The 72,089-nt window shown below is 43.9% G+C and overlaps 1 protein-coding gene, 1 non-coding gene and 1 pseudogene across 6 annotated transcripts; 2 read left to right on the top strand and 1 right to left on the bottom strand.

The window, feature by feature from the left end:
* Positions 1-715: 715 nt before the first annotated feature.
* Trnas-cga (transfer RNA serine (anticodon CGA)) lies at positions 716-790 on the top strand. The gene has a single exon. It is a non-coding gene; the product is annotated as a tRNA-Ser (tRNA).
* A 24,157-nt stretch (positions 791-24,947) lies between these two features.
* LOC126184535 (uncharacterized) lies at positions 24,948-66,424 on the top strand. 5 transcript variants are annotated; one of them, XM_049926946.1, is made up of 9 exons: positions 36,503-36,685; positions 52,018-52,179; positions 52,285-52,347; positions 52,390-52,623; positions 54,161-54,370; positions 56,556-56,695; positions 58,898-59,054; positions 61,255-61,426; positions 65,686-66,424. In XM_049926946.1, the coding sequence occupies exons 1-9, from the start codon at positions 36,583-36,585 to the stop codon at positions 65,687-65,689; spliced, it is 1,245 nt and encodes a 414-aa protein (XP_049782903.1). In that variant the 5' UTR covers positions 36,503-36,582; the 3' UTR covers positions 65,690-66,424. The 5 variants fall into 5 exon arrangements, with proteins under 5 accessions (XP_049782899.1, XP_049782902.1, XP_049782903.1 ...); XM_049926942.1 differs by adding an exon at positions 24,948-25,069 and having other exon boundaries at positions 36,487-36,685; positions 52,018-52,623; XM_049926945.1 differs by having other exon boundaries at positions 36,502-36,685; positions 52,018-52,347; positions 52,474-52,623.
* Positions 61,708-61,825, bottom strand: LOC126185659 (5S ribosomal RNA; annotated as a pseudogene).
* Positions 66,425-72,089: the final 5,665 nt, after the last annotated feature.

The following is a 72,089-nucleotide window of genomic DNA, read 5'->3' as shown; positions in this document are numbered from 1 at the left end:
ATTGGAGTTTGTGACGGCTCGACTATTTTTGTTTCTAATCTGTCGGATGTCAAAGTATTTCGCGAGGACATCTCTAAGAAAACAATTCTCAACCTCAGGTGGCAAATTGAACACTCGCACTCGTTTATACTCAAAGTCAGCGTTAGTTATTGAAACTGTACTCACCGAATGATCACGATGTCGGAACTCTGCTTTCCCACCAGTATTCACCAAAATTTTCTCCAGTTGTAGCTGGTCTAAAAACTTCACAAAGAAACAGTATTCTGCCATGTCATAATATGCTGTGTGGACCTGATCGGATGTGATGCCAATAATATCTACTATCCAGTCATGGATTTCTAGAGAACTCGGTTGCACATTCCTGGAAGATTTCTCAAATGCAAAACACAGGGTAGTCTTACGTGGTACACTGGGAGCCATAACTGCACTACATGCGCGGTCGGGACCGCTGTGAGTAAATGAAGAAGCTTGTGTACGACGGTAGTGAAGAAGCACTGAGAATATCACAGGTCACAATCCAAGAATTATTATAAACACGGCTTGCGGCGCTACGACTACGCGGAAGTACCGACACGTCCGATCGCTGTCGCGTCCCAAGCGGAACTATCAACCAACTGAGCTACCGAAGCACGACTCACGCCCGGTACTCACAGCTTTGGAAGGTAGGAGACGAGGTACTGGCAGAAGTAAAGCTGTGAGTAGTGGGCGTGAGTCGTGCTTCGGTAGCTCAGTTGGTAGAGCGCTTGCCCGCGAAAGGCAAAGGTCCCGAGTTCGAGTCTCGGTCGGGCACACAGTTTTAATCTGCCAGGAAGTTTCAAAAAAACAGTTGTTTCACACAGTTTTAAACTCAGTTTACGTTATTCAATAAATCTTTATCTCATCTTAGTTGCAAACTGTTTTTGCAGCCATCCGACTGCCAAGCAGTCTCTAAAGACCAAAGATTTCGTCGACGGGACAAGCGTTAACTTCCTTCCTTCCCTCTTACGACTGCTTAGCGACCCAAACATGATAGCGTCTTTCCAGTAATTACCTCTCTGTCGGGGCTAGCAACTTACGAGGGTAATCCCAAAAGTAAGATCTCCTATTTTTTTTTATAAGTACAGAACTCTGTTTGTGTGTCAGTTGGTCACAGTGCTATGAAGAGTGCTTCACGCGCTGTGTAAAAACATGCGCATGCCGCGCTGAGGCGCTCAGTCTTGGCTTGGCAGCCGTTGAGAATGGAGCTCCCATTGATTGTTACCGCCAAGTGCGAATTGCACGCAGTTATTAGGTTCTTGAACGCAAAGGGCACTGCGCTGATTGAAATCCATCGCCAATTGACGGAAGTATATGGTGAGACGTGCATGGATATGAAAAAGGTTCGTAAGTGGTGTAGAGAGTTTGCAGCTGGTCAGGCCGAAATTCACGACGAACAAAGGAGCGGTAGAGGTTGAGCAAAGCATGCGTGAAGACCACGGTTAACGCTGACAGGTACTGTGAGACTCTGAAAAAGTTCAAACGGGCAATTCAGAACCGGAGAAGAGGAATGCTGAGCAAGGGCGTACACATTCTCCATGACAACGCTCGCCCACACATCGCTCGGCAAACCATTGCTCTCCTGCAACAGTTTCAGTGGAACATAATCACCCACCCACCCTATAGTCCTGACTTGGCGCCCAGTGATTACCACCCGCTCCCTAGGTTAGAAGAACATTTGACCGGAAAGCGATTCAGCTCCGACGACGAGGTGAAAGAAGAGGTTTATAACTTTCTGAGCAGCATGGCGGCGAGCTGGTATGACATGGGCATACAAAAACTGCCACAGCGTCTACAAAACTGCATCGACAGAAATGGTGATTATGTCGAAAAATAACTCAATGTTCAAGGTGTAAACTGATGGAAACCATTGTAGATTCAAAAATGGTTCAAATGGCTCTGAGCACTATCGGACTCGACATCTGAGGTCATCAGTCCCCTAGAACTTAAAACTACTTAAACCTAACTAACCTAAGGACATCACACACGTCCATGCCCGAGGCAGGATTCGAACCTGCGACCGTAGCGGTCGCGCGGTTCCAAACTGTAGCGCCTAGAACCGCTTGGCCACACCGGCCGGCTACTATTGTAGAAATAAACAGGTCTATGTACTTATAAAAAATAGGAGACCTTACTTTTGGGATTACCCTCGTAAAAAGAATTAACTGCTACACCTTAGAGCCAAAGCCATACTAGCTTCCTGCATTTATTACTACCTTAAATCAACACGGTCTGCTGTTACTCTCTATGAGCACAGGCCCTCTATGCCTTACCTACGCTAGACAGGTGAAAGCCTTGAAATATACGTATTAATAAATTATTTTTGTACAATATACACAAGCTTTGCAGCATAACATTGCCGGCCGGTGTGGCCGTGCGGTTCTAGGCGCTTCAGTCTGGAACCGCGTGACCGCTACGGTCGCAGGTTCGAATCCTGCCTCGGGCATGGATGTGTGTGATGTCCATAGGTTAATTAGGTTTAAGTAGTTCTAAGTTCTGTGGGACTGATGACCCCAGATGTAAAGCCCCATAGTGCTCAGAGCCATTTGAAGTATAACATTAGAAAATATCTTAAATACATTACCTTTTCCTGTTTTCCATATAGCTAGTACTTAACTTGTTTGTCAGTATCGATTCAAAGCGTACACAAATCTCCAGTGTTGCATAATGTCTACCGAGGGAGGTGACGCAAGGTTAGCACACTGGACTCGCATTTGGGCGGAAGACGGTTCAAACCTGCGTCCGGCCATCCTGATTCAGGTTTCCCGTGATTTCCCTAACCGGCTTCAGGCAAATGCCGGGATGGTTCCTTTGAACTGGAACGGTCGATTTCCTTCCCCATCCTTCCCTAATCCGATGGGACCGATAACCTCGCTGTTTGGTCCCCTCCTCCAAACCAACCAACCAACCTCCCAGCGTGATGCTTCTGTACTCTGCATTTATTTTATTGCTTCCAACTACTCTAGCAAGTTCTCAGTATCGATCGGTCCAAATTTTTTTGTGTAATGCGGAAGAAAGAACAATCTCCAATGTGAAACTAAGAACAGCGCCTAGAATAACACGTTTAACTAAATCAAAATTAACTTCTAAATAACGAAACCATTTTAAAAATCACCAAAGGCTGCCAGTTTTGTTACGCAAGATGCCTTTATTATATATATATATATATATATATATATATATATATATATATATATATATCATCATTTAAGACTGATTATGCCTTTCAGCGTTCAGTCTGTAGCATAGCCCCCCTTATAAAATTCCTCCATGATCCCCTATTCAGTGCTAACATTGGTGCCTCTTCTGATGTTAAACCTATTACTTCAAAATCATTCTTAACCGAATCCAGGTACCTTCTCCTTGGTCTGCCCCGACTCCTCCTACCCTCTACTGCTGAACCCATGAGTCTCTTGGGTAACCTTGCATCTCCCATGCGTATAACATGTCCCACCATCTAAGCCTGTTCGCCCTGACTGCTACATCTATAGAGTTCATTCCCAGTTTTACTTTGATTTCCTCATTGTGGACAGCCTCCTGCCATTGTTTCCATCTACTAGTACCTGCAATCATCCTAGCTACTTTCATATCCGTAACCTCAACCTTGTTGATAAGGTAATCTGAATCCACCCAGCTTTCGCTCTCATACAACAAAGTTGGTCGAAAGAATGAACGGTGCACAGATAACTTAGTTTTGGTACTGACTTCCTTCTTGCAGAAGAGAGTAGATCGTACCTGAGCGCTCACTGCATTAGCTTTGCTACACCTCGCTTCCAGTTCTTTCAAATGGTTCAAATGGCTCTGAGCACTATGGGACTTAATATCTATGGTCATCAGTCCCCTAGAACTTAGAACTACTTAAACCTAACTAACCTAAGGACAGCACACAACACCCAGTCATCACGAGGCAGAGAAAATCCCTGACCCCACCGGGAATCGAACCCGGGAACCCGGGCGTGGGAAGCGAGAACGCTACCGCACGACCACGAGCTGCGGACCCAGTTCTTTCACTATGTTGCCATCCTGTGAGAATATGCATCCTAAATACTTGAAACCGTCCACCTGTTTTAACTTTGTTCCTCCTATTTGGCACTCAATCCGTTTATATCTCTTTCCCACTGACATTACTTTCGTTTTGGAGATGCTAATCTTCATACCATAGTAATTACACTTCTGATCTAGCTCTGAAATATTACTTTGCAGGGTTTCAATCGAGTCTGCCATCACAACTAAGTCATCTGCATATGCGAGACTGCTTGTTTTGTGTTCACATATCTTAATCTCACCAGCCAGTCTATTGTTTTCAACATATGATCCATAAATAATATGAACAATAGTGGAGACAGGTTGCAGCCTTGTCTTACCCCTGAAACTAGTCTGAACCATGAACTCAATTTACCGTCAACTCTAACTGCTGCCTGACTATCCATGTAAAGACCTTTAATTGCTTGCAAAAGTTTGCCTCCTATTCCATAATCTCGTAGAATAGACAGTAACTTCCTCCTAGGAACCCGGTCATATGCCTTTCCTAGATCTATGAAGCATAGATACAATTTCCTGTTCCACTCATGACACTTCTCCATTATTTGCCGTAAGCTAAAGATCTGGTCCTGACAACCTCTAAGAGGCCTAAACCCACACTGATTTTCATCCAATTGGTCCTCAACTAATACTCGCACTTTCCTTTCAACAATATCTGAGAAGATTTTACCCACAAAGCTGATTAAAGAGATACCTCTGTAGTTGTTACAATCTTTTCTGTTTCCATGTTTAAATATTGGTGTGATTACTGCTTTTATCCAGTCTGATGGAACCTGTCCCGACTACCAAGCCATTTCAATTATTCTGTGTAGCCATTTAAGACCTGACATTCCACTGTATTTGATGAGTTTCGACTTAATTTCATCCACCCCAGCTGCTTTATTGCACTGCAATCTATTGACCATTTTCTCCACTTCCTCAAATGTGATCCTATTTCCATCATCATTCCTATCCCATTCTACCTCGAAATCTGAAACATTACTGATCGTATTTTCACCTACATTGAGCAACTCTTCAAAATATTCCCTCCTTCTGCCCAAGGCATCCACAGGATTCACCAGCAGTTTTCCTGACCTGTCCAAAATACTTGTCATTTCCTTCTTACCTCCCTTTCGAAGATTGCTAATTACACTTCAGAATGGTTTTCCAGCAGCTTGACCCAATGTCTCCAACCTGTTCCCAAAGTCTTCCCAAGATTTCTTCTTGGATGCTGCAATTATCTGTTTGGCTTTGTTTCTTTCTTCAACATAACTTCCTCTGTCTACCTGAGTTCTAGTATGTAGCCATTTTTGATACGCCTTCTTTTTCCTTTTACAGGCTGCCTTGACTGTGTCATTCCACCAAGCTGTTTGCTTCATCCTACTTTTACACACTACTGTTCCAAGACATTCTTTAGCCACTTCTAGTACTGTGTCCCAGTACCTTGTCCATTCCTTTTCCAGTGACTGCAATTGACTACATTCAACTAACTGGTACCTTTAGCCATTTTTGATACGCCTTCTTTTTCCTTTTACAGGCTGCCTTGACTGTGTCATTCCACCAAGCTGTTTGCTTCATCCTACTTTTACACACTACTGTTCCAAGACATTCTTTAGCCACTTCTAGTACTGTGTCCCTGTACCTTGTCCATTCCTTTTCCAGTGACTGTAATTGACTACATTCAACTAACTGGTACCTTTCTGAGATCGCTGTTATGTACTTGTGCCTGATTTCCTTATCCTGAAGTTTCTCCGCTCTTATCCTCCTACATATGGACCTATATATATATATATATATATATATATATATATATATATATATATATATATATATATATATATATATATATCGCAATAAAGCCATCTATTACAGTTTTGCACCGTGTGTAGTATACTGTAAGGTATATTGCATAATAAAACTGACAGCCTACGCTGGTTTTTGAAAACTGTGTCATCATTTAGAAATTACATTGAGACTGTGGACTCACACAAGAAGAAATTAATATGAACTTTCTCCTGCGAACATTATTCAAAAATTACATCCAGCTTTCGGAATTGAGATTGCCTGTGAGTGCTCATACATTCCTAAATTTTATAAGTAATTTAAATTTGAGGATTAACTTATTTTTTCTGTTACTGTACTGTGTTTATTTCCCGTTCATACAATTATCATGCGAAGAAAAATAAGCTGTATTCTCCCGCCGCTGCAGCAGCACTCGAAGTGCAGGTCGTATATTCGCAGAGGCGTTACTCGGCGTTCAGCAGCTAGGCTCTTGTTTCCACAGGTGCTGCTTCTCACTCCTTGGCTGTTGCTGCTCCGATGGGTGTGAAATATTGCAGCAGATGCAGGCGCGCGCTGTCCAAGACAGCGTGACGGCGAGATCAAAGCAAACCAGGAAAACGTGGCCGCTGAAAACCCAGAAGCACCCTGGAGCACGAGGCATGCTTGCCTTCACCTTGATTCTTCGCGACGGGGATTATACGTACCTAGACCAGATTTTCCCAAATTTTTACTCTGACGGAACTCTGAGAATCTTCGTACGCTGATGGAACGCCTTATTTACTTTGAAGGTTAATAAAATTTTTAAAAATGAGAAGAACTTATTTTATTCGGTGGTTACATGAATTCTAAATAATAAATAATAAGACAGGAAACATAGAAAATTTTTTTAAAAAGTAGTATCGCCAACAAGTCGAAGAAACCGCCACGTTATTAACAGCTTTCCGCGGAGCATTTATTCACTTGCCGCAGAGAACACTGTTTGGGAAATGACGGCATGAGAGAGCAGCGGCAGCTTATGATCCTATTGTGTCACAAATGATTGGATCTGAGTCGTATTTGCATCATTTGATGTGCGAGTATTTACCTTAAATTTCAGGTATATTAACTACTCTAGAAGAATCTGTGTAACATTGGATTTCTGTTGGGGGTAACATTATCTAGATATTTGCAAGCAGGAGAATGTCATTCGTAGAATCCTGCCTGAAAACAAAGGTATTACAATTTGCACGTAAGGAAGAATTTCGTGATAATGGACCAAATTTGAACCACATTCGTTTTGAGGAAGTCATTAAACTGGACCAGTTATAACAAGACTAAAATAATTTACAATTAACACTTCAAAGAGAAAATACCTAAATTCAAGGCATAGCTCCTACAGTCGAGACGGATGACCTCGCTATCTGGTCTCCTGCCTCAAACAACCCAAGCCTACAGTCGAAGGATTTGTACATCGTTCTATTTCTGCTAGGGTAAATACTAACTTAGATAGAAGTTTTCAAGTTAAAGATATTTTAGTTGGTCAAATTTTTCCATCTTGTTTGTAAAATAAAGACATTTAAGTTTTGTTATGAAACTGAAATAATTAACAATGAGCACGTCAAAGATAAAACGTCTACATGCAAGGCATACTAACTACTATCGCAGACTGTGCGTTCTATTCTGTTTCTACTAGGCTAAAAGCTACCAATAATTCTCCAGATTAGAGACATTTTCCATCTTGTGTAGAATCATAGATGTAAAGAGAAATGCGTGTTCGTGTAACATATCTAAACACGTTCCTTTTGTGGGTGGCACTGACCTAAATCAGTTACGACTGAAATAAAATAATTTACAATGAATTCGTCAAAAAAAGAATTAACAGAAAAAATGGCCTGGTATGCATATGACAAACTAAATATAAAATCTCTAGTCACATTAAAGTGACCACCTGTTAGAAGCCTTAATAACTACCCTTGGCAGTGTGGACGTGCAGGAAGACAGTCAGTGACATTCTGGCAGTGTGCGATTTGTGCTTTTACCAGTGGGGGGGGGGGGGGGGGATGTCTTAGGGGGTTAGTATAATTATATATGTTACTAGCTTGGAAAGTGGCGTTACCTATGGTTAAACAGTTATTTATAAATAGATGTTAATGCCGAAACTCACTGTTCACGCGTATGCACTATCAGAAAAGCCACTTTGTGAGACGTTTTAGCTAACCTTCAAATTTAGATCTCTCCTGAGTTGATCAGGAACCATCATGTCTCAGTTTTTCAAAAAGATAGACAAGAGAACTGTGACTTTCCAGAAAAGCTCGAACAGCATTAAATGAGGAAGCAACCCAACGTACGCGAAAAATGCGGCCTAGTTTTAATAGCTGCGAGGATAATTCTTGTGAAACACTTTGTAGTAGTCTCTGATTTTTGGGACTTCGAGAAAACAGAATACAAGGAATCTAAAAAAAAACTGTATATGGTATACATCTGCTACATCATTCATAACATCGTGGACAGATAATTTCATTTTGTGGTTCACACAATGAACGACAGTTAAATCCTTATGTAAATGACTACGCAGTAGAGCGGCTACGCCTTTGTAAGGTGCAAGCATTGTTGAGCCACCATCTGTTGCGATACCTACAAGGTGGTTTTTTAGTTCATCATTTGTAATGCCATACTTTTCAAGAGCTGCTCAAAGTGTACTGAAAATGCATTCTCCTGTCTCACTTTCTAATTCAACAATGTCAAAAAAGCAATCGCAAGCAACTCTCTCAAAGGACAAACGTATATATATATATTATTCAACAAGTTTCATTGGAAACCGTTGTACTTTCGTCCATCGTGGTACTAAGTTTGTACCCGATTCTACAAGGAAGTGAGCAAGATTCTTTTTCATTTCTTCTCCTACAAACATAATGATATTTCAGCATGCATGGTCAGAATGAAGCATTTTACCGACTGACAAACCATTAAGCTTTTGTAGTTCGATTACTGCAGGATACGATTTGAATGATAATTTCTGTTTAGCTATTACATATGCAGATCTGAACAACGAAGCAGTTGCGATTACTTTTTCTTGATGCCGCTTTCCCCACAACTTTGCACTTCAATGACGTATTTTTCTAAACTTTTCTTTTCTTTTATAGTCATGATTTCTACGCACTTCATGTGTGATTTCCACTTTGCATGATCCCCGATTTTATCATTTAGTTTTTTGGCGTTTTTAGCAGAAACACCAGCTAAAAACGCGTTATCGATACGTACACGTTCACTGCTTTCCACCTTATGTTCACGAACTTGTGACCACCCTGTGCATATTACTAAGCTTTTGTCATTTACGGACAGCCACGGCTTAGTCTTTTGCCAGTTTTGAAAACGTGATAAGTCATCACAATTTCCTACTATAATCTCAAGAGTATTGTTACTCCCATTCCTACCTTGAGATGTGTCACAGTTTTCAGTCACCGAAGATTCAGTCTCTTCCCCTGTATTAGCACCATCATTATCGTTTTCTTTTTTACATTCACGGTCTATTTTAACTCTTTTAGCACCACTGTTAGTATCTTGAGTGTCGGAGTTTGTACACGTATCAGGTAATCCACTGCTCTTAAGAAAATCAGAAATTTTGCTTTGTTTGAATGACATCCTGAAATTCCGTAGTTCTTACAGGCCCGGACGCACTCAACTCACTAATGAAGCTACTGAAGCGGGAACGCGTGAAGATCGCCGTGTGTTTGGCGGACGCGAGGCAACGAACGAACGGCACCAATTAATTTGGAGTACGCGATGCTGGGGAGCCTGTGTTAAGCTCCACCCACGTGGTTCACGGCTAGCGAGGTCAGACTGTCCGTTCCCGTCTGACCAGTACCGTTCTCACTTCGCACTACTTTGTGCTTTCGTACCAGGAGTGTTAGTCCGCGCCATACCGTTGCCAAAAGGTGGCCTAACAGTGAATGTTCGCACAGGTACCGGGCCGGTCACCACCCTGTGTCAGGGCCCGGGGTGGGAATTTCAGCCCCCAGCTCACCCAACTCTGCGGTACGACTGCCGCGGTATGACTGCCACACTACTTCCCTCGCAAGCTCGCAAGTAAACGGATGACGCGCCTTAGACGAAAGCAACAAGGACAACATGATAATGATGATTTAGTTCTAAACGTTATGAAATGCTTAACTACTACATGCATGGAGAGCTGCATCAAATCAGTCTGTGGACTGAAGACAACAACAATAACTACTAGATAACACATTTTCAAAATTAATAAGCAAACATATTAATAGTATTAATAGTAAGACTGTATTAAAAACTTTCAGTGTTCAGCTCCACAAATTTAAATTATATGTAAAGTTTTACTCCAGTGCGTGGGAAATAAACATCCCAGGTTGGGATGCATAACCTAAAACCAGAGGAGGGGATGGTCTGATGCAGAGAGGGGGAAATCCCCCCCATCCACCCCTGCAAATCGCACACTGCATTATGGAAGGTACGGACATGAATGGGGAGACATGCCGACTCCAGTGCTGCGGCCAGCTGCGCTACTTTTCTGGGTTAAGGATCCTTAGCGCGAACAGCCCGATCAAGGTGGCACTATAGACTGGGTTTAAATTCAAAGAGTTTAGTCGCCAGGGGAGTACGGTAAACTCATACTGGTGCTCTTCGAACCACGCAAGTACATTTCCAGCTGTGAGGCACGTTGCATTGTCCTGCTGGTAGATGCCATCGTGCCGAGGAGAAAACCAACTGCCTGTAGGGATGGACATGGTCCTCAACGATAGATGCATACTTGTGTTGATCCAGTGTGCCTTCCAGAATGACAATATCACTCAGGGAATGCCACGAAATCATTTCCCAGACGTAACGCTCCCTCCTGGGGCCTGAACACTTGTTGTGACACGGTTGTTACACGGCCATGGAAGCCAACTGCCATTTGCCCGATGGAGCATAGAACGTGATTGATCTGACAAAGCCACCTGTCACCACTCAGTGGACGTCCAGTTGGGGTATTGGCGTGCAAATTCCAGCCATCGTCGCTGATGAACAGTAGTCAGCATAGGCGCATGAACCACGCGCCTGCTGCGGAGGCGCATACGCAGCAGCGTTCGCCGGCCGGGGTGGCCGAGCGGTTCTAGACGCTACTGTCTGGAACCGCGCGACCGCTACGGTCGCAGGTTCGAATCCTGCCTCGGGCATGGATGTGTGTGATGTCCTTAGGTTAGTTAGGTTTAAGTAGTTCTAAGTTCTAGGGGACTGATGACCTCATATGTTAAGTCCCGTAGTGCTCAGAGCCACGCAGCAACGTTCGCTGAACGGTCATTGAAGAGACACTATTCGTAGGTCCTTGGTTCATCTGGGTTGTCAGTTGCTCAACAGTTGCACGTCTATTCGCCCGCACACATTCCCACAGGTATTATTCACCCCTGTCATATATGGCCCGTGGTGCATCACAGCTGGTTCGGCGTTGGTTTTGGATAGCGCTATTTTGCCATGCATGGTGTAATTTAACCACGGCGGCACGCGAAAGGCTTACTTACTTAGCCGTTTCAGAAATAATTCCATTCTTGGCCCAAAAGCCAGTGATCATGCCATTTTTGACGTCAGATAAATGGCTTCTTTTCCAGATTCCGGCAACACCTGCACTGTTTTCCGCGTCCTCTGGGGCCCGTTTTATACACCCTTCACTGCTAGTGCTGCCACCTGCCGTCTGTGAGTGGTTATTGCGCGGTGACTTCGAACACGGGAGGCGGTCACGTTAATGTAACTGGACCGTGTAGTTTTGAAAACTGTGTAAAACGAAGGAAGATTGCGTCATAATGGACAGATTGTGGAAGAATCGGAAAGGAAATCGGCGTTGCCCTTTGATGGAAACCATCGCGGCATTAATCTGTTACTGGATGGTCGGACGTAAATTTGAAACTAAGATTCATGTGTGTTTGGAATGGGAAGTGTATTACCAGTTATGACTTGTAGCAGTCACACACAGACGTTCTGCGGGAAAACCATTGCAACACTCAGGTCAGTGAGCAATGGAGAGATGTACGACGGGAATTACTAAAGGAGGCAGGAAAACAAACCAATGGCTCAGGGAATAGATTCCAACGGGAGACGTAATTATGGCTGTAATTAAAATCAAATAGGAGTGAGTGGGACAGAAAATTATAAGGTGCAGTCAAATGAAAATAAGACAGATGGAAAAAAATGAGTAAACTGCTTATAACTTCAAAAGTAATCACCAGCTGATTATAGTAATGCATGGAAAAGTACATAGAAGGCCGTTATCCAGCAGAGGATGTCAAACGACTGATCTGAAACATCGATTGTACTGTATCTGATACTAGTAAGACAGCGAGGGAAACATACAGTTTTATGTATTCTTAAAGAAAACGAAATTTGATGTGGTCCACGAAGAATATGACAGGTTTTAATTTTTCGTATTGTCCTCAACGAACAAATAATTACGTTTAATTATTCCGTCAATAGATTCAGTTTTGTGCGTTTATACCACTATTGCCTGGTGAGACAGACAGTTAGTAAAACCACCACATTTCATCAAAAACATAAGATCTTAAAAAGCGGATGCTAGCTCTTAACGCCCCCAGGACATCGAATTCATTTCAAACGGAAAAACACAGTTGCACAGGGTGGGGAAGGAACTGGACCGTAGCCTTGTTGAACAAAACAACTCGATTTCCAGGCTTCAGACTACCTCTCCGTATGCATTCACAGAACTCTCCAAAACTCACTTGCACATACAGATGAGCTTAGTAATATCTGTATTATATCGCGTGTTCAATCAGGCCCGTCTAGACGTGTGACACCTTCCAAAGACACAGTACCGTAAAATTAGATCTATGAAAAGTATAGCAGCCCTCCCTGGACGGTAACTTTGGTGAAGTTTATGAATGTGACGACGACAGATGTGAATATTACCGAAATATCAGTTTAACAATTCATAGTTGCAAAATATTAATACAAATTATCTACAGAAGTATAGAACGACTGGTACAAGCCAACCCATGGGAAAATTAGTTTGTATTGCAGGGAAATGTAGGAACAAGCAAGGCAATGCTGATCATTGAACTTATCGTAGAATGCAGGTTTAAAAAAGACTAATCTGCACTTATAGAATTTGTATATTTAGAAAAATCTTTCGAAATTGTTGACTTGAATACATTGTTTAATATTTTTAACTTATCAGGGACTAGCGATGTGTCCTGCTTTGTATCCGCTAGACTTATCTGGCATAGCGGTAATAAATTATATTCACAAACCTTCCAAGGGAATCAGTCTGTCTACACTTGTGTGGAAAACTTAAGCACAAAACAAATTTTCACATGATGTGCCACCGCCAAGTGACACAAATCAATTAAACCTGGACCATACATAGAAAGAACTGCTGAAATATAGTACTGCATGAAAGGTGATTGAAATAAGCACGCGATAATACGAAACAATTGACACTTTTATTCATAGACAAGAATTACGAAGTAACGAAGATTCGTCTGGACATTACAAAAGGCGAGATATGGTTCCTAATGGGATGCGTGATCACCAGAACGGCATGCATGCTGTGCCCCGCGCTACCACGCCGGCCACTCGGTAGGTCAGTTCCTGTGGTGGGGCTTTCCATTTCTCTATAGGCCCCCTGGCTCAGCAGCTGTTGTGGCTGAGCACCTGAAGAATAATTTGGAAAATATTTCGACTAGATTTCCCCACCATGTTATAGTTCTGGGTGGAGATTTTAATTTGCCGGATATAGACTGGGAGACTCAAACGTTCATAACGAGTGGCAGGGACAAAGAATCCAGTGAATTTTTTTTAAGCGCTTTATCTGAAAACTACCTTGAGCACTTAAACAGAGAACCGACTCGTGGCGTTAACATATTAGACCTTCTGGTGACAATCAGACCCGAACTATTTGAAACAGTTAACGCACAACCGGGAATCAGCGATCATAAAGCGGTTACTGCATCGATGATTTCAGCCGTAAATAGAAACATTAAAAAAGGTAGAAAGATTTTTCTGTTTAGCAAAAGTGACAAAAAGCAGATTACAGAGTACCTGATGGCTCAACACAAAAGTTTTGCCTCAAGTACAGATAGCGTTGAGGATCAGTGGACAAAGTTCAAAACCATCGTACAATATGCGTTAGATGAGTATGTGCCAAGCAAGATCGTAAGAGACGGAAAAGAGCCACCGTGGTACAACAACCGAGTTAGAAAACTGCTGCGGCAGCAAAGGGAACTTCACAGCAAACATAAACATAGCCAAAGCCTTGCAGACAAACAAAAATTACGCGAAGCGAAATGTAGTGTGAGGAGGGCTATGCGAGAGGCGTTCAATGAATTCGAAAGTCAAGTTCTATGTACTGACTTGGCAGAAAATCCTAAGAAATTTTGGTCTTATGTCAAAGCGGTAGGTGGATCAAAACAAAATGTCCAGACACTCTGTGACCAAAATGGTACTGAAACAGAGGATGACAGACTAAAGGCCAAAATACTAAATGTCTTTTTCCAAAGCTGTTTCACAGAGGAAGACTGCACTGTAGTTCCTTCTCTAGATTGTCGCACAGATGACAAAATGGTAGATACCGAAACAGACGACAGAGGGATAGAGAAACAATTAAAATCGCTCAAAAGAGGAAAGGCCGCTGGACCTGATGGGATACCAGTTCGATTTTACACAGAGTACGCGAAGGAACTTGCCCCCTTCTTGCAGCGGTTTACCGTAGATCTCTAGAAGAGTGTAGCGTTCCAAAGGATTGGAAAAGGGCACAGGTCATCTCCGTTTTCAAGAAGGGACGTCGACAGGTGTGCAGAACTATAGACCTATATCTCCAACGTCGATCAGTTGTTGAATTTTAGAACATGTATTATGTTCGAGTATAGTGACTTTTTTGGAGACTAGAAATATACTCTGTAGGAATCAGCATGGGTTTCGAAAAAGACGGTCGTGTGAAACCCAGCTCGCGCTATTCGTTCACGAGACTCAGAGGGCCATAGACACGGGTTCACAGGTAGATACCGTGTTTCTTGACTTCCGCAAGGCGTTCGATACAGTTCCCCACAGTCGCGTAATGAACAAAGTAAGAGCATATGGACTATCAGACCAATTGTGTGATTGGATTGAAGAGTTCCTAGATAACAGAACGCAGCATTTCATTCTCAATGGAGAGAAGTCTTCCGAAGTAAGAGTGATTTCAGGTGTGCCGCAGGGGAGTGTCATAGGACCGTTACTATTCACAATATACATAAATGACCTTGTGGATGACATCGGAAGTTCACTGAGGCTTTTTGCAGAGGATGCTGTGGTGTATCGAGAGGTTGTAACAATGGAAAATTGTACTGAAATGCAGGAGGATCTGCAGCGAATTGACGCATGGTGCAAGGAATGGCAATTGAATCTCAATGTAGACAACTGTAATGTTCTGCGAATACACAAAGATAGATCCATTATCATTCAGCTACAAAATAGCAGGTCATCAACTGGAAGCAGTTAATTCCATAAATTATCTGGGAGTACGCATTAGGAGTGATTTAAAATGGAATGATCATATAAAGTTGATCGTCGGTAAAGCAGATGCCAGACTGAGATTCATTGGAAGAATCCTAAGGAAATGCAATCCGAAAACAAAGGAACTAGGTTACAGTACGCTTGTTCTCCCACTGCTTGAATACTGCTCAGCAGTGTGGGATCCGTACCAGATAGGGTTGATAGAAGAGATAGAGAAGATCCAACGGAGAGCAGCGCGCTTCGTTACAGGATCATTTAGTAATCGCGAAAGCGTTACGGAGATGATAGATAAACTCAAGTGGAAGACACTGCAGGAGAGACGCTCAGTAGCTCGGTACGCGCTTTTGTTAAAGTTTCGAGAACATACCTTCACCGAAGAGTCAAGCAGTATATTGCTCCCTCCTACGTATATCTCGCGAAGAGACCATGAGGATAAAATCAGAGAGATTAGAGCCTACACAGAAGCATACCGAGAATGTTTCTTTCCACAAACAAAAAGAGACTGGAATAGAAGGGAGAACCGATAGAGGTACTCAAGGTACCCTCCGCCACACACCGTTAGGTGGCTTGCGGAGTATGGATGTAGATGTAGATGTAGATCGTGGTTGACAACAGCTTGATGGTCGTTGGAGCATACTGACGTCCTGTAATACGTCTCTGTGTGTAATATATGGCCGAAACTCGTAGCCCAATAAAGTAACACTTTGGAAATTAGACGGCTGAAAGGTGTTTGATTGATATTCTGACCCGTAATACGCGTCCCCAACGCTTGCCACACGTGCTCGACGGGATTTAAGTCGGGGAAACAGGCATGCCAATCTCTTCGCTGAGCATGCGCTCGTTCCAAGAGCTCCTCCAACTGGGCTGTTCGATGCGGTCGCGCAATGCCATCCATAAAAATGACATCAAGGACGGACGCACTTCTGGAAAGAAGCACATAAGGAAGGAGCAGAGTGACCCAGATTTGGAAGACAGTACGCCCATGCAACATTATGTCTCTCACCACCATTATGTCCTGGAGCACTAAAACGATCATGTTCGACAGCGTTCCCGACTGCATTACGTATTCCAATTCCTCGCCATATGAGGGTACGTCCATCATTGCCGAATATGGTCGTTTTCGCGGTCCAGGTTATATAGCTTGTGGAGGCATAACGTTGTATGAGCGTAATGACTTCCAAATCTTTAAACATCTTTAAACACGGAACAGTCACCAGTCAATGTTACTGTGACACTGTACTCTTTTCCCTATTATCTGCATCGATTAAAAATCCACATCCGAATGTAAACGCTTTTCCCCATCTCTTTTCCTAAAAGCTAAAGCTCCACATCCATATAAGATTACCAGTAATAGCGTAGACTAATATATTCGAATTCTGAAATTTTTTTTATTCAGGATTTTGTTAAAACTGTAAAGTGTTTCTTTGACAGCTGTTAAGCAATTATTTAAGAGAGAGTGCTAAACAGTAATGCCTCCGAATTTTTTATGTAAAAATTCTTACTGCTTTTTCAATAAAAAACGTCATTAACGTTCTACACCTTTATTCTTCATGTGTACGTATTTATAGCCCTCTGCCGCTAGAGAGTTCCGAATTGCAGCGAGTACCGTGGCAACTTGTAACGTAACAAAGTCGGCGCGTGAGAAATAGCGCGCTGTAATCGAGTTTCGAATTCGAAGAGCTGGTGACACATGGAACACCCTCTCCTTCAGGACGACAATGTCAGACAGCAAACGAGCGGCGCCACATCTGCATCAATCCGACGCCTCGGTATCGTGTCATCGATCATACTCCATACGTTCCCGACTTGGCACCATCCGATTTGCACATGTTTCCAAAACTTAACGAACAGCTTCGAGTACTTCAAGTCAAATTGGTCTTTTGTTGGGAGGAATGTGTCCGTCGGATGATGGATGAGGGTGAACCCAAGGCGTCAGATTGTTGCAGATGTCGCAGTTCTCTTGTGTGGTCTGGCATTGTTACGCTGCAGGAGAGGGTGCTCCATGAGTGAACGAACTCTTCAAATTCTAAATTCGATTACAGCGTGCTGTTTCTCACTCAGCGACGTATTTGTTACACACTGCTATGTTATGGGTTACAATTTGCTCCCCTCTAGCGTCAGAGGGCTGCAAATATGTAGATACGAAGAATAGAGATGTAGACTGTTAATACCGTTTGTTTTATTTAAAAAGCTCTAAGAGTTTTCACATAAAAAATTCAGAGGTTTTTCTTTTCATCACATCTTGTACTTCTACACATGTTCTGTTGTTCTTTCTGAAGAGACGCCACAAAAACTTGAAATGTTCAGCTCCCTTGAAGAATAATCTGTTAACAACGAAGTTTGCATCAGTTCCGTTATTTTATTTATTTCCGGATTTTTATCTGTTCACCAATAACACTAATTTCATCGTGTAATTGCTTGTCAACGCTACACTACCCGCATATGCGAGGTTAGTAATGGTTATTTCCTATACTAGGATTCCTCTGGGGTCAGTTCTAGTAAATTCTCTATAATCCTTAAGAGGAAATTAAGTAATATCCTGTCTCAGTCCAGTGTGTGCCTCAACCTTTTTAGTTTCTCCTACCAGAGACCTGACTCGGACTGGATTCAGCAGACTGTTTCCTCTATACACTGAGAGGACCGTGATTCTCGAAGGCATTTTCTGTATGGGACTTTTGGATCTGTCCCTCTGCGTTTAGTGCAATAGCTATAGTCACTTTCAGAATCCTCGAGCTGCTGAAATTTGATCCTCCCTTCGCCTTCAGTGGTTGTTTCGTATGTGACGAAACAATGTGTGTAGAAGGCCGATTTGTCGGACCATGCTGTTTATGGACTATAGCAGGTAATCTGACCGAGGATCCTCGTCCTGGAAGTCATTTGTCCGCCGGAGGGCAAGAGGGTCTGTGATAACAGGCTGGCCACATGGAGGTAATTCTGGTGCTTAGTCGCAGAGAGCGACCCCGCCCTCGCGATACTCGCAAAACAGCCATTGAAAGGTCACGCAGTTACGAAAGCACACAAGCACATACGCACGCATACGAGATACGGGAGGAAACACACATACACTCAACAGGCCGTGATCGGCATGACTGCACGCGTGTGCAGCCACATACATAGGTTTTAAATTCAATTTAAAATTTGTTTTGATACCTGTCTGATAGTGTAAGTTATTGGGTAGATAATCAAATACATTTGGACTCCACATAGAACTCTTTTCTGATCCATTGACTTAGTAATAAGTGTTGAACAATTTGGTTTCTTCTAATGTAATAACTGTGGACAGTATTGTTCTCTTCAAACTGTATTGAATCATTTATTATGGGTTTCATTAACGTTTGCCTGCATTTTGAAGATTTGGTTACAGGGTCTAATTCCTTGAGGAGGCGCTTACAAAATGGCTATCTTCCTAAGAGAAGAGTTACCCCACAAAATTATGACATTATTGAGTAAGAGTAAAAATGCAAAACTGTTAAGTATGAGAAACTCTCTCACCATTTAGACTCTTCGTTGACTACCTTATATACGCAAGATAGATGAACTTTAAACATAAATCCTGTACCATATTAAAATGTATGCAGAGTAGAGAACCGGATTAAAAAGGAAACAAGTCGCTAATTCTAAAGTTGGTTTGTAACGTGAGTTCTTCACCAAGTATGGTTTTACTGAAAAGTAATATGTTCTCGCCATGCTATGCCACGAATTCTAAGTCTACAAGCCCATTACTGACGGAGCTAAAAATGTACCTATAACCTGAGCTACAGCTCTAATTAGAATTTTTTACTCGTACTATGTTTTACCAGACATGAAATCTGGATTACCTGACAGAAGAAAATATCGTAGTTTTCTATAAGCGTGGATCTTTATTAGCATTTCCAATTAATTATTTAACATTTAACTGTCTTAGAAACCACAGATTATAAGGGACAAGGAAAAGTCGCTGAGCGGAGTTAAATGACTCGCTTTCAAAATCATCTAGAAATAATTGGATCGTGTCAGAATGGGACATAGTGTGCTCTACAATGCCGAGCTTTGTAAGGCTGACATGATATGGTTAACGTTAATAAATGGTAGACCGTTTGATTAAGCTTTCGTCCCGGTTTACTGTATAAGACAGTTATTTGGGCAATCAGGCGCAGATAAATACATTTTTTTTTTAAAAACAATTGGAATTTCGGAACGCTAATCTAACAGTTCTGTTTAAGACTTTGCCGGCCGGTGTGGCCGTGCGGTTAAAGGCGCTTCAGTCTGGAACCGCGTGACCGCTACGGTCGCAGGTTCGAATCCTGCCTCGGGCATGGATGTGTGTGATGTCCTTAGGTTAGTTAGGTTTAATTAGTTCTAAGTTCTAGGCGACTGATGACCTCAGAAGTTAAGTCGCATAGTGCTCAGAGCCATTTGAACCATTTTTTTAAGACTTTCTTGACATGGAAAATATTCCTGAGGCGCTCAGATTATGAGCCAAACACTATCAAAAACCTATTTTTTGAAGAGGTGGTTCATTATGAAGTATCAGAGATGCTACTGCATACGTCACACTGAAAACAAATTTTCCTTTTATCTTGGCATAATCCAATTATGTAAAAATCGCTTGCCTAACTGTTAGCCGGCCGGTGAGGCCGAGCAGTTCTAGGCGCTTCAGTCTGGAACCGCGCGACCACTATGGTCGCAGGTTCGAATCCTGCCTCGGGCATGGATGTGTGTGATGTCCTTAGGTTAGTTAGGTGTAAGAAGTTCTAAGTTCTAGGGGACTGATGACCTCAGATATTCAGTCCCATAGTGCTCAGAGTCATTTGAACCATCTGAACCTAACTGTTAGATGTAGTTCATTCTTTCTGACGCTAACGAAGAAGAAAGTGTGGTTGGAGTTTAGCCTCCTGTTGACGTAGTAGTCTAGAGAGAGGAAGAGAGGGAGAGATAGAGAGAGAGAGAGAGAGAGAGAGAGAGAGAGAGGGTGCAGGGAGAGTGTGTGAGAGAGAGAGACAGAGGGGGGAGCGGAGGGAGAGTGAGAGAAAACTGGCTCATTTGAAGAAGGACAGAGCAGAGAATCGTCGCGGCATTCACCTAAATTACGAGAGGAGTTCACTAAGTAACGTAACACTTTTTTCTGAAAGTAGGTTGCTTTTATTCAGGATTCCAATAAACCATATTACTCTCCACTCTTTTGCCTACAAAACCCTGGTTTCCAACATAATCTCCGTTTAACGCGACGGCCTTACGCCACCTTACTGGGAGGGCCTGAATGCCCGCACTGGTCGCCGTCGGAGCCAACGTCTTGCTACACCAATAACCTCCCCAGCATCCACGCAATGCTTACCGCGGAGTGCATCCTTCATTGGGCCAAACAGGTGGAAGTTGGGAGGTACGAGATCCGTGCTTTAGGGTGGATGAGGAAGAACAGTCCAGTGGAGTTTCGTGAGCCCCTCTCGGGAGCGCAGACTTGCGTGAAGCCTTGCCTTGGCGTGGCGAGGGAGAAGCTCGTTTGTATCCGTCGAGCACCTGAATGACAGTGTCCGCACGTTCCAACAATGCAGGAGTCACAGCTGCTTACTGCCAGCCGCACGCGGGAGATCGGACAGGTTTGCGAGACCTTGCTGCGATGTTGATAGACGCCTCGGGCAACGACTCACCTTGCTTTTGTACAATGTCAGGTGTCCGAAGACATTCTGCAAATGCCTGTGAATGTTTGAGATGCTCTGGTTTTCCGCGAAAAGAAATTCAATGACAGCTCTCTGCTTGGAATACACTTTTGTTATAGACGCTATTTTTAATGCTACAGAGCCGGCCGGGGTGGCCGAACGGTTAAAGGCGCTACAGTCTGGAACCGCACGACCGCTACGGTCGCAGGTTCGAATCCTGCCTCGGGCATGGATGTGTGTGATGTCCTTAGGTTAGTTAGGTTTAAGTAGTTCTAAGTTCTAGGGGACTTATGACCACAGCAGTTGAGTCCCATAGTGCTCAGAGCCATTTGAACCATTTAATGCTACAGATAGCGCCGCCACCTCTAGGAACTTCATGAAACTGTAGGGGCTGAAGCGGGAATATTTCATGATGTACCATAATAAAGTCCGCATTTTTTTCAACCGAAACTGACCCAGAAAAAAAATGTGTTGCGTTACGTATGAACGCTCGTCGCAGTTTGAGAAATGGTGCATACCCTATTTAAGCATGGCCAGAGAGGGGACTTTCTGGCGACAACGGACCGAAGTGTGTTGACCACAGCGCCATTTTAGTGCAAAGAGGCATACTGCTCTGTATCATCGTTTTTCATCTTAAGGCTTCACCTCAGCAATTTTGACTCGTGTCATGCGCGTACTATTTGCAGTTCTAAAGATCCAATCTACGGGCGCAATGCGAAGTTGTTCCGTTATCATTTTATATCCACCACATTTGATCTTTGCGGTGACTCCACCGACATTCCACTAGTGCTGCGAAATCCATTATCTGAGCGTGGCGAATAATTTCTCTAACAGAACAGCGGTGCGTTTATTATTTTAATACGTACATCACAATTTTTTCTTACAGTTTCTCAAAAGTGTAATAACTGTTCGAATATTTTAAAATAGCTCAGAATGGAAATTAAGAAGTGTCCTCAATTTTAATGTATTTTTGTGCATAGGCATTATTGCTATTTGCGTGTCAACATACGCAGATGGCGCCGCTATTTCCGCATGTGAAATGTTCTCATTATTCAGGTGATTTTTGAGTCACTCTCCACCTGTTCATCTGTTCGAAAGAACAACATGCTGTTTACAGGGTTTTAGCACATTTTGTGGACAGTTTTGCATTACCGAAAAGAGGGACAGAAACGGACTTCAAAGCTGTAAGGCAGACGTGAAATAGGAAGAAAGTCGTTACTATCGCCAAACGTTGAACAGTTTTTTAACACGATTCTTAGGAGCGGGCGAGTGTGAACATAATCATTGTCAGCCATTTGACAACCACTACGGGATGAAGGTCTCTTTTAGATTTTTTAATGCATTACGGACTTCAACGATGCGCGCTCTCATGTTTTTTCAGGTCATCTACACATCATCCATCAAGTATAAGTCCCGGCCTTTTATTATCTCTTGGAACCCAACAAAGAACTTCCTTGATCCATCCACCATCCGTTCACCTTCCTATATGTCCCGCGACCGCTATGGTCACAGGTTCGAATCCTGCCTCGGGCATGGATGTGTGTGATATCCTTATGTTAGTTAGGTTTGAGTAGTTCTCAGTTCTAGGGGACTGATGACCTCAGAAGTTAAGTCCCACAGTGCTCAGAGCCATTTGAACCTATGTGTCCCGCAAACTACCATTTCATTTTCATTACAGTGACAATTACGCCTTCCACTGCAGGCTGCTCCCTAATCCATTTGTTTGACTTTTTGCATCTCATCTTTTATTCCCAATGTGCATTTGTCCATTGTTTTCGTGCCCATTTTCCATGTCTCACTGCCGTAAGTCAAACTTGGTTATACAGGATGTAAGGAAAAGGTATGATCAGAGGAATAAAATATGTTATATCGACATGGGCCTGGAGACTCCTTAGTCCCATGCTGGAACTCATTTTGTACTTGTTTTCACAATCCCATTAATCATGGGAAACACACAGAAACAGAACGAACGAGCATTACATGAAACGTTTTCTTTCATAACATTTTCAAAATACCCTCTTGGTTACGCCTGGTTAGCAAATGTAGTAAGTATATTTCTTAGGTTCACTGCCAGTATTTGCTGTTCCAATTCAGCCAAGGTAATGTTGACGAATGGCCTCACTTCATTGCTTGTATTGACATACAGCTAACTACAGTGTTCTACTAGCATTAAGCACGTAGCATCAGCTGTTTAGATTTCAACACTCACTTGGTTTCCGGTACGGTGCAATGAAAGTGTACTCAGATGCGGACTTGGCAGCTGCTCGTTTGCTGTAAGAATTATCGGATGGTAATGGCGTAGGTGCTCTACATTTGTATCGGGAGAGATTTCCAGAACACCGGTGCCCCGACAAGAGAACGTTTGAAGCGATTGATCGTCGTCTTAGGAAGCATGGTACGTTTAAGCCTGCTACTCGCGATTGAGGAAGGCGTAGAAGGACGAGCGCACCTCATCTGGGTGAGGAACTTCGTAAAGTTGACGACAGTCCTAGTGTCAGAGTAAGACAGCGGAAACAAGCAGTGTCGAACATGACTGTCTGGAGGCTGATAGGTGAGAAACTGCTGTACACGTAGCACGTACAGCATGTGCAGGCACTATGAGCAGCTGATTTTTCGGCACGGGTACACTTCTGTGAATGTTTCATTCAGCAATGTGTCAACCCTCACTTTAGTTCAAATGTATTGTTCACGGATGATGCTTCGTTTCACAGTACATGATTAATGCGTGGAAGAGTTGTCGAAGCTGAGCTCTAATGTGGAAATAAAGCGTTTCCAGACTCATGTCTGATTGTGAATTTTCCGTCGCAGACAGGCTGTAAGTTTAGTCTGGAAACGCTACGTTATCGAAAGAATTCCAGGCAATTATTACTTTTCTGTTTATTTATTCTGCTGTCCGTCCAGTCGCTGGCTTCCGTTACCCTAAACACAGAACTATTAAGTTCCTCAATTCGTTGCCAAATTTGGTGTGCACTAAAGACAAACAATATAGTAACATCAGCGAAAGCTAGGTACTATAGATGTGTTTCATCAACACGTGAGCCGGCCGCTGTGGCGGAGTGGTTCTAGGCGCTTCCATCGGGAACCGCGCGACCACTACGGTCACAGTTTCGAATCCTGCCTCGGACATGGATGTGTGTGATGTCCTTAGGTTAGTTAGGTTTAAGTAGTTCTAGAGGACTGATGACCTCAGATGTTAAGTCCCGTAGTGCTCAGAGCCATTTGAACCATTTAAACACGTATATTCTAGCGGTAGTGGAATCTACTTACCTAACGCCTCTTTTGATTTTCCGCTATCTCGGTGGAGTCAAATGGAAGCTGTTGCATTGATAAATGTCTGTTACACTAACGTCTTTTTTTAAGGATTATTAGAGCTTATTTTGTTGAAATAGAATCCAAAGTTTTCTCAAAATATACTATTCCCCATCCTGTGGTTTATAAAAAGAATGTTCAAATGTGTGCGAGTTCCTAAGGGACGAAACTGCTTTGGTCATCGGTCCCTAGACTTACACACTAGTTAAACTAACTTATGCTAAGAACAACACACACACACACACCCATGCCCGAGGGAGGGCTCGAACCTCCGGTTTCAATGCTGCAGACTCCAGCGCTAATTCCTCGAAATTTTCCATAAACAGATTGGGAGTAAAATGTGGGAAAAGGCACTTAATTGGAGGTCCACCTGTCTGTTTATAGAAGTGCACAGGAGTCTTTCGTTTTATTTGTGCCTTGAAAATGACATGGTGTACACCTAACGCAATATCGGCGGTTGTCGAAGACGTCACCCGGCTAAATTCCCATAAATTGTTCGCACATTTTGTACGCCGAATGAACTCAAGCTTCACTCTTCAGGGACTTTTTCTGAAAAAAGCTTCTGTGCTGCGTTACAAAGAGCGACCGCACTGTAGTGTCCGCTCTTGAGAAATCGTGGTTTTGAGATACGGAGCATCCTGTGAATAATTCCGGTCCCATTCTTTCGCGATACCTCAAGTTTTATCCTCTTAAAAGCCCCCTTGAGGCTGTTGGTTCAGCTCTGACCAAGACGTGAAAGAAACACTACAAGCGTAGACTGCACCTCAGTCGAAAGTGTACAGAAAGCAGCGCAACGCTGGAAGGTGCATCGAGAAGCAAGGGTAATGTATAGAAATATAGTGCATAGTTAATTCTCCTGTTGATATTATAGGTAATAAAAATTGAGTGATAATTCCTACGGATTCAGCCTCCAGATATAGCGTGCAAAGTACAATACCGAAGGCGATCAGTGAAGATTTACACAGCCTGCTATAGTGTTTGAAATTTCGAGCTTCGAAATAAAAATTCTCGCAATGTTTAATAGTTTCTTTATTCCTAGACTTTTTAATGAGGCAGAATGCGTCCGTAATCAAGTTCCTGTAGGAAACCTGTGAAGAAGTGAAGACACATATTTGTGTTTCACGTTGTTGCTCACATTTTATGGTTAAAATGGCTCTGAGCCCTATGAGACTTAACATCTGAGGTCATCAGTCCCCTAGAACTTAGAACTACTTAAACCTAACTAACCTAAGGACATCACTCACATCCATGCCCGAGGCAGGTTTCGAACCTGCGACCGTAACAGTCGCGCGGTTCTGGACTGAAGCGCCTAGAACCGCTCGGCCACCGCGGCCGGATCATATTTTATCTTAAGCTTCATTTCACATTCCACAACATCGAAGTTTATAATACTTACACAGACGACAGATAAGTTATGTTACGTCTTAAAAAGCCATGATGAACCCGACTCCGTTACTTGCATGAGACTTAAATATATCATTGTTGAAACCACTACAATTGTTTCGCCCTTAGGCTACCTTTCAGTATAGGTTATCGTTTTGTAGATTACTTTGTTCCTCGCTAACCGTTACTGTAACAACGAAACAACGAAAAAAAATGCAACCAGCTGCTCTTGGTTGTCTGTTTCTTTTTCTGTTGTATTCAATAAGTAGTCTCCGGCTTGTACCTAGCTCCACGCGGCTGAATGCATTTTGATTTGATATACATATAATGCTAACCTGAGGCGGCACGCAGAACAGAGCGTACCCATTGTTTTTACCAAGCGGTGAAATAAAACATCTGTGCTTACTTCTTGGTCTTATTGAATGTAAAACTGTAGATCGTGATGTTACGGTATCATGGACACATTGGCGTGCAATAAGGAGCAATGTTTTTTTCATTGTTATTTCGTAAATTTATTATTACACGTAGGAAAATACTGTGTGTTTTACTTAAATTGGAAATATAATACACAAATTTTACAGTAAAAAATGACTATATTCGTCGCGAATGTCGTTCAGATTTTTTGAAGTGGTGGTTCTCGATACCTAAATAATCAGTTCGAATCGTCAAACGATATTTTCGGTGATTTGTGGGAAGATATTTCTCTTTACATGTATTGAGTACCAAGGTGTGCGCTCAGTGTCCTCGCTATATTTTTAAACCATTCTGCAATCCCTTATGGTGAGAGAGGATAACGTTATGTCGATGTTATTCCGCAGATTGGCTGGAGCTATTAAGGTCGATGGCTCATTTGGTTTCTTTCGCAAAGTGTATACTTTGTTCTAACACAGCATTTGACTCTTTGATTCTTCCCTCGTGTTCCACTTCGAATTGATCCGTTATCATATAAACAGGACAATGCACAGCAAAACTAAAAATCACAGCTACTCATACAATACATTTGGACATGTGTCCTTCGTCGCCAGTAGATCGAAGGAAGCAATAACAAACCTCCGCTACTTAAGATCTTTGCTCAGGAGGGTAATCGAGATTCTCACATTGCCCTAGCCGTCACGGTTTCCTTTATTTAAAGCATGGGACATTTCGCCGTTAGCTTCTAAGGAGAAACGAGAAATACATATTACTCTGTGACAGTTATGATTCAATGCTGACACATACCGGATGACTTCCTATACCATGAGGCCGAAAATGACACCGTTATGCCGCTTCAGAATATTGGTAGAAAGAGGCCTCTTCCCAGGTCGCCTCCATACTCGCCGACAATGGTCATCCGTGCTAGTCTAAAACTCAATACGAAATTATTGATCAGCAGTCCATGCTCCTCATTCACGGCACAATTCGAAACGCAGATGTTTTTGTAGTGGTGTTTTCGGTAGCCTGCGCTGGGATGGTAATTTTCTAGTCTGGCTGCTGCCAGTCTCCGACCAACGGTCAGGATGAGACAGAATGTTGCAAAAAGTGCATTACTTGTTCTCGGATGAGAGGCATGGATGTGAAGAGGTTACAATGTACTTAGTGCACAATATGGCGATCCTTTTCTGTGGTGGTCAGACGTGGTCCACAGCAACTTTGACGAAACCCAAAGAACTTGCTTCCCGGGTCGAAACTACGAATATCCATTAGCACCCTACCTACTTATCCCATCGAGATCGCGCAGATTTAAAAAAAATGCAAATAACAGTTCCCACATGCAGTTATTCTTCAGACGTCCCATTCGTGATTGTAACTAGAAGAAATGGCACAGTAAAAAGTGTCGTCTTGCATGCACTCAACAATTATTCTTAGAGTATGGATAATTTAGACTTACTTAGAAGCTGTTACGTAATATAGTCTAGTTAATACTTCCGGAAGAGTGACTACAAGAAGATTGTCAATGACAACAAGCAACGTCAAAACTCCTTGTCCATTATTATTTAGTGCACTGATTTACAAAACTCCCTGTCCATTATTATTTAGTGCACTGATTTAGAACTCCACTACTTTAAAACGTCTCAGACAGCATAGCCATAAATAATTACAGAATGAGATTTTCACTCTGCAGCGAAGTGTGCGCTGATATGAAACTTTCTGGCAGATTAAAACTGTGTGCCGGACCGAGATTCGAACGCGGGACCTTTGCCTTTCGCGGGCAAGTGCTCTACCAACTGAGCTTCCCAAGCACGACTCATGCCCCGTCCTCACAGCTTTAGTTCTGCCAGTACCTCGTCTCCTACCTTCCAAACTTTACAGAAGCTCTCCTGCGAACCTGGTAGAGCACTTGCCCGCGAAAGGCAAAGGTCCTGAGTTCGAATCTCGGTCCAGCACACAGTTTTAATCTGCCAGGAAGTTCCATAAATAATTAGTGCATCCATTTAGAACGGATAGGAGAAATATACAACAAAAAAAATATGCCAGCAAGTATGTTACAACAGGCTGTCTAAGGCCGCAAGTGAAATAATAACAGTGTTTTGTGATAGTTGATAACATTGACCTACCTTCTGGTTCTGTGTCCATCCACACATCCTCTACCTGTTAAAGCCTATCTGCGGGTACCTGTTCAGCAGTCGTACTGCGCTCGAACTTGTGTTGCATAGTTACTCCCTGCATTAACTCGACACAACTCAGGAAGGGGGTCGTACACCAGCAAATAAATAACACACTTCTTTGATAAAAACCAACTTTATTTTTGCGGCCCTATACTCTCTGATTAGTTTGGCGTACAGTAGTAACAAGACAAACGCAAAGGTACAATTGCCACGCAATGGAATTCCCAGAACCTATACGGTAGCTGCTAATTCCAGTTGACAAGAACAACTTTTAAATTTAACTCATTAGTGACTCGGATCTGAGACCACAATAATACTGCTGCCACGGGGGACTTTTGAATTGAAACACCAGGGTAGTTCTGAATCTGCTTGGTAATGAAACCCACCAATATTCTCCAGGACGATAAAGGTAGACACACCCAGTCCTGACCAAAATTATCATCAGCGACTGTTCGACACAACACTGAATAAGTTCACCACCGTCATCGTTGTACCTACTATTAACAAGGTGAGACATGACATAACGACGCAAGATAAAATACGCTCATTTAAGCTACCAACATCTATGGCTGTAGGTATTGTCACAGTCAAAAATATAAATTCAAACAAACAATTAAAGTCGCTTACTACATAGACTGTTCATAGTCTGACTTTTCCAACATAATATGAACGATCAAAAAGCTTACCGCACCACTGAGGTGTAACTGTCATCAGCTATAAGTCAACATATGTCGCATTCTGCCCTGAGCAAGGGCCTGCAATCCCTATTTATCATTTTTAGCCGATTGTGACGTCAGACACAACACCTTCCCTAATATCATAATTTCCCCTGATACACACAGTTTTGATGGTATTATGCTACACACGAGTTCCTACAGTACCAGCCCTCTAGCAATACTGACTGAAATAACTTACGATCATATTACATCCTCAAAAAAGTATTTTTCTGGATGGACTACTTTTGCATCTTCCACCCTTTATGGCTTGAGAGATGGGTATCTGTCCCTATAAACTGCATCTCAATTGAGATTTTCCGATAGTACCCCTGCTCGAAGACTCCACGTCCCTCCTAATCCTTTGTTCCACCTCACCCATGGGTGACTTGCTTTTTTAGCAGGAGCTCGCCGGCCCTCAGCGTTACTATTGTCAGAAGTGGCCATCACACAATTCGGCGAATTCTGAGACACGTGCTCAATTAAAATTCAAACATCTACCGATCTAAGGGTCGTATTTAAATGGGGTTTTCACCAATAAACATTAAATTAAGCAGAGTACGTACTAAGAATATGTTCTACTATCATTTCTGCGCTTACTCTTCTGACTCGATTATGTAACTTAATCATTAGGAAAAGAGTATGGTCAGTTATACAGCAGATCACTCCCACGTCTCAAACTCTGCAACTGTCAAATCAAAGTCTCAAATACATCCACTCCCTGTTAGCGTTAGTCGCCCAGTATAATGTGAGTGCCTCTGTGGTATTTGGGGTGAGTAGAAGGAAGGTTTGAGTTGGACGGCTGAATTGGTGCAGAACTATCCATAAAACACTGGCCCTTAGGGTCGAGAGCCGTTGTTCTACACAGTTACAAATTATCGCCCTTAATGAGAAAGAAGGAAAGACTATTAATATTTAATATTCTGTCGACAACATGGTTAAGCATGAAAATAGCCAAATGGAAGATGATTTAGAATAACTTTAAAACGGTTTCTGTATAAAAAGGAAGATGATTTGGCATGCTAAATGACCACCCAGATTTATATTTCTTTTCAAATATGTTGTCAACTCAAATGTAGGTTTAAATTCTATATACTTTTCTAGGCATGGTCCTACTCTAAGTGCTACTTCCTCGCCTCCGCCGGCCGGAGTGGCCGAGTGGTTCTAGGCGCTACAGTCTGGAACCGCACGACCGCTACGGTCGCAGGTTCGAATCCTGCCTCGGGCATGGATGTGTGTGATGTCCTTAGGTTAGTTAGGTTTAAGTAGTTCTAAGTTCTAGCGGACTGATGACCTCAGAAGTTAAGTCCCATACTGCTCAGAGCCATTTGAACCATTTGAGCCCTCGCCTCCCTCCAATCTCTCAACTGACTTACCCAGCCATTTACAGGGGTATCTATAGTTTAACACAGATTCCAAACCGTACTGCACCTTAGCATTTTTCATATTCACTAATAAAAGACTTGCAAAAAAGTGAACAATGCGTGAGGGGACGATAAAACTATATGAAACTTCTTGGATTGAGAAGGTATCGTATATAATGCTCTCTGAGTGATTACAAAATTTAATGAAATTAGCAAATAACTGTTGTGATCGGAGGAAATGGGGCCAAATTGTGAGCAGAAAGCCGGGCTTACAGTGAGGGTGAGTTCACACGCGGAGGAGAGCTGGCCGCACACCAGTCTTCTCATCCACGGTGTCTCAGAAGCCAGCAACGGCAGACCACGGATGTGCTATGTATCACGGACGACAAACGTTTTAAACGTGCTTCCATGCTTGCCATAAAGTTGGCAAAGAGTTTTCGTGGTGGAGCGTTCCATTGTTCCATTAGCACGCTTGACAACTGCTGTATGGTCGTCGGTGCCTGTGGACGGACTGCACTACGCCTCTTCAACGCTTCCCAAATGTTTTCGATGAGATTTAAGTCGGGGGAACGGGTAAACCAATCCATGAGCCGAATATCTTCTCTTTCCAAGAGTTCCTCCACTTGCACTGTTCACTGCGATCGCGCATTGCTATCCATAATAAAAAGTAGGGCCGAATGTACCCACGAAAAGACGCACATGGAGGAGTACAGTGTTACAATTAAGTTGATTGGTGAGTGTACCATGTTCAAAGATTTGGAGTTCGGTACGCCAGCGCAACATCGTGCCTCCCCACACCATTAACACCTGGATCACCGAAACGATTATGTTTGACAGTGTTTCTTGTGTTCCCATCTCTCGTCATATGAAGATACGTCCAAAATCACTACTCAAATTGAATCTGCTCTCGTCCCAGGAGAGCACGTGACCTCACTCCTCGTTAGTCTAGTCCCTATGCTGTTGGCACCATTGCAATGTGCATGTGTCCACGGAACACAAGTTTGTGGTCGTCTGACAGAAGGACCACTCCCATGCGGTAGCCGTGCCACTGTGGAACGGGAAATTGTGTGCCCAACCGTCCCTTGAAATTTGGTTGCAATTGCAGCCGCTGCTTGGCTTGGGTCCCTTCTTGCCTGATTCACGACGTAGCTGTGATCCGTTGCTGCAGTTCACTATGGTCGACCACGTCCTCTCCTTCGGCCAACAGTGCCTATCTTTAAAAACGCTCCCCATGCAAGTGAAACAATTCGGTGAGCAATACCAATCTCCTGGTCTACATTCGTCACACTTTATCATTTTTCCTGTTTCCCGTTGATTCTTCCCCTGTGAGATCATGCTACAACGGAAAACACCATCATAGTGTACAGTATCTCCTCGCTGACTGACACACAGTGTCTTTGTCCATTCCTTCAACAGCATCGTGTTCTGGGGCCAGCTCCATTTGGCGATATGGTCACGACAAGTGACGTCCAGCTTTCTGTGCACGAGTGGGAGAGTCTGGCAACATGCTCCCGCTCTTTCATATATTTCCACAGACTTGTTAATGTGTTACTTTACTTTCTTTGTCTCGTCTTTAAATTTTGCAGACCAGTGTACTACTTTTTGGGACTCTTGTTTTGTGGAATTATATTTCTTCTTGCATGTTCTTACTACTGGACTGTAACATTGTTTCGTATATCATTAATAACACATTAAAATTCGACGCAACTTTCTGTAATAAGAACCGACATTTCTATGTCGTAGGCTCGCTTAAGAGTAAGTGAACTGATATAAAAATCAAATACAGGTGCCGATGGACCCACAATTACAAACATGCATTCTGTACGATACTAAAGCACTTATATTCGTATTTGTGGCTGAAAGCGTAGGTTATTATAATTCCAACAAATTCGATATAGATACAGCCGCTGTCAAGCCGGCCGATGTGGCCGAGCGGTTCTAAGCGCTTCAGTCTGGAACCGCGCGACCGCTACGGTTGCAGGTTTGAATTCAGCCTAGGGCGTGGATGTGTGTGATGTCCTTAGGTTAGTTAGGTTTAAGTAGTTCTAAGTTCTAGGGGACTGATGCCCTCAGATGTTAAGTCCCATAGTGCTCAGAACCATTTGAACCATTTGCAGCAGTGAATTATGGATAAAATTATACCCTTACTAGTCACTAATCTAAATAGCCTACTGAAGTGCTAATAAATGCTGAAGTCAACCATTCAACACCTCTTGACCAGTAAACGCTGTCTGCGACCTACATCACTATCGATATCTGGGAGTTAACAGACGGTAAGCAATCTATTGCAATCCCAGAAATACATAAAGAGTTGCAGAGCATTTATAGCTGGGAGATCCCAAGAGGTTGTTCAACCGTCAACTCGGGAAGGGTTTTCTTCCTCCCCACACAAGGGCCCCTTTCCACGTGGTGTATAAGAGTTGTGTCTTCGGTGTACCTGTTGGGTGTGGGTGGCTGTAATAAGTGTGCGTACAGTGCGGTGTCATGTTTGAGTTGTAGGATATTGAGAGAAGAGAGATGGTGACATCCTGTGCCAGCATTATCTTGCTCTTCACGAATAGAAATAATCGGACCAGCGGGCTTAGCTCTATTGGACGGACGGATCACTATAAACTGAATCACATGCTCTCCCTTCTGGGGCACTGCGAAGAGGTTTATAATTTTATGCTTGACGTGGGCAAGTCTGATGATCGTGAACTTAACGACATCACCTACGTAACGATCTCCATGTATCTCCTACGCAATCTTTCGCATTCAAAGTAATGGAAGCCAGAAAACTATCGTTTAGGCCCCGTCGACGACGAGGTCATTAGACATGGAGGGTATGTGGTTTAAACAAGTATGACGAAGAAAATCGGCTGTGTCCTACTCAAAGGAACCATCCTGGTAGTCGTCTTTATCGATTTATAAAAACCACTGAAATGATAAATGTGGATAACCAGAAGTCGTTTTCAACCCTGCTCTTCCCGAATGCGACTCTAGTGGCTTAACCACTTTGACTCCTCGCTAGTTTTCAGAATACGGTACCATTCAACGTTTTCATTAATATCTCACATGGCATCTTCAGGAATTCTACTGCAAATTCTTTTTTGCAAATAACGTGAACGGCAAGTTGAATGTTATACGTGATGACAGTACACTGGGTGACAAAAGTAATGGCATACCTCCTATATCGTGTTGGACCTCCATTTGCCCGGCAAGGTGCAGCAACTTGACGTGTGCATAGACTCTACAAGTCGTTGGTAGCCCCCTGTAGCGATATTGGGCCATACTGCGTCCATAGCCGTCCGTAACTGCGAAAGTGTTGCCGGTGCAGGATTTTGTGCACGAACCGACCTCTCGTTTATGATCAATAACGTTCGATGGGATTCATGTCGGGTAGTCTGGGTGGCCAAGTGGCCCGTTGACAACGCGCATCGTCGTCCATAAAAATTCCATCGTTGTTTGCGATCATGACGTTCATGAATGGCTGCAAATGGTTTCCAAGTAGCCGTACGTAACTATTTCTAGTCATTGGTCGGTTCAGTTTGACCAGAGGACGCAGTCCATTCCAAGTCAACGCAACCCAGACCATTATAGAACCACCACCAACTTGCAGAGTACTTGTTGATAACTTGGGTCCATGGCTTCGTGGGGCCTGCGCCACATTCGAACGCTACCATCGGCTCTTACCAATTGAAACCGAGACTCGTCGCACCAGACCACAGTTTTCCAGTCGTTAGGGTCCAACCGATATGGTCATGGACCCAGGGAAGGCACTGCAGGCGATGTCGTGCTGTTAGCAAAAGCACTCGCGTCGGTCGTCTGCTGCCATAGTCCATTAACGCCAAATTTCGCCTCACTGTCCTAACGGATACGTTCATCGTAAGTCCAATATTTATTTCTGCGGTTATTTCAAGCAGTGTTACTTGTCAGTTAGCTCTGACAACTCTCTGCAAACGCCGCTGCTCTCGGTCGTTAAGTGAAGACTGTCGGCCACTACCGTGTCCGTGGTGAGAGGTAACGCCTGAAATTTGGTATTCTTGGCACACGCTTCGCATTGTGTATCTCAGAATATTGAATTCCCTAACAATTTCCGAAATAGAATGTCCCACGCATATAGCTCCAACTACCATTCCCCGTGTAAAGTCGGTTAATTTCCGTCGTGTGGCCACAATCACGCCGGAAAGCTTTTCACATGAATGATAGCTCCGCCAAAGCAGTGCCCTTTTGTACGTGCGCGATACTACGGCCATCTGTATATGTGCATATCGCTATCCCATGACTTCTGTCACCTTAGTTAATCCTTTGTATTGTTTCGTGGATGTCAAAACGTCAGCGCCAGAAACGTAATACGAGGGTGGATCAAAAAGTAATGTCGGCTGTGTCATAAAACGTTAATAATGAACGTGTAACAGCGGAATTAGTACAGCTCATAGCCCGAAATGTACTGTAACAACACTAACCTTCAGCATAGTCACCATGCATTTGTACACATTTGGGCCATTATTGAACCCAGGTATCAAATGACTCTGAACACTATGGGATTTAACATCTGAGGTTAACAGTCCCCTAGAACTTAGAACTACTTAAACCTAACTAACCTAAGGACATCACACACATCCATGCCGGAGGCAGGATTCGAACTTGGACCGCAGCTGTTGTGCGATTCCGGACTGAAGCGCCTAGAACCGCTCGGCCACCACGTCCGGCGCGAACCCAGGTATCAAAACCAGTTTGGAAAAATTTAGGGATCTACTTTTTGACCCACAATTTTAAAGCTAGTTTAACCACATCCATGAATAAAGCGTATGAGGTGCTGTAATGGACATAAGCAATTTGCGGCGTTGGGTGAAAAAGCTTGGTAACGGAGAAATGGGTATTGCAAGTAAGCCGCGCAGACACCGGCCGACATCTGTCACAGATACCAATCGAGAACTTGCTGATGAAGTGACTCGAGGTTAAAGAGGTGTTACAGTTCATGACTGTGATTGCTTTAAAATCATTGTGAGGCAAATGAGTCAAGAAACAAAATTTTCCAAGTTGGTTTTCTTGCCTGGGTTCAACGATGGTGCTGATGTGCACAAATGAATTGTGGCTACTGTATTTTGAACGGCAGTGTCGGGCAGACGACAGTTAGGCTATGATCTATACGAATATCGCTGTTATGGGTGCATTATTAATTTTATATGACACAGGAGGCTTTACGTTTTGATCCACCCTGGTATATATCTATGACTGCCACGTTTTGCTACTAATAGTGAATAGGACATACCATACTCTTTTTCTTATGATACTGCATGATTATGGACTGAATAGAACACACAAAGGCGTATGCGACTTTATCGTACTACTTAGGAATAATGATCGACTAATCTGGCTGTTGTATTTAACATGCCGGCCGGAGTGGGCGAGCGATTCTAGGCGCTACAGTCTGGAACCGCGCGACCGCTACGGTCGCAGGTTCGAATCCTGCTTCGGGCATGGATGTGTGTGATGTCCTAATGTTAGTTAGGTTTATGTAGTTCTAAGTTATAGGGGACTGATGACCTCAGCAGTTAAGTCCCATACTGCTCAGAGCCATTTCAACCATTTTTTTTTTTTTTTTGCATTTGACATCGCTTTATTCGGAGACTTGAAACTAAAGAAGACTGTGAAATAACTGGGTATCGTTACACTAAAAGCATTTGGTTCTTATGTGGTTTAATCTGTTACAATAAAGACGTTACCACGAGTACTATCCCACCTGAGTCAGTACCCTGGTCGCCAAACAGCAATACGGTAATAAACCGACTATAGATCTTGCCAAAATGTTTAATGTTCGGCGTTGGAACATTAAATGTTCCGTATAATACGATAGGTCGCGGATGTCCTAAAAGGAGAACACAGCTGGAAATTTGCGTTTAAAATTACAAAGAGCGTTTCTCTATGTTGGCGCGGACATTGGATGGAAGCAGAATAAGGAGATACCGGCGCGCATATTAGTGGTGGCGCAGAACTATGTTGAAACATGCTGATTCGCGAATGCCGAGAGCCACCCCGGCCGGCCCGGATTGGCCAGCCGCAGAGCGGCCGTCCAATGGGGACGCGCGAATCTGCGGACGGGCGGAAGGCGCGGTCAATGCGCTGCTCGGGGAAGGGGAGGCACAGTCCTTTTGCAAAAATCGTCTCGCTCTCTTCTTCCTTTTCTAATTCTCTTCCTCTCTCATTCTAGCCAGGCGGTCGTCTTTTTGCGCGCAGGGGGTCCGGGGTTGACGCACCCGCGTATATAAGGCGGTAGCGCGCGGCCGTGACATTGCAAGGTAACGTCATGAGCCGGCGTGTGCAGATGTGTTTCCTCCTGGTGCTGGCGGTGGTCGCTGCAGCCACTGCTGCGTACCCGCCCTACCACAGGACCGACGCCGCCAACCAAGGTAAGGGACCGAGGCCGCGTGCGCTCCACAGCCAGCCTGCTCCAAGTCTCTAACGCAACATCTACCAAGTACAAACACTTACTTGCTAACACTACTCCTCCCGAGATGATCGGGTGATTAAACTCACGTGAAGATAAATAATTTGTGAACATCCTAATGCAACTTGACATATAATATTTCGTATCACAAGAGAGTTCTGTTACGAAGGAGCACCTAGAGTGTATTTCTCACTGCAATGTATAAAGAACGGCATCAGTAGCCCCTGAAAATTAGACAGCAGAAACTTAAAAGTTGTAAGCTAAATGCAGTACTGGCTATTTTCGACATAAAACGGAAACATTTAACTACGCAAACTTCAAGAAATTGTTTCTTAGTTAATTTTCTCAAACGATAACATGAACACACGCATTGAAATCGAGCATCCCCCAATGGCTCCCGTATGAAGGGTTCAACAGTGATAGGCTTGCAGTCTCCAAATAATAGGAAACTAGAATATTTTGCTCCTAACAACAACCAAGTAAAATATATAAGGTACTTGGTTGATCTGTTAGAAGACTATTTCATCTACATTTGGATAGTTTTGTTCTGGTAGTCTTATGAAAAGTGGTTTAAAAGTTACCTATCTACTAAAATTTTCTAGGCTTCATTATTTCGACTTTTGAGTACCGTTTGTTGTAGTTTCGGTAGCTGGAACTGGTATCGTTTTGGAACTGTTCTCTGTAACACGGGCCTGCTGCAGACGCTACGGGATAGGCTCCAAGTAGTCAGCTAAGGGAAGGAGGAGCAACCGCTGATTGCTGTAACAAAACAAGAACCTCGTCGGCGCAAACGACCACCTTACCGACCACGAAATATTACGCCCTGTCACGGCCGCAATCTTTATTACAGTCGTCGTCGTACTGGTTGCTTATTTGAAAGGCGATAACTTAACCTCTCATTCGTTCTATGCACGACCCACGAATTTGATCGAGATGGCCTGCAAAGAAAAGGAAGCAATTCCTGTGATACGGTAACAGACTTTGCCTTCAGTTCAGCTGCAAGGTAATATATTTAACCATCTGACGGTATCATAACAGCCCTATGTAATAGCACTGCTCTAATTCTTAGGTGTAGGCTAACGCTCCTCCTTAATTTTAGTCAATTTTCTTTTGATTTTTAATACCTTGTCGACAGCGAAAGCAATAGTAATTAGTCAATTAAACTGCCATTACATGTGTCTAGTTAATGTCTCACTTAATATTGTAAAAGATTAACAGTGTGACGTCACCAGAAGGTGTGCCACATATGTTAGATTGATAAGTAATCAGTGTTGTGTGTCTTGTGAACTCGCGCTGCACTTGACTAGAAGAATGGAAAAATTAGTAGTAGATTAAGCTGTTATTCAGTCGAGTTGAACTCGTTCACCCTGCCCGCTCTAAACCTAGAGAATGCCTTTATTTAGCACAGGAGAACCTACCAACTGTTTAGTCCAGATAAAGAAACACTAGTAACGTACTGCAGGATAAATTGTTTTTCAGTCTTCTGCGTCTCACACTGAGTGTTTTCAAAGAGCGTAAAGCGCTAATTTTTAGCCTATTAGGGTTCTGAGGGTGTCTGCACTTACGGCATAACAGAAAAGCATAGGAACAGTACTCGAATACAATGACGTGAACTGGAAAGTGAGCTGCTGACTGCTCAAACTGTTAGCAAGACTGTTCCCTAACTTTGCGGTTGGCTTCTCCTGGAAAACGACTGGAGGTAGATTCCTGCGGCCTTGCCCTGTGCTTGCATATTCCTGGAAGCACCGAGCCGCTTCCGCCGGCGGGTCATACCAACTTTCTGAGTAACGTGACCAAGATAAAGTTGCTTTGAGAGTGATTCGAGACTCAGCTTCCAAGATTCGCGAACACGTCTCTGTTTGTCTGCCAAATAGTGACGTGGTTGCTGCTCCATTTCAACATATGTAATGAAAACTCTTAACACTTACGTATTTCTAATAAAAATTTTAGTTTACTTGTACATTCTAATCTGAATAAAATTCTATTCCAAACTTTCGTTTGACAATTGTTTCTTTCGTCCTATTCAAGAGCGAGCAATCCAATCTATATGATTTGTCTTTTACACCCCGTAATAACGTCACTAAGAGCTACAATAGATACAGTGTCCACTCATCCAGTAGTGTTTAAAATCGAGCACTATAAGCATATCACAGATGATTACGCTTTATAGTTTGCTTTCGGACATGATCGAATGGTTAAAGAAATAGCAGATTTTAACGCCTTATTGACAACGAAGTGATTAGAGAGGGAACACTAAACGAGAGGACGTGCTATGACTCTTCCGAAGGAAAAATACGAGAATTCATGTAACTTAATTTAGGAAAATCACGGGTAATCTAAATCTAGAATTCCGGACGGTGATTAGAACCCTGCTCCTACCGAATGCGAGTGAAATGTGGCCCAAACTGCCCTGTATCTGAGACGCCAATGTGAACATATTCTTTGGTCGTGAGGACCTTGCCCCGGAAGAATGTAAATCCCATTCCATCCTCCTGAATATGTTGCTTGTTCTAAAAGAAGACAATGGATGCAGGCTTCGAAAGCTACTGACTGCCCCACATTTGAACATTCAATCTAAGGATGCTGCGACGAACCAGTTGGTACAGATTACGTGTCCCAAGCCTTTAGGGTCAAAATTACGCCGATCATAGAGCGTCATAAATTGAATTATTCGAGATAAGGAGAATGAATCTTTAGTTCTTTATCAATTATAAGCAACTTACTGTTCGTAGCAACAACTTAAGCCCACAGCTATGTTCAACCGCCAGTTTGAAATCTTTCATTATAACGGTGCATAACATTTTGTCATAATCTCAGATCGGTGTGTTGTTTGTCGTACATAGAAACAGATAGTTAAGATCCTAAAAAGCAGTTCCTCTTTTGTTTCTACTGAGTGTTTATACACCAAAAACTTCACGCAACCCCTACAGGGAAATATACAGCGTGTATACATCACAGGCAATCGTATATCGTTTATTAGGTTCGAATGGTTCTGAGCACTATGGGACTTAACTTCTAAGGTCATCAGTCCCCTAGAACTTAGAACTACTTAAACCTAACTAACCTAAGGGCATCACACACATCCATGCCCGAGGCAGGATTCGAACCTGCGACCGTAGCGGTCGCGCGGTTCCAGACTGTAGCGCCTAGAACCCCTCGGCCATTGCGGCCCGTTTATTAGGGAAGGACAGTTAACGTCCATGCGAAATCCTGGCGAACATCCGGAGCAGGTCACATTGTATAAATATCTAGGCACAGTTCTAGCAAGCGATATACATACACTGGTGTGTAAAAAAAAAAATATAAGCACGCAAGTAACTTTCGCATGATGTGTCAATGTCAAGTATCGTATTAGACGTAGCCCACACGTGCAAAGAACTGATGCAGTATAATACAGAACGTAACGGGAAGGACAACGCAATGGGACGAACAGAAATGCCACTTCTATTCAAATAACTACATTGAAGTCTCAGCGATTCATGATGGTCCTCTGGACATTACAAAAGGCGAGACGTGGTTCTTAGTAGGGTGTGTGATCACCAAGGACGGCACTGCACGCTCTGCAATGTGCTCCCATCATGCTGCCTACAAGTTCAGTAAGGAGTTCTGACCGTAAGGGGTTTCTTTCCTTCACCAGCACGGCTGACAATTGCCGGATGGACGTTGGTTCATGTGAGAGTGCTTAAATATGTCTTCCCAATGTGTCTCATACATGTTCGATGGGATTTAAGTCGGAGAACGAGTAGGCCAGTCCATTCACCAAATATCCACTCATTCCAAGAGCTCCTCCACCTGCGCAGTTCGATATGGTCGCACTTTGTCATCCATAAAAATGAAGTCAAGGCCGAATGCACCGCAGAAAAGACGCACATGGGGAAGGAGTACATTAAATGTACCGTGTTCAAAGATCTGGAGATCAGTACGCCAGTGCAATATTATGTCTCCCCACTCCACAACACCTGGACCAGCAAAACGATCGTGGTCGACAATTCTGAACTTACCCTCATATGGCGAGAGGGGGAAACACGTAATGCACCCAGGGACACTGTCAACATTATCGTTTAGGTGGTCCAGGAGTTATGGCGTGGAAAGGCATAATAGTGCATTGGCGGACTGACTTGTAAATCTGTGAACACTCTGCAGTCACCGGTCAACGATACTGTGACAGTCTGCTCCTTCCTCGTGTACGTCTTTTCAGGGTTTTATTCAGCGCTAACTACATTTTTATGAATAACAATGCACGACTTCATCGAAACAGCGTTGGTAGAGGGGCTCCTGGAACTTCAGGATATTTGGCGAATGGACTGACCTGCCCGTTCGCCCCACTTAAATCCTTTAGAGAACTTATGGGATGCATTTGGGAGACGTATCGCAGCAGATCTACACGAACCAATGACCATTCAGCAACTGTCAACCTCACTGGTGGAGGAATGGAACGCTCCACCATAAGAACTCTTAACCAACCTTGAGGAAAGGATGGGAACACGTTGCAGAGCGTGCATCGTCGTCTGTGGTGATCACACACTCTATTAAGAACCATGCCCCACCTTTCTGAATGTCCAGGGGACAATCATGAATCACGGTTACTACAGTGTAACTATTGTCTTTGAATAAAAGTGACATTTCCATTCGTTGCCTTGCGTATTACTTTCGGTTACCTTTTATACTGTAGCAGTTCTTTCTATGAATGGTCCAGTTTTCACAGCGCTGTGTTACTAGGTAGTGACAAATGACGTGAAAATTACTTTCTTCCTTAAGTGTAAAAAGGAACATAAATCCAGTGCTACGGAAGGCGAATAGTAGGCTTTGGGTAATGTTCTGGGAAAGTGGAATTCATGTTTAAAGAAAATCCGATACAAGACAAGACTGCAACCTGAGCCCTAACCAAGTACACGTGATAGCGGACATGGAACGAATTCAGAGATGCACTGCTAGATTGCCGACCGTGGTGGCCGAGCGGTTCTAGGCGCTTCAGTCTGGAACCGCGTGACCGCTCCGGTCGCAGGTTCGAATCCTGCCACGGGCATGGATGTGTGTGATGTCCTTAGGTTAGTTAGGTTTAAGTAGTTCTAAGTTCTAGGGGACTGATGACCTCAGATGTTAAGTCCCATAGTGCTCAGAGCCATTTGAACATTTGCACTGCTAGATTGTTATCATGTCGGCAGAGCCCTCAGGAAAGTGTAGTAGAGATGTTCGGAGTACTTAAACGGAGATTTTTGGAGGAGAGACGACGCTGTTCTCGCTGTTGAGCAAATTCAGAGTACCAGCATGAGAGGGAGATTGCATGACCGCCAGCGATAATCTCGCATAGGACTCATGAGAATAAGAATAGCGACATTGGGGTACATACAGAGGCATATAGTCAGTTTTATTTGTTCTCGCTCAATACACGATTGGAATAATAGAGAAAATTGGTAATATTGAAACGAAGTAGCCTCCACCATGCGCTGTGTAGTGGCTTACGGAGTATACACGCAAATTTAAATCCAGATGTAGAAACGGAACTACCTCTCCCTTCTCCTTCCAAAGCAGCGATGAGAGAATCTATGTTCAGATGCTCATGGACATCGATCTCGAAGTGGGAAGGTGTTTCGAGACCACAGCGTCTTCTCGGACAACGAGAGGTACAGTCTCCGACAGCAGTGACAGCACGTCTCGAATGACCAACTTAAATGAGGCAGGCAGCTATTTGTTACTATAAAACCGCGCCTCACAAGCGTTGTTCGTTAAAGAGTTGCTACTGCCTGAACTGTTAATTCTATTGATTAACGACCCTAGTCTTTCAACAGGCGAGTCGACTTGGGACTGAGAAGATGCGGCCAGCGTCCGGTCTCGGAGGGCAGGTGGAAGTGGAGCGCGGCGTAACCCGAGAGGGCGAGGCCGATGGCCGGCGTGGGTGCTCCCGTTATAAGCGCACCCGCAATTTCGTCCTCGTAGGTGGAGCCAGCAGGTACGCTGTCGCCGTCCCTCCGGAATGCCAACTCGTCCGACCGGCTCCCGCGTGCGTGTCCAGCCAACGCGTCCCGCGTTAGGCCGACGCACTGCCACCGCCTGCCTTCTCACGCTTCCGGGAAGCCTTACGACCTACGGTCTGCAGTTCTGGGTTTCGTAGCGGAGGACCAGTACATTTACGGGCTTGACATTCGAACTTCTTCGCGGTCTCAAAATTGATGTAGCGAAGGCCATGTTCAAAGACGGAAGGATGGTCACAGTTTAACGTCCCGTCGATGTGGAAGTCATTAGAGATGGAGCACAAGTTCAAATAGGAAAAGGATGGGAAAGGAAATAGGCCTTGTCTCTTGCAAAGGAACCATCCCTGTATTTGCCTCAAGTGACTTAATGAAACCGCCTTTGATTTTGCAACAGTGATCCTACAGATAGATATCTGTGACGAATTTTCAGCTGCCTCGTTCGGTGAATGGTTGTACTGATTATCTCTTATTTATCGTTGATACTGACGCTTAAATAAATGAACAACTAAACTACTAGCCGTACGATGATTCGTTGGCCACTTAAATGGAAAACAAGGATAGACTGTTAGTGTTTATAGTCCTATGGACATCTAAATATTAGCACATGTTCGTTCTGACAGGAATGGAGCAAGAATTTGAACATAGCGTTCTTCAATGGCTTATCCTCGCCTGACATGATCCACTGAAACCACCGAAAAGATCAGTCAAAATCTCAGATTTTAAGTTTGCAGTTCACTCCCACAATACACGAGTTCAATAGTTTAAAGTGACCCACTTCGTTCAGATTGTTGCAGTAGCTAGGACATTTCTTAAAACTTGACATTGTGCGGTATCGAAGTGTGGTGTATCCTCTATTTGCTAGGATCTCCATAAAGCAGAGCTACTGTATGACTTTCAAAACGTAACAAAACTTCATAAATACGTTGTCGTTTGGTATAAGTATACTGCCCGCTTCCGTAGCCCAGGTCGCTGACACCTATGTACGATGGCGCTCTACTCTTAGGTAGTACCGTCACTAATGATCTTGATGTCGACTGGTTATTAAACCCGAATATTCCTACCTTCCTTCGGAGATAGTCGATTAGAGTCAATGTGGAGGTAGAAATGGTCACCGCTAGTATCTGAAGGCGCCAAATTCCTGATCACTAGACTTTCCACCACTGTATGGGACTCCAAATCTTTCTGCAGTGTCTAATGGAATGATGGCAAGTGATAATGTTAATAGTAAACCATCCTTCGGATAGGACGTTCAAGTCGGCTGCCGACATTGTGGTATTCGAGGGAATAGGCTAGTGCAGGCTCCGGCTTTCACCCTCTCCATTCCCTAAAGCTTTAAAAACACAACGCCAAGCTGTACAAGCACTATCACAGTCATTCACATGAACAGGTACGCGCTTGAAATTCCTATCACGTTTGAGGAAGGCAACGGAAAACCTACTTCACGAAGAACTTGCTACGGGCGCCAACGAGAGATCCCTTAATCTGTCTGCATAGCCCGTTTTCTGAGTTTGGGAAAAAGAAAGAAGTAAACAGTCTTCAATTAAATGAATAGTGGGTAAAACCAGGAGCACGCTGCTTCATGTAAATGTGTAGTGGTAACAATAACAAACGATACGCAACCGCATGGACACTAAGATCAAGAGTAACAAAGACTAATAGAAGACTTCGATTTGTTGCAAGGTTTCTGCGAAAGTGTATCTGTGAAGGAAATTACATACAAAACCAGTTGTAGAGCACTGCAGAGTTTGGCGTATTTATGAAGCAGGGGTGATAGCAGAAATAGACCGAATTCAGAGAAGGGCTGCTGGTAGCGTAACAGGTGGGTGTAGCCCAAACGAAAGGGTAAAATAGATTCTCGGGGATCTTTAAGGGGAACCTCTCGACAAAAAACGGCTCAGTTCTCACGAAAGCGTAGGGTAAATTTAGAGAACCGGTATTCGGAAAGAAGTTTCGACAATTCTGCTGCCTCTGTCGTGTATTTCGCACAAGGACGTGAGAATACTAGACAGATAAGAGCACCTAGCAAGACTCATTTTCCCTTGTTCGGTTCGTGAATGGAATATAACAGACAAATGCTAATATTAACACGAAAGATGCTCTACCATGCATGGTTTGCGGACTACGTGGGGTGTAAACAATAACCTTTTACAGTGTACCACCGTGGTCTGGGGGAAGGCAAGACGAACAGTTTGATATAGAACACTTGCGGTGCATCAAGCCAGGAATAAAGTTCAAAATGGCCTGCAAAAGCCACCTAAGCTACGTGCCGCGCGAAATTTTCAATAGCGTCTTGCTCTCTTGCGCCACTATCTTAGTCAACTATTTCGTTGGCATTATTGATTTGAACTTTCCCGTGTGGATAATGAAAGGAAAAGGCGTTTGTAGAGGAAATGCAATAACTAATTACGTTTACAATACAATCTCAGCTTAACCCTCATAAGCACAAGAGTTTCGTAGTAAGAAGATTTACATGTTAATTTTTAATGTTAATTTTATGGTGTTTAGACACACAATACTTGGAGGTAGAATTTACACATGTCAATTTTAAATTTCTGAGTGCCAGAACAAGAAGCCTAGTACCGCTCGGCTCCAGACTGAAGCGCCTAGTACCGCTCGGCCACACCGGCCGGCTACCAATTTTTCAGTCTCGACTTCACCTACACCACTGTGGTACTTTGAATACAGTATCATTTACACACTGTATATCTAGATGTAGGTATCGATTAGATACGGAGCATAAGTTTGGACTGGGGAAGGAAAAAACACTATCATTTGCAAAGGAGCCATACCAGCATTTCCCTTAAGCAATTCTGGGTTACATACAAAACCTGAATGTCGGTAGCTGGACAAGGATTTGAACAGTCGTCCATCAGAATACGAGTCCAGCGTCTTAACAACATCGCTCAGTGTCAGGTTCGAGTCCTGCTAACGAATGCACTATACAGTGGCTTGCGAAGTATAAAGATGCGACCTGAAGCGAAAATCGGTTCCGAATACCGGATGCTGGACCAATCCCGTAATAGCGTGACTAATGCTGGAGCACTGATAACGACGAGCGCATTATGAAAATTGTACTATTATCGCAACAACTGCAGAGAAGCGAAGCTTTACGACGAGTTCGTGATCTGCAGGCGAACTATGTCCATTATCGATGCGATCGTATCCACGTTGACGCGCTACAACTTTGTAAACTACTTCGCCATAAAAGGGAGATAGCCGATACGGAAGGCGCGCCCGATCTAAAGCTAAACAAGGTGGCCGGAGGCCAACGGCCTAGCCCGCACGCATAACAGGAAATCGCCGCGTCGGCCGTTGCTTTACGATTAGCTGGAGCGCAGTCGTTGGCCAAGGAAAACGGAAAAGAAAGAAAACAAAGCCCGCTGCCTCGACCCGGCCACCTCCGCGAGGCAGAGGCAGTCATATATTTGGGCAGGCGGCGGAGGTGCAGAGAGGCCGCGCCAGCACACGATGAGCCTCGCGATACGTTGTGGCGCCCGCTGCATACCAACAGCCAACTGCCTCTGCTACCGTACTGCGCCGCTTCTTCACCGCTTTTCTTGGCATTCCGCCGCTCCAGTCTTAGTCACCACCTACAGCTTGTGCAGGACTTATGACATCGCGTTTCGTGGAACACTAAACGGAGGCAACCGCTAACTTGGCATTTCGTTTCCCGATAGATGTGGGCAAGAGGACAATTTACATTATTCCAATATTCTTATTCAAGAACGAGTGTATCTTGCCATCTCCAGCAGCCTCAGATAAAGAGGCGATACGCCTTAATTCTGCGATAACCGCTTCGTTATCGTACTACTGAAAAAGAGCATGGGATTCATGTACATGATGTTATTTGGCACTGGTTCAAAAGTTTTATAAACAAATTATTGTTGTGTTTTTTTCTGTAGTAAATAAGGACCCTGGGAGGTCATTGCATCCGTCTACGTAGCTGATTTGTCGCCGTGTCTGACTGCCACACAGTGGAGCCGGATTCGATTCCCGATACTGCCAGGTATGTTTCCTTGGTCGGGAGACTGGAACGGGTACACTCAGCCTCGTGGTACCAGCTAAGGAGCTACTTGACCGAGTGGCAAGGCCTAGAGGTTACAAAACTTGACAGTGGCCGGGAGAGCAGTGTGTTGACTCCCTGCCCTCCATGCTGTACCCAATAACACCATTGGCAGAGGATGATACGGTAGTCGGTCGGCACTGACGGGACTGCCAGGGGCTCTGGTCTGAGTTAACGTCACAAATTTAATGAACTATTTATATAAACACGCTTTAATTTATTTTACAAAAATACTATAGTGCCTAAAGTACCCGCCAGGTTAGCCGAGAGCGCTAATGCGCTGCTTCCTGGACTCGGGTAAGGCGCGCCGGCCCCGGATCGAATCCGCCTGGCGGATTACCGTCGTCGGTCGGTGTGCCGGCCAGCCTGGATGTAGTTTTTAGGCGGTTTTGCACATCCCGCTAGGTGAATACCGGGCTGGTCACCACGTTCCGCCTCAGTTACACGACTCGCAGACATCTGAACATGCTCGCACTATTACATTAATTACACTAGACGCAGACAGCAGGGGTACACTAATTCCGTCCTGGGGGGTACGGGGTGGCGGCAGGAAGGGCATCCGGCCGCCCCTTTCCACTACCCTTGCCAAATCCGTTCCTAACAATGCCGACCCTGCGTCAGCGAGGGACATGGCACCAGTGAAAGAAAGAAAGAAAGAAAGACTACAGTGCCTAAAGTATTACTCTATTTTTCTGTGAATCAGCTGAACGTACTTGTATAAATTTTATTCAAGTGAATTGACAAATCCTGCGGGAAACTTTTCCCTCGTTTGCAATGAAACAAACAAGTATGAAGCACTTGCCGTCCTGCAGATCACTTAATATGTGCCAGCTTGTGACAAATTATTGCGCTACACAGGTAGGCACAACCAATTGTGCGTAATCAGTGGGTCACTAAGAGCAACAATGCCAGTTAAAATGAAGTTGGACCCTTTAGTGCTCGTACAGTGGGTACTGTAAACAAGTGCTTCTTCAGAACAAGACCATCAATTAAAAGGTTAAAATTTCTTATATCCCTACCGTAGAATTCCAATCCTCGAACGGAGCGAGATGGCACAATAGTAAGACACTTGACTCTCATTCGGCAGAAGCAGGATTCAGAGCCCCGTCCAGGCACCTATATTTAGGTTTCCGTGGTTTTCCCGAGTCACACATAGCAAATGCCGAGGTAGTTTCTTTGATTGTGAAGTTCCTTCCCCATCCTCATTCATTCCGCCCTGTGTTCCTGTGTTTAAGGACCTCGTCGCTCACGGGACGACAAACCCAGTTCTTTCTATCTTAGAACTTCCGTTATCTCATGTATGTTTTATCTTTCGCTCTATATCATAATTCCCTTTGACTCTGACGTACGGCACGACAGAAACGATGCCACATGTGTTGGTTGATGGAGTCGGACACCGCTTATGAAAGAACTAACTCGATATCCATCAGAAGTTTATTTAGGAAATTCACGAAAAACTTTAACCGAGATGACTGGACTAGCATTCGAATTCGTCTCTTCCCGGTCGTTATTTCAGTGGCTTTACCAGTGGACAAACTCGTCCCTTCACTATCTTCCTTAGTAATGCATTTAGCCCTACGCCACAACGTCTTCTGATGTGGAGCCTTGAAGAAGATCAAAAGTCTTTTCCTGAGTGCAACTCTAACCAAAATATATTCATTTGGACATCAGCCACGGAACTAAATCTATGCGACTCGTAACAAAGTTCACTACCTGTAGTTGCAATGTTTGTAGTGCTGTGGTCTGAAGATACCAAACCAGTTACTAATGACTGTTCCTAAAAGAAACACAAATTTTTACGAATCCGATCCCTACACTACATAACAGACCTAGGACTCGATCCCAGATATCTCGCATCCACACACAGCGTTCTATTCTAGCATCTCTTATGATCTGCTGTGATAGTTCATACTCCCACATCTGTTTACCCGAACAGTTCGAGAATACTTGGTCCGAACGATCGCCAATGTCAGAGTCTAGCTTGATTCCCAGGCGGGACATTAAAGACGCAAAAACTAAAACTCAGTGTTTACCCACGTGTTCTGACAACGAATTACAGCTATACTTCCACAAGTGTGCCTTACAATACAGAAAAGCTTTATTCTCCTCTAACTTGTGTCCCTCCAAAGAGGACCTGTGTGAAGTTCTGCTCAAACTTACCTACACGTAAACCTCATGGTTTACGATATTAAGACAATAGACTCACATTTTGGTAGTTCGAAGTTCAAATCCCAGGCCGACCATCAACATTCACGACTGTCCTTGATAAATCCTAACTAATTCAGTAAAATGCTGAATGGTATGTGCAGGAGGTTCAATTTCTTTTGCAACCGTTATACAACTGAGCTAGTGCTCCTTCTCTAACGGCCTTGAAGTTGATGAGATGTTAAACATCAATCTCCTTTCGGTACTATGGGCCAGTAGGCAGATATTATTCGTGTCAGTCTATATTCGTAGTATATCAGAAAGCTGGCGGACCAAGATGGGTGCTGTCTTAAAGCGATGGTTGTACTATAGTCAACAAGGTTTTTTGTCATTATTAGTATTTTATTGTTAATATTGCATACAGAAGAAAGTCGAAAAGGGTGGCCCAAGTGTCAGCGATACAACCGCATGTACCTTAAGCACAGAAACTGAATGGGGAGGTATTAAGCTAGGTAGAGAATCACCAGTGAACAACTCTGTCTGATGGAGCGAAGACGAGTTTCGATTAGTCGCATGCAGATGGCTAGAGAGAAGTGTTTTTAGCTGCCGGCCTTTAGACAATGGGAAGCAGGTGGGCCGTGACGCCGGCTTCCCTGGGCGAAGCGGCCACCCGAGGAAGCCAACTGTATCGCCAAACAACGGCACAACTGTGATCTAGCTTCGTTCTTGCATCTCAGACTCACAGCCTGTTCACTGGACCTCAAAATGAAAATGAAGTACCTGTCCCTTGACGCGCACAAGATAACTTTTGCAAATATTATCTTTCTCTGTTCTTACCAATGCTTGTCACTTGTACAAATGAACATCTTGAGATCATCAAAATGCGAAACACAAACCACATACAGCAAGTAGAGCATAAATTTGTTCTGTTGAAACTATGACTATGGCACTAGGTATCACTTGATTAGCATGGTTACTAAAACTGATGCAATTGTAGCTGTCCTACACCCACGTCCTGTAATACCAGTTTACAATAATTTGATTTTTGGAAAACTCTTAATTTTTGTTTCCAAATCATAAATCTCACCATTTTACTATTATCAACGTAAAGTGAAGCACGCATGAACTCTAAAGTAGGTTCGAAACCGCAGTATTTACTAATCATGGACGCATTGGAGATGATATACTCTTGCCTTATCGTGGTCCAAGAACAGCTTAAAAATACTCTTATAGGAGGATCTGTCACTAAACATGGAATACAAATGTTGTGCATCATAGCATATTTGTTATACGCACAAGACTAACATTTAAGGGCAGTCAAACGAAAACGAGACATACGGAAAAAAGTAAGTAAACTGTTTATTATATCAAAAATAACCGCCACAGCTGTTAACACATTTACCCGACTGTGAGATAAGAAGGTCAGTGCCGCATGTTTGAGGAACCATGATTGTACCCAGACGTGAACAACTTCGTCCGAAACAAATCGACCGCCACGAATGTCTTTCTTCAGGGCTCCAAAAATATGAAAATCGCATGAGGAGAGATCAGGACTGCGTAGAGGATGTGTAAGGGTTTCCCAGCAAAAGTTCTGCAGCGTAGTCGAAACGAAAGTGAAGAAGTTTCGCTGGGACACCTTTACACATCCTCCAGACATTCCCGATGTCTTTCCATGCGAGTTCCATATTTTTGTGCCCTGTATAAAGACAAGATTGACCATCGATTTGCTCCTGACGAAGAGAAGCGTGCCTGGATACAACCGTGACTCCGTAGGTAATCGTAAAGATTTTTCCATGAAGGCACTGAGCGTCTTGTCTCATAGGAGGGTAATGCATTAACAGTTATGGCGATTACTTTTGAAACAATAAACTTACTCGTTTTCATTTGACTGTTAGTTATAGATAAAAGACACGTCAGGTGTGTCAAGTACTTGCGCCTTGAAATCAAACTTTCACTCTTTGGCGTTGTAATCTGATGCAAAGAATGACAAAAGCTGCATTTATGTTCAAGACCAAAATGTAGGTAGCAGTGTCACACTTTCTCGTAGTGACTACAGTCGCACCAGAGATGTTGCAGGGATTTTATGCCTCCTGGACGAGACTCGTCTACAGAAACACCAGCTTGTGGGATAATATAATATGTCATACAAATACAACCTTAAGCATTTGTTTGCCAATGCACTCTAATCACAGTTATTGAACGCACAGCATAATACAGCCCACCATAGTCTATTTCACACTTGCAGTCCTCAAACCTTAATAATACTTTTATATTTATCAATAAACCACTCTATTCATACTTTCTTTTACTAACTGGTAAATACATAATGTGATATGATAAAAATGAAAAGCAAAAGAAATAGCAGCTTTTTCCAACATTTGAAAGTTTTATTTCATATTATAATACAAAAAGAAAATGGAGTGAAGTTTAGGCAACACTGTGTTACTAACCATAACAGCAGCCTACTCATGTTTACGCAGAGCAAGTCATCTACTTCAGATCTTATACATTTTCATAACTTCTCCATATTCGTCCAAAAATAAGTCAGTTTAGCGTAATTAAATTGGAGTTTTTAAATTTGTATATTAATTCCACTAAAAATCTCTAAAACTTATCCCAGGAAGACCTCTCCAGCGAAGGAGACGGACCCGCTGCATTAATTAGCGACCTCCAGTATTGCTACAACCACACAAGAGATCCTGAGGCTTTGTCACCAAGAAATTTTTATTTTAAAATTCTACGTTGGTGAGAATCGTCCAGTCCTTTAAGCACAAGCTTCCAAGATAGTCTTTATCAAGCCGCATGCCATAGGCCAGATATATGCACCTCTGATACCAGACAGTACTGGATTCTGTATCTATAAACAACAGACCATAGATACACTTTTAATTGCGTCCCTACTATCTTATACTTAGATTTATTTCCTGATACGAGGAAAAAATGAAAATTCCAAAATCCTCTTCCTCCAATTCGCCCAGTGGTGGCCAGTGCTATCAAGTACATACCCTCAGATAACATAGCTGAAGTTCCACAGTAGCCTAAATGAAAACATACAGAATAACAGCTATAAGATTGTGATTTATAACATCGTCTAAAATAATATTGTTGTCGCAGGAGCTCCCGCATCAGTGTCAGATGAAGACCAGCAACGCCAAGTACAGATCGCCGTCGTGCAGCAGGGAGTAGGCCCATCAGCACCCCCTCCACCACAGCCCGGAAATGTGTGGATTCAGGTGCCTCAGCAGCCAGGCGGTGGCTACCCACAGCAGCCAGGTGGTGGCTACCCACAACAGCCAGGTGGATATCCTCAACAGCCAGGTGGTTATCCTCAGCAGCCTGGTGGCTACCCTCAACAGCCAGGTGGCTACCCACAGCAACCAGGTGGCTACCCACAGCAGCCAGGTGGCTACCCTCAACAGCCAGGTGGCTACCCTCAACAGCCTGGTGGCTATCCTCAGCAGCCTGGTGGCTATCCTCAGCAGCCAGGTGGCTACCCTCAGCAGCCAGGTGGCTACCCACAACAGCCAGGTGGCTACCCTCAACAGCCAGGTGGTTACCCTCAACAGCCAGGTGGCTACCCTCAGCAGCCTGGTGGTTTCCCACAGCAGCCAGATGGTCAGCCACAGCAACCAGGAGGCATTCCTGAGCAGCCACAGCCTCAGCCACAGCCGCAGCCACAACCCCAGCCACAGCCACAACCTCAGCCACAGCCTCAGCCTGGTAAGATTCCACATTGTATCCATATTGAACAATATTCTCACACTACATTGGTTGTCACTGACTGAGACATTGTGGCTACACATTCACTTCTTCAAGCTTCATTCGACGTACTAGGTTTATCCAGGGTAGACAGATAAAGAGTAAAATTCACTGAACTTTCTGAGACCAACCATTTGAATAGGAATTCAGTACCATCAGGAATCATAACATCATTAAGTATCTGTAGTGATATCCAGATTTTATTCTTGAACTGTCTTGTGGCAGCAACCTTTAAACTATGGTCTTAGATCATAAAGTTAATAATTATGAGAATGATCAATAATTTTTCTTAGAGATAGTGTATTTTTGAAACACGGCTAGTTACTACTTCACCCTTCTCTGATCTTATAATATTAAACCTATTCTGAGTGATATATTGAATCCAGATTTTATCCATGGAATGATACATTTTAGAATTTTTTTTCTTGTGGGGGTCCACAACCTCACTATGTTTTAAGAAAGAAAACATGGTTCAAACAGCCTGTAATATATTTATTGTCTGTGTTGTTAGCACATTTCAACTGATAGTCATTTTCAAAAATGTTCAAATGTGTGTGAAGTGCTAAGGGACCAAACTGCTGAGGTCATCGGTCCATAGACTTACACACTACTTAAACTAACTTATAATAAGGACAACACACACACCCATGTCCGAGGGAGGACTCGAACCTCCGGGTGGGAGGGGCAGCGCAATCCGTGACATGGTGCCTCAAACAACGCGGCCACTCCGCGCGGCAAGTCACTTTCAAGCACTTATCACAAGCCTCAGTCTTCACATCACATTTGAATAAATATGAAGGTCATACGTAAAGGCACACATCGCTTTCACGTGCGTCTGTAGCACAAATACAATCCAATAGTGCACTAAATTACATCCATAATAATACGCATATACTGTTTATATAGTAGTGAAATCCCGTAACACCGTCACCTCACTTCTGGTCCCTATAAGATTACTTTGAGACATTAATTACAATCATCTAAGTGCCAGTTGTTAGCTTCACATCTATTTTCTCCATTAAAATTCATTTGATGACTAAAATCTACTAACACATTTTAAATCATGCGGAGCTTGCATACCAACAACCAAACTACTACATCAAAACGTAGGTCGCCAATAATGTCGTGCGAAGGTGAGCCCCAAAATATCTCCTGGAGCACAAGTCCGCTGCACATAAATTATGGTAATGTGTCTGTTCTCCCCAAAGAAAATCTGGATCAAGCCAGTTAGGTAATCTGCACCTACACTGGAAAGTGCCTAGTATTTCCATGTGAGAAGGATGAAACAGTTTAAATACTTGTAAGGAAATAACATGTCACACTGGCAAACAAATGACAATTTAAAGATATTTTATTCAGTATGCAATATGAGAAAACTGGAAGGTAACGTAGTCGTTAAAGTCTAATGATCAACTGTGTCAAGAACTATAAATTGGAATCTAGGATCACACTCCCAGAGATGGAGTGTAATGTGTATTGTTTGATATTCTGCGCACAGAGCCAGCGACGGAGAGCCCCGAGTTGGCAGAGCTTCGCAAGAGCTGCAAAGCTCCCCGCGGACAGTTCCCCACCAAGGACTGCCACAAGTTCGTCAACTGCTGGGACGACGTCGTCATCGAGCAGGAGTGCCCTGCCGGGCTGGCCTTCAGCGAGGAAGGTTTCTGCGACTACCCTTACAACGTGGATTGTGGCTCCCGCACTACAGATAGTAAGTCAACCTCAGTACCTTGCCATAATTATAGCCTTAATAATGTTGACCCTTTATGTTTATGTCTACCATTTAAGGAAAATTATATAATTCCCTTGATGGATTCTTATTCAACTCAGTGTGGCACAATAACTATAGATTTTGATCTTTATCTACTTCAAAATGTAATTCACCTCTTCTCAACTGAAATAACGCGAAAAAATAATCTTAATTGCTACACATTTGTAATTTGTTCATGTGGTCCTAATCACCGTATTGATTCAGTTCGAATAAAACCGATAGAATAGGTCTGAATAGATCAACTGCATCGCTACAGCAATGTAGCTTGATATATAAATGACCTGTGTTAACTGTACGTAACCTGATATCATTGCTCTGAAGAACTCACAAGATTTTCTTCAGAACTGAGAAGTAGCATGTAAGATTGTTTCTGATTACTCAGTATCGATGAGTCGACAACTCTGCCATTGGGAACCAATTTGACTTTTACGGGAGATGAACCAGAGGAACCACAGTAGCATAAAGAATGGAACTCAAAATTTCCCTCGCTTATCGTTAGTATGATCAACCGACATCATCAGCGCCATATAAAAGATTATAACTTCCATAATCGAAAATTTTGAATGATAAGTGACATTTAAACCACACGACATAGCTGTTCGACTAGAATTGAAAACCTCTCAAAAACGTGGTAACCAAGGATCAATGTCAAAGAGGCTACAGACAGTTCACTAACGTGACATTCTTTCCTACCCAGGTTCCTGCGATCGAAACAGATCAACGTTTACAGATATTTTCAAATGAAGTAAACTATGGCAGTAAAATAGTATCAGGATACGACACTTAAAATTTGTTCCATATACACTGAGTACCCAACATTCAGAATGTTTCAACGTGAGATCGGGAGTATAAAAGTACAGCAGCACACAGACTGTAAGAACTACCTGAGAAATGGAAAGGAGAGATCTGTTGGATACATTACAAGGTAAGGATCCCGGCAAGATTGTAGGCTTAGTCTCCTGCTTTTAGTAATGTAACTGGAAAGAGCAATGAAGCCATATAGCTGCAAAGTTAAATAGCTTATCATTGGAAACTATCACATGAAATCCGTTCAAATGATAAGATTTGGCTTTAGCCGACAGCTTCGTGATAGTAGCCGCTAGTGAAGAAAACTTCCAACATACCATCAATGTCTCGTGAGAAGAGTTGAAGAAATAGGGAATTGATTTAAATGTCGAAAAAACAAAAAAATATGATTGTAAACCAAAGAAAAGAATGGTCTAACATCAAAGCTGAAAAAAGGTTCAAGAACAGGTTTGCATATTTCAAGACTTGCGCTCTATCATCAGTGGTACATGAGAAGAAAAAATTAGGGAATGATTAAGAGCGACAGGGTGTTTAATACAGTCAGATGAAACTTCCTGAAAAAGCCGAGAGACATCAAAGAGACAAACATAGCTTGGTATAGAATTTTCTACATACAGACATTGATATATGGTTGCGAATCTTGGGTAGTGAACGAGCGAAGAAAAACCTCAGATCCAAGCAACAGAAATTAAATACCGCCATAAAACATAAAAAAAGGTGTAGGGGACATAGGATCCGAAGTACATCCACTCACAAAAAATTAAATAGAAAAACTCGAGAGAAGACTATCCAAGAGCCACAGATGGAGTTACATGGTCAAGTCCAGCGAATATCGAAAAGTCGCCTGCGAAGGTAAACGAAGGGGGTGGGGGAAGATAGGGAGAGAGGAAGAGAACAGTCAATAAGATATGGGAGAAGGAAACAGAAGAAGCGCTGCAAGAGAAATGGCCGACGGTGAGAGAAGCAGTAACTGCGACTGCAGACGCCGAGGTATGGAAATCGTAAGTATCCCCCACACAGAGAGGTGGATGTTGATTAGATTAAATAAGAACACTTTCGACCTATTTCTCATCACTGTTCCTGACATGCCAATACCTGAAAATTCGTCGATTAACACTGTCCACACATATTGATAAGGCTAACTCGTTGTGTAATCCTGTAATTACTTAATGCTCCGTGAGAGTGGCTAGGTAAGTGTGAACTGCGAGAAACGCTATGTAAGTAAGCGTATCACAGCCAACGTACGCCCCGGAGGGTGAAATGGAAAGCAGCAGACGTGGACTGTAGCACGTCCAACAGCAATGTATGTCCGTTGCAGAGCCAGCGCCGCTGGGTGACGCGTCGTGCCCTACGCCGTACGGCACATACCGGAGCGACAAGAACTGCAGCGCCTTCGTCGTCTGCGTAGCCGCCACTCCGTACCTCTTCAACTGCCCCGAGGGCCTCGACTTTAATGACGTAAGTCCACACACTATCTAACAGTAATATGCAGCACATCGCCTAATGACACATATGACAACGTGTTGTATCTCAGCTTCTCTCTCTCTCTCTCTCTCTCTCTCTCTGTCACGTTTATTGTATCTACGTAGTGTCCCAAACAGCTATGAATGGCTCTGAGCACTATGGGACTTAACATCTATGGTCATCAGTCCCCTAGAACTTAGAACTACTTAAACCTAACTAACCTAAGGACAGCACACAACACCCAGCCATCACGAGGCAGAGAAAATCCCTGACCCCGCCGGGAATCGAACCCGGGAACCCGGGCGTGGGAAGCGAGAACGCTACCGCACGACCACGAGATGCGGGCCAGCTATGAATCAAATAGTACATATTGCAGCGTAACCTAAATGAACGCTTGGAGATAAGGAACTAATCGTCAAAATGAATATTAAGATTTGTTCCCATAATATCCTACATCTTACAGCAATGACTTACGCTAATAGAAATTGTTCTCCGTAAGGACAACCGGACTTAGTGCACGCTTTACATCAGCCCATAAAATGTTGCAGCGCTCTCTCAGATATCCCTGTTGTCTTTTGTACAATGAGGCAGATAAATAGATAGATGGTTCAAATGGCTCTGAGCACTATGGGACTCAACTGCTGAGGTCATTAGTCCCCTAGAACTTAGAACTAGTTAAACCTAACTAACCTAAGGACATCACAAACATCCATGCCCGAGGCAGGATTCGAACCTGCGACCGTAGCGGTCTTGCGGTTCCAGACTGCAGCGCCTTTAACCGCACGGCCACTTCGGCCGGCTGCAGATAGATAGGACCCTGAAAACATTTTGTATCCAGTTTCTTCTGGGGTTTCTACAGCAGCAGCTTCATGTAACCTTATGTGAAAAAATTTTACGAGTGACATGCACCAGTCGTACTGGCCATGTGACAGGATATCCCCTTTCAATTGAGAATGAGAGTACCTATTGCTCAGGTACTCACGGACATTAATACCAAAATGAGAAGGGGTACTGTCGTGCTCAAATAGTATCCTCTAGCAGGCAACAGGAGGCAGGCCTACAGTCTACAACAAATGTGGCGGCGCATTTCGAATGAACAAATATATGCCGCACGCAGCATTTGTGTGACATTAGTAGTTCATAAAAACGTGCCTCGCACGCATAGCTCATTCAAGGCTGCCTAAAATATATATTTCCGACCACTGGTTTCTTATCTCAAAATACACAGTTTGGGTTTCTCAACAGGCTGTATAACTTTGATCCTAGGGTTTTCAGACACCCTGCGTTGTGTGTGTGTGTGTGTGTGTGTGTGTGTGATAACGACAGATACCCGTGGTGCTAGCTACATGATTCGAAATAAACGAAAAGCGAAGATACGGACTTCGTCCTATACCGCGCGCACTCATCTGCGGAGTGAAAGGCTCGTTTTGGAAACCATCTGATTTCTTCTACGTTTTACATAAATTTGAGTGAGAACTTTAGAGAATGCGCTTACGTTCGCTGAAACTACGTCAGTCATTGCTTTAGTCTTGAGTATCTTCCCACGAGTCTGGTGGAAATAAAACACTGTACTATCACACCGTTGTCTTTCTGTGATACTTAAATGATTTCTAAGTTGACTTCTTGGATATACGCTCGTATTATTGCTTGTAACTATATGTCTCTCCTGTAATTCTGCGTTTTTATACTACATATTACTTCTGCTGGACGTAGTTTCACTCATGGGGAGGGGTGAGGTAGAAGGATAATGATGTATCCAGCACATATAAGCCCTTTAACGCCAAACACGAACACCTAATTGAAGAACTTCGATGTACGAAGTAACAAGAAACGCCAAACACGCTTTCACGAAGGAAAATATAGGAAACAAGGACTGGTAGCAAAATATCTTATCTGTACCCATGGACCGTTGTACATTAGGTAGTTCATAGAGATATCCACACGCTACAAATAGGCACTAGTTACGAGACTGTAGCATAAAGGTATCCTTATAATCCTACGTGACTATTTTCGACAGAGCGCCATTTACATTTCGGGGAAAAGAGAACTGAGCGATGCGTAGGAACACGTAGCGCAATGTTGACTTCTGTATTAACCTTACGATGGGCTGAGTACAGTATCGACGTAAGCCGCCAAGAATATGGGTGATGATGGAGACAGTTGCCTGACCTGTTGTTTGCGCGTGCTGTTGGGCAGGAGCTGGGCGTGTGCGACTACCCGTACCGCGTGGACTGCCGCGGCCTCGCCTCTGCCGGTGACGCCCCCGCTGCCGCCCCCGCACCCGCGCCTGGGCCCGACGGAGCTCCAGCGCCGCCGGCCGAGGGCGGTTTCTACGGCAAGCGCCTGCCTCCTGGTAAGTTGGCACGCCTGCCTCCAGACCGTTGATGTCGGCTTCTCCTTCTAATAACTCCTTCCTTGTCCTTAAAAAAGATAAATTCCCTTTCGGTGAAGTGGATCGAATGCCTTTCTTGTGGTAGCCAGTTGCGCAGTTCTAAAGGAACTGACACAGACTTTTGAAAAATGTAGGGACATGGGTGCAATTGGACTGAACCAGAATGGTAGATACTATTACTTTCACACATACAATATCTTCCGTGCAGTGTAGTATAATATTAGGTACCGAAACAGAATAACTGCACATACCCAATCTACAGCAAATATAGGTCATGTTTGGATGTAACTGTGACTTACTAGAAATACAAGGGGACTTCAAATAGTAAGTTACACATTCTTATGACAGGCCAAGTAACTTCTGCTGAATGCTGCTCTGCACTTCAGTGTGAACCAGATATATGAAACTATTTTTCAACACAGTCACCAAGTCGCTGTAAACAACCGTCGAAAAGTTGTACCAATCGTTCACTTTCTCGACGACAGAAATCCGCTCTTTAGTTGCAGCGCCATTCCAGAACCGCCGTGTGAGCGTTCTCGTCGTTCGGAAATCTCTTTCCTCCCAGGTGTCCTTTCATGTTGACGAAAAGATGGAAATAACATGGTGCAAGATCTGGGCTTCTCGATCAGTGCCATCCTTCTTATTGCGTTCCTTGTCAAACTGTTAACGCTATTTAACTACAGCTGGACACGAAGATGCATTCGGTCTGTACACCAGCAGAATTTCATGGTGAATCTGTATGCAGTTTAGACCTTTTCCCAGCAAGAAGCTTAGTGTACCGCGTCCTACAACTTTGGAGTACGTTCCCAGTTGCCACGCTACTTCAAGCGCGCACTACCATGCACCTGTTAGTCATACCGCAGTAGAACTGTGTGAGCAGGAAACCCGGAATATCTGCTGCCGTGTGACAAAGTGCCACTCATGGTGCCTAACAGTCTTATTATCGTGGGACGACATGTGTAACTAACTTCCTGAATCCCCTATGTGTGTGCATAGAAACACTTTCGAAACGGAAAACAATGTGCGTGGAAACCAAAACAGAGAAACGTCACCTTTGTCGAAATCGATGCTATACAGGGTGGTCAGAAGCAGTCTGAAAAGCATGTAAGGGTGCTGCAGGGTAGGTTGTGCTGAGAAATAACTGTTAAGAAAAAATTCGATACGTTGCGCCCTTTTAGAGTTAATTAGCGTCGAAGTTCGCCAATCAGGACTTTGCGTGCGCAAATTCAAGCGGCCCGTCAGTTACAATTAATGTCAGTTGTCCTCTTACTGTAAATCATAACGCACGAGACTGCTCAGCCTTTGGTTAGGTTTCAGTCCCATGGCCGTTTTTTATCTCGCTCTCTTGCTCGGTTTCAGGAAACGAAACGAAGAGCAATCTTGGCGACACCGCGCAAGGGCCTCATTGGCTAACTTCAATGCTAATTAACTTGGAAACGGAGCAACGTATTGATTTTTTTCTTAATTGTTCCTCAGCAGAACCTACGCTGCACACCTTTATAGCGGACTGTTTCTGACCATCCAGTATAAGGTACTTAGCGTGTCTCATAGAAGTGAAGGCTGTTTTTCGAAGATAGTAGTCTTATAGCAATAAAGAAATGGTTTTAGGGCCTACTTACATCATAAAAAATCCGAAATGTTACTCCACACAACTGTTCCACTGAAGCTTTGATGCTGGACTAAAACTGCGTGCTGGACCCAGAACCTTGCCTTTCGTGGGCAATGTGCTATCGAGGCACGACTCACAACTCGCCCTCAGAGCTTCAGTGTTCGCCACAGAGTTCTACTGTGCCACAAAGTTTCGAAACAGCGTACACTGCAGAGTGAATGATTCTTTTCTGGAATAGTTCCTTTGCTTATGAGACAATTCAGACTTCCTATCTTCGGTTGATTACATTTGGCCTAGTTTTGCAACCACTCCAGAAACACCACATGCTTCGAAATACAGTAGTACATGACGCCCGAAAATTTTACTCAAGGCGTGCTGCGTTTCCAGCCGTTTGAGCTGGAGGCAGCAGCCATAGTCGCTGAGACCGGACGTTTTCAGTGTGGCCGTCCTCCGATGCTTTAGGCCGCGTTCTGTCTGGGCTGCCCCCATCAGAACTGTTTTTCAAGATAGTCACGTAGTGTCAGTTGCTGCTGAAGCGTGTGTGTTTGGCAGGCATCCTGACGCCGGGCTCTTCGTGCAGCCACAACGCAGTGTTCCGGCTGACGGCGAGCTGCAGCTCCGTGTCGGTGTGCCGCGCCGGCCGCACCGCCATCGTCAACTGCGCACCCGGCTCCGCCTACGACGCCTACTCCGGCGCCTGCCTGCCCGCCTACAGGGCTCGCTGGTAAGTCTTCTCTCTCTCTCTTCTCCTCTCAACTAACTTACACATTCCAGAGTACATCTAAAACTAAACTAAACTCCGTCCGAACAGGACTCGGAAGGCCAGGCAGTACCGACCGGCCGCCGTGTCATCCTCAACCACAGGTGTCACTGGATGCGAATATAGAGGGGCATGTGATCAGCACACCGCTCTCCCGGCCGTATGTCAGTTTACGAGACCGGAGCCGCTACTTCTCAATCAAGTAGCTCCTCAATTTGTCTCACAAAGGTTGAGTGCACCCCGCTTGCCAACAGCGCTCGACATACTGGATGGTCACCCATCCGAGTGCTAGTCCAGCCCGACAGCGCTTAACTTCGGTGATCTGACGGGAACCGGTGTTACCACTGCGGCAAGGTCGTTGGGGCCGGCCGCGGTGGTCTAGCAGTTCTAGGCGCTCAGTCCGGAACCGCGCGACTGCTACGGTCGCAGGTTCGAATCCTGCCTCGGGCATGGATGTGTGTGCTGTCCTTAGGTTAGTTAGGTTTAAGTAGTTCTAAGTTCTAGGGGACTCACGACCACAGATGTTAAGTCCCATAGTGCTCAGAGCCATTCGAACCATTTGAACCAGGGCCGTTGGCGTTCAAGAGTACATCACCAGTGACAATACAGTCACCCACATCCGTAGCCCCGAATTCAACAGTACAAGACAATTTCATCGCTAGTATTTGCCCGGCAGCCAACGGTCTTCCCGCAGTAGTAACACTGGTTCCCTTCAGATAAAAGAAGTGAAGCTCTGTCGGTCTTGGCTAGCACTTATACGGGTGACCGTCTGCGTATGCCTAGCGCTGCTGGCGAGCGGGATGCACACCGCCCTTGTGACGCCAGTTGAGAAGCTATTGATTGAGAAAAATGGTTCAAATGGCTCTGAGCACTATGCGACTTAACTTCTGAGGTCATCAGTCGCCTAGAACTTAGAACTAATTAAACCTAACTAACCTAAGGACATCACACACATCCATGCCCGAGGCAGGATTCGAACCTGCGACCGTAGCCGTCGCGTGGTTCCAGACTGTAGCGCCCAGAACCGCACGGCCACTCCGGCCGGCTATTGATTGAGAAGTAGCGGCTCCGGTTATGAAAGATGACAACGGCAGGGAGAGCGGTATGATGAACACGTGCCCCTCCACATCAGCAGCCAATGAGGCCTATCGGCTGAGGATGACACGGCAGTCGGTCGGTGCAGTCGGGCCTTCCGTGGCCTCTTCAGACGGCGAGAGTTATTTGGGCGGCAAGGGGAGGAGAGATGTTGGCGTACAGTTCCTGATATCCGACTTTGCGCCATTGTGCTAAGGTGAACTGCAAACCTCGCGGTGCAAAACTGTTGATGATGATTAGTCCGTCGGATGGAAACGTCAAACTCTGCAGCCACCTTGAAAGGTGCAGACACAGAAATGCTCCAACATTATATTCGATTTGATATTTAGTATCGATACCAATACCTGAAATTGTGTCGATAAGGGCTTAATGTTCGGTGAAAAGAAATAAAAAATTTGAGGTTTGCTGATGACATTACAATTCTGTCACAGACAGCGGCTGAATGGGAAGAATTGTGCCTTGAAAGAAGTGTAGAAGATGAACTTCAACAATAGCAAAACAAGGTTAATGAAATGTAGTCAAATTAAATCGGACGATGCTGAGGGTATTAGATTATGTAACGAAACACTAATAATAGTAGATGAGCTTTGCTATTTAGGCAGTAAAATAACTGATGATGGCCGAAGTACAGAGGATATAAAATGTAGACCAGAAATGGCAAGAAAAGAGTTTCTGAAGCTGAAAAGTGTGTTAATGTCGAATATAATTTTAGTTTACGATGTCTCATATGAAAGTATTTGCCTGGAGTGCAGCCTTATATGGAAATGAAACGTGGACGATTTACAGTTCGGACAAGAAGAGAACAGAAGCAATTGAAATGTGCTGGTACAGAAGAATGCTAAAGATTATATTGGTTGATCGCATAACTAATGGGGCAGTACTGAACAGAACTGTGAAGGAAAAAAATTTGTGGCACAACTTGACTAAAAGAAGGGATCTGTGGATAGGACACATTCTGAGACATCAAGGACCCAGCTTAGTACTGGAGTAAAGTAAGGGGGCAGGTCCAAATGAAAGTAGGTTGCAGTAGTTATTCGGAGATAAAAGGTCTTGCACGAGATAAGAGTAGCGTGGACGGCTGCATCAAACCAGCCTTCGGACTGAAGACCACAACAATAACAATTTCGACAATAACGGAACGAAAGTTTATATGTCGACAGTATTTCAAGGTATCGAATTCGCATTTTTATATATTTTTAGCTGTACTTAACCCCATAGGACCTGTTTAGCATACAAGTAAAAATGTGGAAATTTTGTTATGTTTGGAATAACCAACTATAGTATAAAACAAATTATAGACGTATGCAGTAAAGGATAAATATTCCGAACACTCATCAGGTACACTCAACAATACAAATTCACTTATAGTCAGTCCAACCCGTGTAGACTTTCTCAGATTACAGGATTTGCGAAATGCTGCAACTCCCCTTGAGATGAGTCGAACTGCTGGGTGACTGCTAGTGGGGAGCGGGGTTGCTCAACAGCTGGTGACCATAGAATGTCGATTACCTGATTCACAATACTTTAGCAATCCAGAGCAGAAAAAAGTGCTTGAAAATAGAGTTTTGTTAAGTTATTAACGCCCTCCTTGAACAACATTTAGCTCACATACATCTGAATACTCGAACCATTTTTCCGAAGTAGTGGGTACGTCCTTAATATTACTGGTGCATGCTGCTAAAGTCCGATATGTTGGTTATAGTTTCACACAGTATCTTTTTTTTTTAATTCTGCACCTTCGGGCCTTGTTTACCTCAGTGGAACTATGTAAGTCTCATTAAACGACTAGTGACAGATTCCACACCATTCATTACCTCCGATACTGATGCTCAGTTATTTTTTCGATGTGAATAAACTATCTCTTGATTGGCAAAGATATCATCACCACCTGTATCGAAACAAACGTATCGATAATTACTTATGCCAATATTATCACGTCACTAGGCAGGTTACGTGCCAGCTCTTGGTTTTACCCTATCCCTCCATTCTTAATATCATCTGCAACAGTATATTCTCTAATCACGGTCGGATTGTTGATGCGTATTGTCCCTGTTCAGTACAAACAGCAATATATTAATTTTTGTATCGCCGAGAGCACGAAAAATACGAAAAAATTACCACCTGTGTGTAATATTCGAACCGTTCGCGGTCTTTAGTGGTATTACAAGGAAACACAAATAAAATTTTGACTCCTTCCAGACGGACACAGGAAAGGGAACTATTAACTTCGCTCTCTGGTACCCATCGGGCCACAGAGAATAATAGCTTGTGAAGTGTGCTTGGAGAGGCAGATACCGGCGAATATAAGTAATTTTCCAGTGGCGATAGTCGTGTTGTCTGGCGAAGTGTGGGGAGGGATTATAGGACGGGCGAGGTGCAGAGGTTGAGGGATGCGAGGAGGACAAATTGTTGACGGAAGGAAGGGTAGGGTATCAAGTCCCGTCTAAACGAAGTCTTTACAGACGGAGCAAAAGCTCGAATTGTGGAAGGAAATCAGCCATGTCCTATTGAAAGAAATCGGCTTTTGTCTTACGTGAATACAACTCCACCACACCTCGACCGGCAAATAATTTAAAAAATAGTTTAAAAATGTCCCACCCACACAGCGTGAGAATTCGATTCGTCTCTTGCTCATCTTACCGCCTTATGATTAAGTGCTTAGTCCAATCTGAGTGAGACTATTATGCAGCCGTATCCCATAAAGAAAAGCGAAACTCTCTGTTTAATCTAGGAAAGGAGCGCTGGTTTCCACATGTAACCGCACATGTGGCGACTATTCACGCTTCTTATCTCTTGTAAATAAATACCTCGTACTTTCTGCCTATAGCCACAAGCAAAACAACTTTCTTTCCATGCGACTTTACATGTCGCAGTTCAGCTGTAAAGGGTGGGAGATGCTCTCTTACTTTAATTTACTCTTTCTCGGGTTCCATGAATAACGTGAGCCAAAACTAATTGGTCATGAGGTAAACCAAAACTGGATTCACAGAAAACTGACTCCTTATTTTAAAAAGCTGTAAACGTTAAAATATGATAGCAAAATATGTATGCTAAAAATAAATATTATTAATGCATGTAAGAAAAACGTTGCTATACCATCGCGTACAATTGCTTTGTTTTTGTTTCAGCTGAGCTCTTCACGACAGTCGGCACTAGGAAGAGGAGTAACACAAACGGCTTTTATCTAACATTCACATCATGGCCTGAAGAAGACGCATCTGTGCCACCGTAACACTTATTTATTTAAAGGCAGATATGCTCGTTTATTAATCCAGTAATTGATATCTGAAGTACATTTCGCATTTACGGATAATTGCCAACGACAAAGGTCGGCAACGTCCGCACGCACATTTTTCGATTTATTTCTATAATCAGATATGTGATTCTGAGGCATTGTTCTGTATAACAGTGCGCTGTGAGGACGAGAGAGCTCTTTGGCCTGATAACAATACTTAAATGCGACTAGCTGCTTCAGAATTCGTGCCATATTTCTCCTTTACACCTACTGAAGAAAGAATTTGTCGTTTTCTTAACAGCTCCTCCGAAGAAGCACTTTCTAGTAGTTGAACAGCTTTCATAAATTTGTAGCATCTTGCAGAACGTTTAGCTCAGGCAGCTTAGATTTACTGGTTTCATGGGTTTTCTTTTGAGTGTAGAGGAGCGACTATGAATTCGACAATATTTTTCAGTAGCATTCTAAGCTGAACTGGAGTACATCATGAAATAAGTGCCTTACTTAATGAAATGTTTCCTCTTGTATGTATTGCACTTTGAATTTTGATGTTAGCATGTACTAGTAACTGTCTGCGAATTTGCAGAAAATTGTACTGCAGAACAGCAATAAAGTTTATTTATTTGATTCTCATACTTGTAAAAGCTTTCATTGTTCGTAATGACCTCCACAAATCCACCACATTAATTTGAGTGACTAAGGAAAGACGCCATGCAATCATATTACTAACAGTTAACGTCTTACAGCGTTATTTAAATTATTATGTTGAAAACACTCTCCTGTGATCAATTTCTTGAACATATAACTTCATTTTCCAAAGTAATTGTTCCATTGCTCCTTAAGAATGGAAAAAAATTTAAGTCTTCTGCTTTTATTTAGTTGTTTTGTGTTCGTATCCGCCATGTTGTTGGCTTAGAAAATAGTGAGCATACTAAATTTGACTACAGAGGTCAATGCTCACACACATTGTTTATTGTCTGAACTGGTTTCGACAACTACCTCATTATCAACACCTCATTTCACTTCTTAGCCGATGGCTGCACCAGAATATAGCAGGGGCAGGCATTTCCTCAAGGCCCCTACCAGAGGATGTTGTATATTGGCCTTCAGACTGCAAGACAGTCATTAGGCAAAGTTAAGCATAATCACAAAAAGAGGGCACATTGCCTTATTAGGATGTCGGAAGGATTACTGAACAAGCCACAGCTTAATTACAAGACATGTGACATACAACAGTTCCCGAAACATAATATTAGAAATGTTCTGATAGCTAAGACACACATGTAAAAAAATAACAGAATTAGGAAATCTCCTCTACAACAAAAGAAACTGTTAATAGGGGATAAGGTCACCTCTAACAGCCTCACATGCTGCACAGCGACGTGGTATGTCCTCTGTGAGATGATTCCAGAGCTCTCTCGGCAGTCGCTCCCATTCTTCGGCAGGGGCGGTGCGGAGGTCTGGAAGTGTCGTTGGTGGAGACTATCAGGATGGAATTCCCCTCCCTAATGTATTCTAGGAATGTTTTATAGGATTCAGATCCGGATACCTGACTGGCCAGTCCATTCGACAGACATATTCACCTTCAAGAAATTCATCCACAAGAGCAGCTCGACTGGCGATATTGTCCGTAAAGAGGAAGTCTGGACTAACTGCGCCTCTCAAAAGGCGAAAATGTGGTATCAGTACCTCATCCCTGTACGTCTGAGCGTTTACTGTATTCCTCCGATCACCAATGAAGATGTTCAGCTCCATACAGCCATTCAACATTATGCCTCCCAACACCTGGCGCCATCGCCACCAAACCGGTCCTTTCTACGTTGTTCCTGGGGCTGTATCAGCTACTAGGTTCTCTCCAGAGCAATGTGCGACGAGAATCATTTTGTAAACTGAAACGGAATACATCTTTTGAGAGCACATTTCTCCAGTCATTCGTGGTCTAATTTTGATGCTGCCGACTCCACAGTACACGGTCTCCTCTCTGAGTTGGAGTGAGTGGAATACATAAGGCCGGACGTTTGGCAAACAACCCTGCTGCTCTGAGCCTCACATACACAGTTTGTCGGGGAACGGCAATTCCTGGGGCAGCTCCAAGCCCTCAGCCAGTTTTGTTGCAGGTGTCCTCAGATTTCGTCGGACAGTTACGGCCAGATACCGGTCCTGCTGTGGGGAGGTTATTCTTGGTCGACCTCGTACTGGCCTACGACAAACATCTTCTGTTCCTCAAACCGAAGCCCAACCCTCTAAATGACACTTTGTGAAACATCCAAGGATAGGAAACTTTGGTCTGTCTCTGTCCTACTTCCAGGCGGCCGAGTATTCTACCTTGCAAAACAGGGTCCAAATGGCGTCGTTGTGCCACTACGTTGTCAACTTCACCAAGAGTCTACACTCTGCTCACTGTGAATGGACAAACAAGACTGAGAGATAAGTGATCTCATGGACTGTTGATGTCTATCGTTGCCGCTATTGCCCTTCCTATACAAAGCGAATACATAGAGTTCGTAGGTAAATATTTACGGAGATGTGGAGTGATTGCTCAGCTTTTCTCTTTCCATTTTCGTATTTTCGTGCTCATACTTAACTTTTGCATACTAGGGTACTCACTATCGTAAGCGAACAGTAGAGAATGTACGAAAAAGGTCAAAATTAACCTTTTTCAAGTACGGATAGTATGGCAAATTTGTTAAGTCCTACACAAAATGAGCTAACCCAGTTAATGAAAAAAGAACTGCTTTACACGGTAGATGTTGGAAACAGGTACCGTTCACATCAAATGCAGCTCAATGCGCGATTTACCAAACTGTGAGACAGGCTTAGCAGCTCTGCCTAACGAATGGCAGCACTGTCGTTTTCAGTGTCTTACTGAAGATCTTTCATTGTGTGGTGATTATATGATATACGTCACCCTTCAACTTGCCGCACAAGTAAAAGTCACAAGAAGAGAGATGAGCCGATCTCGGAGGCCATGAGACTTTGCTGACCGCTCTCTTCTTACACAGCACCTCATGAATCGTGGCACGGTTACATGGGAGACGTGTGCTGTTGCTACATCTTGCTGAGGGCATCCGTAAATTTCCGATTCCTAATGAGCTCTTTCCTGTTTAGATTACATTGTCACAATGTGCAAAAAAGACTTTTCATATCAATTTTATTTTGGCCCTTCCTGTGTTATTAAATCACTTCTGAGGAAATATGGATCGTCGTGGTACTATACGCAGTAGATACTGCAGTTAAATTACAACACATCACCCACAGAGATATTTTTCATATTGCTTATAGCATGCGTCACTAATTAACGTGGAATGTACAGTATGCTCATAGACAATGAAGTTAAACACCCAGCAGGAATGGCCCGATGCTGACGCAATTCCGTAGACATGTGCGCCAGCGGCGAGTTTGTAACTTTTTAGAGTTGTTATCATCCGTGATGCCTAGAAAACTCACTAGAGTGCATTTATTTTGTCACTACGTGACCATGTTATCAAGTCTGTCAGTGTACGTAGGGTGTTTCACAACAAGGCTTCAGGTGATCATACAATATTACGACACTACACACTCCCCCATCCGTGCCAGTGTAACTTCCCCACCCCTTCCATTACCTGCTTCCTTTCAGTTCACCCAAATCATCAGGTTAGGTTCTATCTGTATAATAACCTGCCAACTTGTATTGCAGCATGTAATTAGACGCTTAGTACGAGAATATATTTGAAAATAACAACGTCTGCACCATCCAGTGTGTATGGTACGGGGTGATTCAGTTGTCCCTACCGATTTCCTTTTATATAGCTCATAATGTTATATCTGGCCATCAAAAACCGTACGTGAGATTTTCATATCGTCTCACTCGCTACCAGCAAGCTATTGTTCCTACAGAAAAAATGAGCAGGACCTTTTTGTAGGGACTTTAACACAGTTAAATTTTGTACTGGGATACGTTTTCTCTGGATGCCACGTTTTTCGAGATATTCAAGAAAAACGTAAAAAATGACCCTCAAACGGACGCCACCCCCACATTCTCCCTCACAAATCAGGAATTAATACACTGCTCGTGGGACTTCCTCTTACGACTGTACAAAAATTTCCGACTACACGAACTATTCCCAATATTTGACGTTTTTATGTCTCTATTAACTGGGCCATTACACCACCAGCATAGTTGCCTATTTCATTAACGTTATTAGTTTAAACGTGCACATGAGTGTATGAAAGAAAAAGATCTTTTTAAACGTTACGGTAAAACTAATTACATAGACTTAACCCTTAAAATCACAGTAGTTTCGTAGTCAGAAGGCCTGACGACTACAGTTATGTAACTGTTTATTTTCTGCTGTTAAAATTAACAAAATTATTAGGTAAAGTTTACAAAAACGTCAATTTTTACAATTTGTATGTGCTCAACTAAGTCAGTGGCGTAATGAGGCCAGTCTTTGAACACCAAAAACGGTCGACTGTGGGAAATAATTCGTGGAGTCGCAAATATTTGCACAGTGGTAGGAGGGAATGCCATGAACAACATATTATAAATCCTGACCGATGGGGGCTGAGTGTGGGAGTGGGGTGCGTTTTAGGGACACTGTTGCACGGTTGTCTTAAATAACTCGAAAAACGTGGCATCCAGCGAAAACGTATCCCAGTACATAATTTAACTGTGTTAAAGTCCCTACAAAAAGGCCCTGCTCATTTTTTCTGTAGGACAAATACACTCCTGGAAATTGAAATAAGAACACCGTGAATTCATTGTCCCAGGAAGGGGAAACTTTATTGACACATTCCTGGGGTCAGATACATCACATGATCACACTGACAGAACCACAGGCACATAGACACAGGCAACAGAGCATGCACAATGTCGGCACTAGTACAGTGTATATCCACCTTTCGCAGCAATGCAGGCTGCTATTCTCCCATGGAGACGATCGTAGAGATGCTGGATGTAGTCCTGTGGAACGGCTTGCCATGCCATTTCCACCTGGCACCTCAGTTGGACCAGCGTTCGTGCTGGACGTGCAGACCGCGTGAGACGACGCTTCATCCAGTCCCAAACATGCTCAATGGGGGACAGATCCGGAGATCTTGCTGGCCAGGGTAGTTGACTTACACCTTCTAGAGCACGTTGGGTGGCACGGGATACATGCGGACGTGCATTGTCCTGTTGGAACAGCAAGTTCCCTTGCCGGTCTAGGAATGGTAGAACGATGGGTTCGATGACGGTTTGGATGTACCGTGCACTATTCAGTGTCCCCTCGACGATCACCAGTGGTGTACGGCCAGTGTAGGAGATCGCTCCCCACACCATGATGCCGGGTGTTGGCCCTGTGTGCCTCGGTCGTATGCACTCCTGATTGTGGCGCTCACCTGCACGGCGCCAAACACGCATACGACCATCATTGGCACCAAGGCAGAAGCGACTCTCATCGCTAAAGACGACACGTCTCCATTCGTCCCTCCATTCACGCCTGTCGCGACACCACTGGAGGCGGGCTGCACGATGTTGGGGCGTGAGCGGAAGACGGCCTAACGGTGTGCAGGACCGTAGCCCAGCTTCATGGAGACGGTTGCGAATGGTCCTCGCCGATACCCCAGGAGCAACAGTGTCCCTAATTTGCTGGGAAGTGGCAGTGCGGTCCCCTACGGCACTGCGTAGGATCCTACGGTCTTGGCGTGCATCCGTGCGTCGCTGCGGTCCGGTCCCAGGTCGACGGGCACGTGCACCTTCCGCCGACCACTGGCGACAACATCGATGTACTGTGGAGACCTCACGCCCCACGTGTTGAGCAATTCGGCGGTACGTCCACCCGGCCTCCCGCATGCCCACTATACGCCCTCGCTCAAAGTCCGTCAACTGCACATACGGTTCACGTCCACGCTGTCGCGGCATGCTACCAGTGGTAAAGACTGCGATGGAGCTCCGTATGCCACGGCAAACTGGCTGACACTGACGGCGGCGGTGCACAAATGCTGCGCAGCTAGCGCCATTCGACGGCCAACACCGCGGTTCCTGGTGTGTCCGCTGTGCCGTGCGTGTGATCATTGCTTGTACAGCCCTCTCGCAGTGTCCGGAGCAAGTATGGTGGGTCTGACACACCGGTGTCAATGTGTTCTTTTTTCCATTTCCAGGAGTGTAGCTTGCGCGTAGCGAGTGAGATGATATGAAAATATAGCGTGTGGTTTTTGATGTCCAGATATAACATTATGAGCTGCATAAAAGGAAATTGGTAGGGACAACTGAATCACCCCGTACCGTACACACTGGATGGTGCAGACGTTGTTATTTTCAAATATATTCTCGTACTAAGC

The sequence above is a fragment of the Schistocerca cancellata genome, chromosome 4, assembly GCF_023864275.1.
Source record: "Schistocerca cancellata isolate TAMUIC-IGC-003103 chromosome 4, iqSchCanc2.1, whole genome shotgun sequence".
Taxonomy (NCBI): domain Eukaryota; kingdom Metazoa; phylum Arthropoda; class Insecta; order Orthoptera; family Acrididae; genus Schistocerca; species Schistocerca cancellata.
Note: the sequence above shows the minus strand (reverse complement) of the source record. Positions and strands in the feature narration are given on the sequence as shown.

Bases quoted from the DNA above. Each gene is read 5' to 3' on its own strand.
- LOC126184535 (XM_049926942.1), top strand. From the start codon at position 36,583: ATGAGCCGGCGTGTGCAGATGTGTTTCCTCCTGGTGCTGGCGGTGGTC. The intron at 54,371-56,555 runs GTAAGTCAACCT...TGTCCGTTGCAG, and splicing joins TGGCTCCCGCACTACAGATA to AGCCAGCGCCGCTGGGTGAC. The intron at 56,696-58,897 runs GTAAGTCCACAC...GCTGTTGGGCAG, and splicing joins AGGGCCTCGACTTTAATGAC to GAGCTGGGCGTGTGCGACTA.